Source organism: Tenrec ecaudatus, unplaced genomic scaffold (assembly GCF_050624435.1).
Source record: "Tenrec ecaudatus isolate mTenEca1 unplaced genomic scaffold, mTenEca1.hap1 Scaffold_3849, whole genome shotgun sequence".
Taxonomy (NCBI): Eukaryota; Metazoa; Chordata; class Mammalia; order Afrosoricida; family Tenrecidae; genus Tenrec; species Tenrec ecaudatus.
The window spans coordinates 16,102-88,190 of NW_027459214.1; the positions used below are offsets into that span (position 1 = coordinate 16,102).

Below are 72,089 nucleotides of genomic sequence, written 5' to 3' on the forward strand. Positions count from 1 at the left end.
CAGAGGACAGCAGAAGAGGAGAACTGATTGGGCACAATGAATCAATGACTAGTGACTCAAGCAACGATCACCCTCCAACACTGGAGACCAGAAGAACTAGATGGTGCCTAGCTCCCACTATCGACTGCTATGAAAGAGATCACATTAGAAGGGCTTGATTAGAGTAGAAGGGAAATGTGGGGCAAAACTCAAAATCATGATAAAACACCAAGCTTACTGTTTGGATAAAGGCTGGTGAAGTTGCAAGACTATGGTGCTTAGTTACCCTGCAGGTCTGGAACTGAACTCATCATGGCTCGATGTTCAACCAAACAATAGACAGGTCTATAATGGGAACAATGACATTAGAGACATACAAATACCGTAGAATAATAGATCACATGAGAACAAAAGACAGCATTCCCCCAAGAACGAAGTTCAAAAAAGTTGAGAATGAAGGCAGCTTGGAGACAAGAAACAAGAAGATGTGGGGGAAGTGATGGTACATTGTGGGAATTGCTATCAATGACATGAAACAAAATTTGTATACATTGCTCAATGGACAGCTGAGCTGCTCTTTAACCTTCACCCAAATCACAATAAAAATGTTTTTAATCAAAGAAAACTTCATGGTTCACTTCTACTCTGACACACACGGGGTGATGAGGAAATAGTGTCAACCGGGTTTGCTGTGGTCCAACCACCAGACATATGCTTATGGGAGAAAGAGCATGCTGACGCTGGCAATACCGAGCAGGACCAATTTGGTTTTATTTGCCTGCATCATGAAGATGGTAGCCCTGGTGGTGAGATGATTCAGAGCTCAAGTGCTAACCAAGAAGCCACCCAGTTTAAACTCACCCAGCCCTACTGAAGGAGATTTCCCTCCTCAAAGGTGTTGTTGGTTGTTATGTGCCATTGAGGCGATTCTGACTCCCTGTGACGGGAAGGAAAGGCACACTGTGCTATAGTGTTAGGGTTTTCAGCGGCTACTTCCTCTGAAGTGGGCAGTGGAACACTTCTTTGTAATCTGTTCTTAGCCTGGAAGTTTCCCTGACACCTCTTCACTTGAGGTAACCCTGCTGGCATTTGAAATACCAGTCATGTGGCTTCCAGCATCACAGTAACACACAACTTACCACAGCACCACAAATGGACAGACAACAACAGGCTAGCAGTCTTCATGGGAGCAGGCAGTCACGTCTTGACTCTCTCAATGGGGATCAGTGAGTTCAAACTGCCAGTCTCTCTGTTACAGCCGCACATGCAACCACTGTGCTGCTAGGTACATTTCCCTAAAATTCTGCCTAGAAAAATCTGTGGAACAGTTCTTCTCTGTCACAGAGGGTCACTGTGAGCCAGGATGGGCTCTGAGACACACAAATGCAACACCATGAAGCCACCTTACTCTGTCCTGCTCTTATTTAACTCTATTCTTTTCTGAGCTATCTTTTCCGTATATTCAGAAGAGACTGGCACTGAGCAGTGTTAATTCCACCAAGGCCAGGAAGGAGGTCAAAGAGTCACAAAGGACTATCTCTTTGCTCTCATGCCACTGCACTAAGGAGGCTTGGGTGGCAGCTGGAAGCTGTACATTTCACTCCCTGTCCCTACACTCCTGGCTGAGTCTCCTCAGAGTGAGACTGCCCCTTTACCCAGCTCACTGCATTGGCTGTCTTGCTCTGAAAAGAGAATTCACACATGTGAGTCTGACTGGGTGACAGATGGGAATCTTAATGCTGCTCTTTGGAATATGAAAGGCCTCAGATCAGAGTGCTGCAGGGGAGTGATGTCTGCAGAAGACCTGCTGGTCTCCCAGTTAGAAAGAAGCCTTCCCCTTTGTCTCAGAGGTGCGTTCACTGTGGGTGGCAAGTCAGATCCTTGGGCTGGCACTCTCAGTAAACAGATCATATGGGCACCTTGAGAAGTGCTTTCTCACTGACCCAGCTCCCCAAGGATGTAAATATACCAACCAGGATGACTAAGGACACCAGTGCCAAGAATGATCACATTCTTTGCATGTGTACAAATGAGGTGGGCAGCCACCGTCGCTGATGGTGGCTGCACAGTGAGTGTCTGGAATCACACCTGGCTAGGTGGACCATAGAAAGAGTTGGTGATATGATAATAGGGAGTACACCCCGTTGCCAGTAAAGCTGAGGAAATGGCATTTGAGGAAGCAGGGGCAGCCGGGTCGCCAGCATGAAAGCAGCGAGAACCTTGCTTGTGCCTCCTGTGTTCACTGGTGGCTGCTGTCATCTGGGTAGTGAGGACACCATGGCTACTGCCAGAATTCTCCACGGTCCCTGGTTCCACTCTCAAGTCGCTGGCTTCATCACTACCACTGCCATCGAGTCGATTCTGACTCACAGCAACCCGAAAGGACAGAGTAGAACTGCGGCTGGTGGGTCTGGGGGGCTGTGGATCATTATGAGAGCATTTCTATCTCGCAGTAGCTAAAGGGTCCAAAATGCTGGCCTTACGGTTAGCAGCCCAACATAACCCACTTGGTCATGAACCCTTGCCAGCTGATCCAGGGAGTCCATTCCCAAGTGCATATCTAAAAGAATGAAAGACGAGTACCCAGATGGATGCTGCACTAATCACTATGGGCAAAAGGTAAACAATAAGCCAACAATACCCATCAGTAGAAGAATAGAGAAAATATGATCTACAATGAGTGGGATATACATATAGTCTGCCACAAGAAAACTAAGGCCTTTGATTCGGACAGACTCTGTAACACAGGTGAACGCAAGACATGAAGTGAAAGACGCCAAACACCAAATGCCATGTATTGTGAGTCCATTTAGAGCAAATATGCTGGACAGGTAAATCCCGTAGAGCCATAGAGTAGATTGGTGGTTTCCCAGGGTGGGGTGGGAGGGGCAATGGGGAATGACTGCTTAATGGCTGCAGGGTCGATGAAAATGTTCTGGAACTGGACGGTGGGAAGCTTTCACAGTGTCCTTAAAACTACTCTTAAAAAGGGGAGAGAAAGAATCTGCAGAAAGCACAGTTCTGATTGACTCACATGAATGCGATCACCAAGAATTGGAATCCAATAGAATTGGAATGGCAGCTAGACTATTGTTTCCTTGGGAGGTGCCTCCAGGAAGAACCAGTAGAGAAGGGTAATACTGATAGAGCAAAGGGAAGGGGCCGATAAAGAAATGTCATTGAGTAGGTTCCCAGAGACAGTATAAATCCTCTTGTAGTTGTCCCACCCAAAGGCTGAGGGAACTGGAGTGTGGCTCCACCTATCCTCATGTGTCATTGGTTAAAGTGGCATTAGGTCCTGGAGGATGTCAACTCCCCTGTCTGCTCAATGACTGTTCCCTGTGTGGGGAGTTACATGTGCTTCCTGTGAGTCCATTGGCATTTATGAGAGTGGTGGGTGCTAAGTGCTAATACATGGGCACATTAGCAGCTGCTACAGCAAGTGCTGTACATTTTTAGCTGCTTGAGTGACAGGTGGGCCCTACCTCCTGCCTATATTCAGTGGTAGGGTGTTCAGATGGGGGCATGCGAAAAATAATATGGCCCTATTCTTTGAAAATAGACATTATTATTTTAATCTGTCCCAACCCCCTTTCTTATCTGTCCCTGTGAACTACCTCACTGGCTGAAACATCATTTCCCTGGGGAAGACACCACATTTCAATACGGTCACAAGGCTGTTTTCATTGGCCCAGTGGAGACACTCACATAAGATGGGTCAACTAGACGCTTTTTCTGGAGCATTTCCAACCAAAAAATGGAAAAGAAAGTCCCGCTTTTGCAAGTGGCCGGCATCTAAGAAGCATAATTCAGAAGCACATGTCCCGCCACGTGGAGGAGACGGTTTATGTTGCGAGATTACAGCATGTGCCCTGAGAGACAGACACAAAGAACACAGGAACATGCCAGTGGTGGTGAGGAACCGTCGACAGAGCCAGCTGTCCTCTTGTTCTCCCCACCTTTCCATTTTCCTAGGATTCTCTCTTCCAAGTATTGGTCTCTTTGCCTGTTTACAACCAAATGAGCCCCAAATAAGGTCCAGATCATAGAAATAGAAGGAGGAAGTTGGATGGAGACTGCAGTTCATACTCCCCGGAAGCCATTCAGACTCCCTGGAAGAAGGAGACACTGTGATGGAATTAGCTCTGGATTCCTGACATTTATTGAGGAATGCTCAGGGAATAAGCACCTGTGGGGGGAATCAAGGAAGGGCACAAGAGGGAAATCTCAACAGAGGTCTCAGCCCTGCCTATGGAGAGTGTCATAGTCAGTGTTCCCTAGAGAAACCAAACCAGTTATATAGCTGAAACTGGAGATATCGATATATCCACCAGGGCTCCTATGGTTAACCACTGCACCGGCCACTCATTGCCATCAAGGTGGACTCAAAGTGACTGTGTAAAACAGTATAGAACTGACCTTTTGGGCGTTGGAGACAGTAACTCTTCAGGAGATTACGAAGCTTCATCTTTCCCTCAAGGAGCCCTTGGTGTTTTCAAACTGATGTCCTTGCTGTTGGATGCTCAATGGGCCACCCACTACGACACCAGAGCCCCAGAGAGTGAGGCTTATTTCTAGGAATTGGCTCACATAGGGGAATGGCAGTTCCAAATTCATAGGTCAGGCAACAGCCTAAAGACCTCTGTCGATGTTCATCTTAAAATCCATAGGTTAGGTGATGGGAAAAGACAAGAATAAGAATGGCAAGAACACACCCTAGGGAAACTTCCTTTCTGTGCTGAAGGCCTTTGGCTGAGAGGTTTACCACTTCCCACATTATGGAAAGTATTCTATTTTGCTTGAGACCAACTCCTTCATAAGAGCAAATAGATGAGGTGAACAAGCGGCCATCTAGCTCAGAAGAAATAAAGCCCACCTGGAAGAAGCACACCAGCCGGTGCGATCATGAGGTGCCAAAGGGACCAGGTATAAGGCATCATGCAAAAAAAAAAAGAATATATATATGTATACATATCTCTGTGTGTATATGGGTATATATATATATATATATATATATATATATACCATAGAGAATGAAGGGGGAAGTGCAGAGTGGAGACCAGAGGCCCAAATGTCGTCCACTGGAGATCCCCTCATAGAGGGCTTTAGGAGTGGAGATGGGTCAGTCAGGGTGCGATGTAGTACCGATGAAGAACACAGATTTCCCCCAGATCCTGGATGCTTCCTCTCCCCAACTACCAGGATCCAAATTCTACCTTGCAGGACTGGATAGGGCAGAGGCTGTACACTGGTGCATATTGGAGCTGGAGGCACAGGGAATCCAGGGTGGATGATACCCTCAGGAACAGGGGTGTGAGGGGTGATACTGGGAGAGTGGAGGGTGAGTGGGTTGGAAAGGGGGAACTGATTACAAGGAGCCACATGTGACCTCCTCCCTGGGAGATGGACGGCAGAGAAGGGGGGAAGAGAGACTCCGGAAAGGGCAAGAGATGACAAAATAACAATCTGTGGATTATCAAGAGCTCATGAGGGAGGGGGAGTGGGGAGGGAGGGGACAAAAAAAAGAGGACCTGATGCGGAGGGCTTAAGTGGAGAGCAAATGCTTTGAGAGTGATTAGGGCAAAGAATGTACAGATGTGCTTTATAAAATTGATGTATGTATATGTATGGATTGTGATAAGAGTTGTATGAGCCCCTAATAAAATGTTTAAAAAACAAGAGCAAATAGATGAATGCTTGTTTGACCCAAAAACTGGGCACCATAGCCTCGCCACATTGATATGCAATAGGAGCCATCACAGGGAGCTCTGTAACTTGGACCTGGCCAAGTGGTGACCAGTAGCCTGGGACTTTGTAGCCTAATACGTTGCAGCGAATTGCTTACTAGTTCTCCTCTAGCTATAGTCTTTTTTTTTTTTAACAATTTATTGGGGCTGATACAATTCTTTTCACAGTTCATACATATACATACATCAGTTGTATAAAGGACATCTGTACAGTCTTTGCCCTAATCATTTTTTTTCTCTTTTCTTCTTTTACATTTTATTAGGGACTCAAACAACTCTTACCACAATCCATACATATACATACATCAATTGTATAAAGCACATCCATACATTCCCTGCCCCAATCATTCTCAAGGCATTTGCTCTCCACTTAAGCCCCTTGCATCAGGTCCTTTTTTTTTCTCCCCCTCCCTCCCCTTTCCCCCCTCCCTCATATGCCCTTGGTAATTTATACCTCGTTATTTTGTCATATCTTGCCCTATCCGGGGTCTCCCTTCCCCCCTTCTCTGCTGTCCCTCTCCCAGGGAAGAGGTCACATGTGGCTCCTTGTAATCAGTTCCCCCTTTCCAACCCACTCACCCTCCACTCTCCCAGCATCGTCCCTCACGCCCTTGGTCCTGAAGGTATCATCCACCCTGGATTCCCTGTACCTCCAGCCCTCATATGTACCAGTGTACAGCCTCTGTCCTATCCAGCCCTGCAAGGTAGAATTCGGATCATGGTAGTTGGGGGTAGGAAGCATCCAGGATCTGGGGGAAAGCTGTGTTCTTCATCGATACTACCTCACACCCTAATTAACCCATCTCCTCTCCTAAGCCCCTCTATGAGGGTATCTCCATTGGCCGACACTTGGGCCTTGGGTCTCCACTCTGCACTTCCCCCTTCATTTAATATAATATATATATACACACATATATACATATACACATATATACACATACATACACACACTTATATCTTTTTTTTTTTGCATGATGCCTTATATCTGGTCCCTTGGGCACCTCGTGATCGCACTGGCCGGTGTGCTTCTTCCATGTGGGCTTATTTGCTTCTGAGCGAGATGGCCGCTTGTTCACCTTCAAGCCTTTAAGACCCCAGACACTATCTCTTTTGATAGCTATAGTCTTTGTAACTCCTACCAATGACAGGGTGGAACTATGCCACCGAGGGAAGTAGACAGCATGCTAATAATATCAGTAAGGTGCATGGCATCCTCGAAGAGGTGAGACCATTCAAGTAAGACCTGTAGAGCCCTAATGTAGGGATTGGTCGGTTTGGTCATCCTGGGTGAGTTAACTCAGAAACAGAAAGTGGAGTTTCAAGAGCACCGAGAAAGACGAGCCAGCAGTGGAGTGTGCTCTTTGGACCCAGGATCATTACTCTGAGCACCACCTCTGTCCAGGAGACAGAGATCCCTGACACTGGATGCACCAGGAGACAATGAAAAACAGTGGCAGATAAATAGCTCATGGAAGCAGAGGCAGCAGCACCAAGACCCCAGAACAGGGAGCTGACCAGCACACAGAATGAGAAAGCTGAGTGTCTTTGGGCCAAGGCTTCCAGACAAAGCGGGGTGCCTCAACGCACTTATCAGCAGAGCTGAAAGAACTTTGTACATGGTCCCAAGCAGAGCAGAGGTCAAGGAGCTGCAGGGCAGAGGCCAAGGACCAGAAAAAGTTCTGCCTCTGGGCACCACTGGGAAGAGACTGTCCTGACTGAAGAACTATATCCCCAGTCATTTCTGATCCTGAATTGTCACCTGCTAGGTCCCCAATTAACCCCAGAAACATAAGTATTGTTTGCGAGTTCTGTGTGGCCATTGCCACTTAAGGATTATCAAACCCAGCAGAGAAGAAGAGAGTGTCATGGTAGGGATGGTTGGTGTCAGAAACTGTGAAAAGAAACGAGGGTGGAGGCATTTTGATCTCTGTCTCATAGGAATCAGCCTTGGGCTGTTTATCTTGATTTTCCTCCATTGCCTTTTGTGAAGTTACAGGGGGGGTCAAATGCCTCCACTATGCCATTTATACCCCTAAATTGACAAGTCCTTGGATGAAGGTTAGTCTGGGGAAGGAGCAGACCTTGGATGAGCTCTCATCAGCTGAGGCAATCCTAAAAGGGGCCAGACAGCTGGGACCTTTTCTATCAGTGGCTCTCTCAGCAGCTGGGGAAATCAGTCTCTTGGCCCTGAGAGGAATCTGGGTGACACACTCATCTATGACATTACCCTGAAGAACAAGCTCCCACAAAAACCTGGCTGAGAACTCTCGCCTAGAAAACAGGAGTGCATGCCTAGCTAATAATAGCCATTTACTGAAGGCCCTATGATTGGAACTGTGCCTCATTTACAGATGGAAAACTAGAGGAAGGGATTTAAGGTGGCTAAGTTAATAAGTGACAGAGACAAGATTCAAACACAAGTTTGAAGCTGGTACTGTTAGCCTTTTTTCCAGGGCTGGGTTTTAGATGAGGCAAATGAGACACTTGTCAGGCACACAAGGTAAAGAGGCCTTCCCTCTCCTGTGTGACTTTCCCCATAAGTCTGAATCATGGGCCTGGTGTGTCTTATTTGCCTTCCTTGAGTCTCAGAACCTGGTCTAGTCTGATTTGCTATTTGAAGGAATAAGCCAGAATGCTCAAGTACTCTGAGTCAAGACCCATTCTCCACTGGAATTGTTCAGTGGGATTTACCAGCCTCTTCCTTCGTGTTTCACTTTTCTAGAAACCTCCATGGAGGACTAGCTCTCATGAAGAGAGCTTCAAAAAGCTCATGGCAAAATTCCATTATTTTTTCGTATCACTTTTCCACACGCTTTTGAAAGCTCCCTCCTTATCCCTTTCCACAGTCTTTCTCAAGGAAAGAGACTGTTGCTGGTTGATGTCAGATGCCCCTGAGTGTTTTCTACTCAGAATGCTCTGCACAAACTCTATCAACAAATGACGTAGAGTCAAACGTGCTGTGTGTCTTTAAGTTGATATCAGCTCATAGTGACCCTACAGGACAGAGTAGAACTGCCCCCCAAAGGTGTCCTAGGCTGAGATCGTTATGGGACCAGCTCGTCAGGTCTTTTCCCCTTTAGAGCCCATGGGTAGGTTCAAACTACCAGCCTTTTATTTAGCCACCCAGTCCTTAGCCATTGTACCACCAGGGCTCTTTAAAACAGGGATTAGGTTGATTAATTGTATAATCTCCAGGCACATTTGAAAGCTGCTTCCCAGAACACCCTTCCCCAGATTGTTGATTAAGACGGGCATTTGGGGACTCATTTCTTTCTCATTTGTGTAAGTGCACTCTATGAGAGGGGTTTCCCTTCATAGATAGGTGATCACATACTATTTTTCCAAATTGAACCACTTTTGGTGGTATATTGGGTTAAGAGTTGGGCTGCTGCTAATGGCAAAGTTAATGGTTCAAACCCACCAGCTACTCCTTGGGAGAAAGATGAGGGTTTTCTGCTCCCGTAAAGATGTGCAGTTCTGAAAATCAGCAGAGCCAGTCTATTGTGCCATATATGAGGTCAACCCCATGGCAGTGGATTTGGTTTTGGTTTGGGTCTGTGGGGGAAGTCCTTAAGTCATTCTTTAGTCACATGGAGGAGTCCCTGGGTGGTGCAGTTGGTTAACATACTGGGCTACTAACTCATAGGTTGGAGCTTCAAGCCCAGCCAGAAGTGTCTCTGAAGAAAGGCCTGGTGCTGCATTTCAAACAACAACAACAAAATCAGTTATAGAAAAAAAACAACAGAATGTCGTTCTACTCTGGCCCAAAGGAGTCCCTATGAATCAGAGTTAACTTCATGGCAACTGGCATGGGTTTGGTCCATGGGAAAAAAGAACCCTTCATAATTGCCTCCATGCCCAATAGTTCCTTTCCTGTATCCCTAGACCACACCAGCACCCTCAGCATCTTGCCTTATAATTGCCATGGGTCCGTCTCTCTTCCCAATGGGCCAGGCCGTGATGCAGCCGCTGCTGATACAGAGGGATTGTGCAGTCCCTGCATGATCTACAGTCCTCATGACATATTTCTTGAATGAAGATTAAGTGATCCTCTCTAGAGCTTAGCTCAGGTGAATCCACTACCTCAGCTGGAACCGAAGTGGTGCCTGACCAATATCTGTTTTGAAAAGATAGAAGGGCATTCCTAATCTTTGTGGAGAAACAGAGGATTTAGTGAAATGTTTCTGCAGTTGAGGTTACAGATGATCTGTTGACATGGTCTAAAAGGTTGTAGGTGGTTTAATGTCTCTCGGTACCATCAATTTTGCATCTTGTCCTGACTTAGCAAATTGGTTGGGATTTCGGCTTACTGCCAAGGACCTTCAGAAAGAATGTGGTTGCAGGAGCAAGTTTAAGAAAGGAAGGAGCTTTGAAGCAGCCCTCACTGAGTGCCAATCCAAAGCTCTGTAACCCAGCACCTCAGAGGGCTTGATCTGGGATGGACTATGGCAGCATCACCATGAGCCACTTCCTCCAGTGGCCCTGACTGAAGGCTCAGAACCTGCCTCTGATTGGCAGCTGAGAGATACTAGGACCGTCACCTGCCATATCGCCTGTATTTCTCCTGGCAGTAAAAATCCCCAAAGTACACTATGTTCGGGCAATCTTTCCAGCCTACAAGCAGTTGTTGCTTATCTCTGTCAGCTTTTTGCAGGGGAACAATCAGGTTTTGAAATTGAAAGACTTGCATGTGTGTGACTCATCAGGTTAAGAGACAACGCATAACAACTATATTACCAGGTTTCCTTCCTCTTGAAGGATAGGTAAGCAACAAAAAGACCAATTCTCTTAAAACCTCTGATCGAGAGTGGCACACAACTCCTTCCACTTTTATTCTATTGGCCAAGCCCTTCGCTGGCAGGGCAGGGAAGTTTACTCTTTCCTTGGATGACTAGGAAGTGAGTGAAATTTTGTCATCTCATACAAAGGGAAAAGGGAAACATGCTCTATGATGAAATAAGTTTAAAAAAAAAGTCAAAATATTCATAGAATCTGCCGAGTGTGGCAAAAGCATGAGCACTCCCATTGTAGAAGAAACACTGCTCTCAGAAACCACACTGTGCCTGGCAAGGGAGGCTGGGAGGATTTATGCTTGCTCACTTTGGCCAAGTCATTAAGCATGGCTGATCAGTAGAAAAGGAAATCGGGTTTGGTGCGGGGATGTGTCATTGGATATGCAGGCGATTCTCCTTGAGATGTATTGGCCCACAACTTTGGACTCACATACAGCAGTGACCATGCAGATGGCATCGGACCTGGCAACATTTCATTTTTGTATATAGAAAGTTGACACAAGCATCTCCTGGTGGTGTAGTGGGTTACAAATTGTGTCCCTAACCTTAAACTCAGCAGTTCGAAAACAGCAGCACTCAGTGAGGGAAAGATGAGGCTTTCTACTCCTGTCAAGAGTTACAGGCTCAGAAACCCATGGGGGCAATTCTCCCCTGTCCTACAAGGTCGCTATGCATCAGCAGTGACTCGATGGCAGGGAGATTAAGTTGATATTACCTATTTTAGAAAACGGTTCTGGTTATTCAATTAAGTAAGGCAGGTGCAGCCCTGTCACACAGGGTTTGTTTAGATAGCACAATAGTGTCCACTCACTCATTAGCTCAGTGTGTCTGGAAACCCAATGTGTATTTCCACATGGGACAAGTCAGGTTGAAGACACTGGGGATTCGTGCTTTGTTGAGCAAGCCCTGGAATTGCAAGAGTTCTAAAAAGAGATCAAAGTTCCTGTTTTTATAGCTCTCTCTCACACACACAGACACACACACACACACACACACACACACACACACAGAAAGTGGTGAACTTCACAGAACGTAGTGGGGACTTCACAGAAAGGGGGGTTAATAGCTGTGAACAGGGTTGGGATGGGTCTTGTTCTATCCATTTGAAAGTCTCTAGGCTAAACAGGAATGTCCTGGTGGTATAGTAGGTTCCGTGTTGGCCTGCTAACCACCAGGTCAGCAGTTCTGAATCCACCAGTTCCTCCATGGAAAAAAGATGAGGCTTTCTATTTGAGTAAAGAATTATAGTCTCAGAGACTCATTGGGGCATGTTTATTCTTCCCTATAGGGGCGCTGCCAGTCAGAATGAACTCAGTACAGTATGCAAATAACAAGCTGTGCTAATACCATTCCAGAGTGACAGTGGTGTTCCAGGGACTTTGGTTTCGCCTGGCCCCTGACCCTGAGGAAACATGAGGTCTTCAGGTCCTCTCCTGCTGCTCTTCTTTACCATCCTCCCATATCCTCCTCTGCACTCCCAAGTGGTGGGCATGATTTATAAACACAGAAATCCACTTACTCCTTTGGAAAAGTGGTTTACTTCACCCAAAAATTCGGAGAACTGTGTCGTCTCCCTTTCAAAGTAAATTATACGATGAACATACAATATTGATTGCAGGCATGTGGATTCTTAATCCTCAAGTTCCCATGAAACCCTGCTTTCCATGGCAAATCAGCCCGCCATTTCAGCACACCAGTATTGCCAGGAGAAAGGAGCCTCAGCAGCCACCACTGCTCCACAGCCTGCTTTTCACGGTCACACGGGGATGTCAAAGTGCCCCACACCTCGTGCACTTGACTCAGTGCTTGCTTGCAGGGGTTGCATTTCGTGAGAGCTCAACAACTTCCGAGCATTGGCAAATTCCCTCAACCAAAGGTGGGCAACAGCCTCAAAATGTCACCAGTCATTAACCACCAGCAGGGTTGCGTTATGCTCGTCAGTGCCGTCATGTGCAAGGGGAAAAACAATTCCCACAGGCTGCCCGCTGTTTGGGGAGGGAATGCCAAGTGGGGAAGCTGGGGGTCCTCACACCAGCAGCCACAGTTCCTGGCTCCAGGCCCTGCCCCAGGCTGTGCCAGGACGAAGAGCCTGGACTCTCAGAGACTCCATAGCTCGATTTCCACTCAGGTTGTGTTGTGTTGATCATTCCTTCCCTAGGCTGCCACCCATCTGTCAGTTTGTCATCATGTTGTCATTTGTCTATAGCTTTGAGTGCTGTAAGCGGTGTCACCAGCTACGATTATAACCAGAGCAAGCCACTCTGGACACGCTTCACCAGAGCATCCAAGCTAGGACACACTGGGAAGAAAGACCTGATGATGTACTACTGAAAATGAGTCCATGGAACCCTATGGATCAAAAGAGAATACCGTCCAAACAAGTACTGGAAGAGGAGCACCCTAGGTGGGAATACACTCACACGATTCAGTGGGAGGACTCCCTGGGTAGTGTTTGACTAGCACCCAGGAGGTCGGCAGTTAAATCCCACCCAGAATCCAAGAGGTGCCTAAGGAAGGTAGGCCTGAATATCTGCTTCCAAAAGGTCACAACCTTAAAAACCCTATGGAACAGTTCTACTCTGAAATGTATGGGAGTCGCTATGAGTCAAAATGGACCGAAAAGCAGCTAATAACAACAACACTGTATAAAGAACAACACTGCAAGACCTTAGGACAAAATACAGAGCAGGCACAATAGCCTCGACTCCACAGGATAGGGCAAGTTATTTTCCTTTGTACCAGAGACCGGAACTGTACAACGGAATGACACCCTGCCTGCTCTTGTGTCATCACCACAGTCGTTGGTCCATGTTGAGTCCATTGCTGTAGCCACTGTGGACATCCATCTTATCAAGGGTCTTCTTCCCTCTTGCTGCCCCTGTCCTTTAACAAGCATTATGTCCTTTCTTAAGAACCAGTCTCTCCTGATAGCATGTCCAATGGATGTGAGATGAAGACTTGCCATCCTCACTTCTAAGGGGCATTCTGGCCGTGCTTTCTCCAAGAGGGATTTGCTTGTTCTTCTGACATCCCAGACGACTTTCGGTATTGTTTGCACATCATTCACATGCATTGATTTTTCTTCAGTTTTCCTTACTCACTGTCCAGCTCTCACATGCAATTGACCATTGAAACTACTTACCTTGAATTCAGAGCTTAGGGTACACTACCCAAAGCCACATACCTTGTGAGCGGCTGAAACATGTCTGCTGCCAGTATCTGTCCAATTCATTTTATTGAAACATCATACTCAAAAGGTGCTTTAGGCAAACATGTTTTGTCTTTTGACTACATGTCCCAATAATATAACCAGGCTCAGACCCTCACATTGTAATGATTCAGCTATATGTCTGAGAGGAAAAAGACTGCAAACCATAAAACTGATGGGAGAATAGGTACTGACTGTCACCTGCAATGCCATTCCTTCAATAAATACTTATTGAGTGTTATTCAAATGACAACATTTTGCAAAGTTTTAAGAAGACCCAGATGTAGAGAACACAGTCCCTGCTCACAGGAGACTCACAGATACTGCATCAGGGCATTCAGATCAGGGACACCACAGATAGATGCTGAAAGAAAAATCATTAAAAAAATATAGCAACCACGCACGGAATCCAGGACAGATAAAATCCTCAGGAACAGCAATGGGAGTAGCGATACAGTGGTAGCTTTTTAATCTCCCATCATCTTGCATAGGGGTGGAGTCCAGACTGTCACTCAGGCCATAGCCAGTGAGGTCTCAATGTGGGCATGGCCTTCTCTTGAGGATTCTGGCAACTTATGTATTCTTTCCTGGGGGCAAGAGACACCCATGACTTGATATTCCTGCTGACAAGATACATGGATCTACATTGACGGCAGCGAGAGCCTTGAACGGGGGGGAGTCATGTGGAGAGCCATGCCACTTTCCACCTCCACTGGGTCCATAAGACATTCCACCGACTGCCCTGTGATCTTCCAGCACTTGGTGTCATTGCATGTGTTGCATAAGTCTGAAAAAAATTTACACACTGTTATTGGATATAGGGGTTAATTTCGTACTTATGGACGTGGTCTGGACTGGGCTGGGATGTTTTCTTAATATACAATTATTCTTCTATATAAAGCTTTTTTAGGACACATGAGTGTTTATGAATGTGCTTCTCTGGTCAACTCTAACTGACTCAGATACCATGAGGGCACAGGGTGGCTGTGTAGGGAAGGGGAGGAAAAGGGAACTTATAACAATGATGGATTTAGAACACACACACACACAGCCTAGGGGCCGAATAACATTAATATGGGTAGAGGGACACAGAAGACAGTGTGTATAAAGATATTAATTTATATATAATTTAGTACGGGTGTGAGGGTTGAGGAGAGAGGGAAAAAACAGGAGCTGATATCAAAGGGGTCAAGTAGAATGATAGTGTTTAGAAAATGATGGTGGCAGCATATGTACAAACTCGCTTGATCTAATTGATTTATGGATTGTTATATTATCTGTCAGAGCCCCCATTAAAATGTGTTCTTTTTTCGATAACAACATAAACTCACTGCCATGGAGTCAATTTTGACTCAGCATAGAACACCCCTGTGGTTTCCTCGCTTGCTATTCTTTAAGGAAACAGAAAGCCTTTTCTTTCCCCTGCAGAGTGGCTGGTGGTTTCAACTATTGACTTTGAGGTTAGCAGGCACCATAGCACCATGATTCCTAAGGATGCTGGTAGAAAGAGAGAACCTTGTGGAACATAATTTAAAATTCTTTAATTATCTAGACTTACTTAACTGGAAGAGTCCCAGAGACTATAACCCTGAGTTACTCTTCAAACCTTGAATTGAAACTGTCCCCTGAAGTCATCTTTAAACTAAATAACAATTTAGCTCTTAAAGGATTGCATCCTTGAGTATTGCAGTCTTTAAAAAATCAGCACAAAACTAAATGGGCTACAGATAAGTCAAAATATATGTGAGAGGGTTGTGGCAGAGAGATTAAGTAAAAAGAAACACCTAGAATAGAAAGAACAAGAATGTTAATTCAATATGAAGAGTGTGACCAATGTCAATGAACATTGTGTCCAGAAAGGGTTGAAATGGAACAGATTTTGCTTTGTATGTTTTCACATATCAAAATTAAATATTAGTAGAAAAAGAGAGAGACTCGCATCTGTTTGAGGCAGACTACCAAATACTGGGTTATATATAATGCTAAGTATTGAAATATTATCCCATTTTCATATGCCAAGTATGGAAAGCCAAGGATGGAGTGAGGCATTCACAGGGGAGATGGCATTTGAATGATCCAGGAATATGGCTAAAGAAGATGCTCATTCCCGGGTGTTTCCACTGGGTTCGCAAACACATCAGCAAATGAATGTCAAATAACGCGTCTCACCCTCTAACTCAGAGCTGTGCAACCGAACTCTCTTCTATGATGAAAATGTTCCAGAGCAGTGATTCTCAACCTGTGGGTCGCGACCCCCATGGGGAGGGGGGTCGAACAATGCTTTCACAGGGGTCATCCGATTCATCACAGTAGCAATATTATAGTTATGAAGTAGCAACAAAAATAATTTTATAGTTGGGGGGAGCACCACATATGAGGAACTATATGAAAGTGTCACAACATTAGGAAGGTTGAGAACCACTGTTCTAAAGGCATGACATCCAACCTGGTAGCTACTACATTTTATCAGGAAAGACCAGTCCATGGAAAGGGACATCATGCTTGGTAAAACTGAAGGTCCACAAGAAAAGAGACTGACCATCAAGGAGATGGGCTGACACCATGGCTGCAACAATGGACTCCAACCTAACAACCAAGGCGAGATTTGGCACAAGATCAGGCAGTGTCCTCAAAATAACATCCTTGATCTTCAGTCTTTTTAAAAGATCTGGTGTAGCACATTTAGCCAATGCAACGTGTCATTTGATGTCTTGACTGATGCTTCCTTGAGCATTGATCTGGCTTAGGGTTTAAAAATTCCCCTTGGCTTCTCAATCATACAGGAGGCCCACACAGTGATCATCTTTCCTCACTACACAGAGTGTCATGCCCCACTCACATTGGTCTCCTTGCTGTTCCAGGAAGAAGCTTGGAGAACCCAATCACAAGGCCTTTTGCACTGACTGTCTCCTACCTGGAACACTTTCCCCACCGCCACATGGCCACTCCTGTGTCTTCCTGCCTTATTCAAGTACTGCACTATCAATGAGATCTTCCTTGGCTGTGATGCACTACTTGCCCCAAGTTTCCCATCCAGCGCAGTTTAGTGAGAAAAATCTCACTGCTACCTGCAGGGGGGGAGCCTCGGCACTGGCATCTCAGAAAATGGAGCATAATCAGAACAGAAATGTGACCCTACCTCTCATGCTAAAAGGCTGCTAACTGCAAGATCTAAACCACCACACAACCAGCCACTTCTCAGGAGAAAGGCTGAAAGTTAGTCTCAGAAACCTACAGGGGAAGTTCTACCCTGTCTTATAGGGTCATTATGAGTCAGTATCAACTCTATGGCAGTAAATTTGCATTTAGGGGGGGCGCGTTCTAAGGAGCTCTGGGTCACATACCCTGATCAATCCAACTGGCAGCTGCATCAGCTGGCTAAGGCTTCAAAAGACTGAGTAGGTAACCCAGAGCTCAGTGCTGTTGGCAGAAACTTGTGGGGGTTCAGAAGGACTTGAGGTGATGGTGTCCTTCTCAGTGGCCTCAGATAATCTTCTCCCCGGTCTGGGCATCAGCATCTTCTTTGCAAAATGGGATGATTGCATTAGAGAACCTCTAAACTCCTACATACCTGAGCAATCAGGAAGCAATTGTGAATCCTGGAGAGGAGCAAAGACTATGCTGGTGGCTCTGCAAATCTTGGGAAGCCTGGATCCGATGCGGCTGGAACTGTCCACAGCGAGGCACCAAGAATCCCGAGAGCTGTAGTTCAGGTCTCCCCCTTGCCTGTGTACCATGGAAGATTTAATAAATGTTCTCCTCATGCTAGGATCCTTGGTGGCAAAGTGGCAAAATCCCTTCACATTGGCCTGTTAACTGCAGGGTTGGCAGTTCAAACGCACCTGCTGCATTCCTGTAGGAAGGGCAGCTTTCAACTCCCACAAATAATTGTTGTTTCAGAAATCCACAAGGACAGTTGTATCCTGTAACTATGAGTCAGAACTGGCACAATAGCAGTGCGTGAGTGAGCTTTAAACTACGTTTGAGACTGTGGTCTAATTTGAATTCCCCTACCTGTCCATTGGGTGTCATGGGAAGAGAGTAGATAGGAGAAAAAAGGGTAGGCGGCAGTGAGGGAGGAGAGTAGAATGTACTGGAGTAACACATTCTGGCAGAAAATTGTGTGTATGTGTGTGTGTGCGTGTTCTATTGTAATTCACACAGATTATGGGTGGGGGAGGGAACTGAAAAAGTAAATATCCATGAAAAAGAAATTTTTTTTTCTTTGGTGATTTTCCTTTTGTTGAGCTAAGGGATGGAGAATGTACTGCATGGGCGTGACCAGCCACTGGACTTGTGTGCTGTTAACACACCCTCCTGCCTTTGCATGCTGGGGGCCTCTCTGTAAACAGAAGTGACTTGTGACTTCTGATTTCCTGGGGCTCTAATGAGAACCCGAGAATAGAAGTTCTAAATCATGAACAAAGGAGATACAAAGGGTTAATGAGAGGACAGAAGTTTGAAGTTTCATTGGATGAAAACAGCGCCAGCATCCAACAAACATGCCAAAGGCTGAACTCTGCCCGGAAGTAATGAATGAGCACTGCCTTTAGCCCGTGTCCTCACTCTCCCCGTTTCCTGCACTCCAAGCCAGCCTCACTAAGAGTAGTCAAAGGTGACATGGTGGTCCTTTCAACTCTCTCTGACCCCTCACGCTGCCTTCACCTCTATCCAAGTTGCTTCATCCTTCCCCCTTCTCCCTGATCTTCCTCGTGGAAAGATCTAATTCATACTAACTGGTAAAAGTCAGTTAGCACACAAGAAAGAAGACATCTCCTTCCTCAGCCTATGCTGCAGAAAAGGAAACTCAGGCTTGAGCTCATTTGCCCAACTGTCAAAGGTCCCATCACGGGCAGGGCCATGATGTGAAAATTCAAGCAAGTAGCCCCAGAGCCAGAGCTCCCAACCCTCATCCACTGCAGTTCAAGTTCATGGGGTGAAGTGGTGAAAAGCTAACCAGAAACTGAGAGTCAATGTAGATACCCAAGGCTTACTTGCCAGGGCACTCACTCACTGCCATTGAGTCAATGCTGACTCATAACAACCCTATAGGACAGGGTAGAATTCCCCTGTGAGTTACTGAGGATGTATCTCTTTATAGGAATAGAAAGCCCCATCTCTCCCTTGTGGAGTGGCTAGTGGTTTTAAACTGTTGCACAAAGCATAACCATGACACCATCAGGACTCCAAAACATGCCAGGGCAATCAATGGTTCTGTGAGATCTCTCAGGATAGAGATATACCTTGCTCATTGGCTACACACGAGAAAGCATTCACCTCCAAGCCTAGTTTGTGATCCAAGTGAGTTTTATGAGAATTAGAAGAAGTTTCAGGTTTATAAAGGCACCTGCAGGGCTCTTCAGAAATGTGCATCTCCTTAGAAGCTTCCCTGAAAGTCACGAGGTTTGATCTGTGCTCCTGCCTTTTAAATCACTCCCAGAGGTGGGGCGTGCTGGTGACCCTGGTTGAACTCATTGGCTGAACTGAATTCACCTGGCCTTGTTGGGCCAATTCAGGTGCAGAACACAGCCAGGTGTACCTCCCCTTCCTGGCTGGGAACCTGAGCCTTTGAGCATGCGCAGTGTACCACTCGTTCATGGGACAAAGGCTCAGACTGCTGACCATGCGTAATGGATGCCTCAGTCCCTAAGGTAAACTACCAAGCAGTTCCAAAACCCCACTGCTTTGTAGTGTTCATGAACTTTGGCAGGAACACATCCTTACCACGAAGAATCCTGGTGGCCCAATGGCTAAGCACTTGGGCTTTAGACCGCGGTCAGTAGCAACACATGAGAAAAAGGTCTTGCCATTGTAAACATTCCACCCCACTGCCATCAAACGCAAAGGACCTCTGGTGACATAGCGGGCTACTCACAGAGCTACTAAATGCAAAGTCAACAGTTCTAACCCACCAGCTTTACTGTGGGAGAAAGATGAAGCTATCTATTCCTATAGAGACATAATATCTCAGAAACCTATAGGGAAAATTCTACCCTGCCATGGACTACTAAACGAACAACCTAATCTGACTTGGAAGAAGTCAGGCCAGAGTGCCCTTGACAGCATATATGGCAAGATTTTGCCTCCCAAATATGTTGGACATATTGCCTGGAGAAGGACATCCTGCTTGGTAAAGTGGAGGGGCAGCACAAAAGAGGAAGGCCCTCAATGAGCTGGATTGACACCGTGGCTGCATCAATGGACTCAGGCAGAGAACAAATGTGATGATGGTGCAGGACCTGGAAGTGTTTGGTTCTGTTGTGCATAGGGTCACTTTGGATCAGAAACCACTCAATGGCACCCGACAGCAACAACAGTATATAAGATCACCATGAGTTGGAATCAACTCGATAGAAAGTGGGCTTTGGGTCTGTCATGGAACCAACCCTGGCTCATAGCGACCCAATCATGGGATTCTGAGGCTGTAAATCTTCATGGGAGCAGAGGGCCTCATCTGTCTCCTGCGGAGCAGCTGGTAGGTGTGAACCCCTGACTTTGCAGTTGACAGTCCAACACTTCCCTTAAAGTACCCCCCGGGGCTCCTTTGGTAACGATGACAGACTAGGAAACCCAATAGGGACATTTCTACTCTGTCACATGAAGGCATCCTGTGCAGAATGGGCTCAACGGGAACTAACACCAAACCCACCACTTTTAACACCATCCCAACCTTACAGACTGTGCTAGGCTCTTGAAGGAATTGACTTTTTGCACTCCCACTGAGCGAGCTATGAGCATGCATGCCAACACGTAACTTCCGGTCCTGAACTAGGGATCAGCTGCACATGTAAGGATGTGCTTCTAATGTGGAAGGAAGTAAAGAGAGGGGATCTGGAAGCAGGAAAAGCCAGGAAGCAGGAGTCACTTAGGCAGACCCCTTTCAGAAACCAACTTAATTAGCATATCACAGATCCTGGCTCAGAGGTGATGTTCAAAGAAGAATTGTTGACTGAATATACAAGGGAAGGAACAGAATAAGTGAACACAGAAATGTGCTAATGACCAAATTGACTCACAGTTCCGACCCTGCTCTTCTTCCAGGTTCTTCTCTAGTTACTAATGGTATTTGCTTGACCTCTCACAAGCACAAAAGGAGCCCTGGTGGCCTAGCGGTTAGGCAGTGGGCTGCTAACCACCAAACTAGCAGTTCTAAATTAGCAGGCATTCTGAAGGAGAACAACAAGCTGTCTGCTCCTTTAAAGAATTACAGTCTTGGGAATGCACAGTGGTAGCTCTACCCTGGCCCATAGGGCTGCTCTGAGTCTGACTCGACTGGACAGCAGTGAGTATGGGTTTGGTTTGGTTTTCACAGGTACCCCGATCCATTGGTGGTCTTGGTAAATTGCACACGCTGGTTCAGTGGACCTTGTGTAGGGCTTGAGAATTTGCACTTCTAACAAGCTCCTGATGTTGCTAGTCTGTGACCATATTTAGGATGGCAAGGCTCTGGACTACCCGGGTCTTCCTGGTGGCTGCTGTCACAGCACAAGTTCCCAAGAGTGCACCGCTACTCATTTCTTTGGAATGATTTGGACTGAGGTTTCCCAGCCATTTCATCAAGGTTTTTGGCTATTTGTTCCATGACACTGAAAAGTTTGGACCTGACATATGCAGCTCAGGCTGTATTATCTATCTTCTCTGCCCTCTTGGATTGGAGATGGATCACCTATGAAGCGATGAGGGTAAGAAGGGTTGGGTGTCCCCGGGTAATGTGAACAGTTAGCGCGCTCAACCACTGCTGATTAAAAGGTTTGCGGTTCAAATCCAAGGCCCCTCAGGAGAAAGGCCTGCTGATTGACTTCTGAACGACCAGCCTTTGAAAGCTCTGTGGGGTCCCGTGGTGCTGACCCACAAGGCGTCACCGTGAGTTGGAATGGACTCCTCAGAAACGGGTTTAGTAAGCAGCACAAAGAGGAAACTCCTTGGTGAACTGGAGGACACGGTAGCTGAAACCATGGGCTCCAACATACTACTCCTGAGGCTGGCAAAGGACCGGGAAGTGCTGCCTTGTGTTGCAAAGAAGGTCCCTGTGATGTCAGAATGACTGGACAGCACTAACAACAACAAAGGATGTCAGGGCCCTTCACTTCCCCAGACCACTGACCAGGTTCAAAGACCCGCATGCGAGTATAGTTTCACAGTTAGACGTGTTTAGAAAAAATAATGTTTGCAAAAGTAAAATCTTGGCTTACATTTTACAGAGCATGCACAATGAGTAGAACTCTTAAGGTCCACCGGAACCTGTTTAGGGTCCCCTCCACTTGCTCACCACCGATAAGTCGATTCTGACTCATATTGATCCTACAGGAGAGGTTAAAATTTCCCCTGTGGGTATTTCAGAAAGTGTAGCTCCTTATGGGAATAGAAAGCCTCCTCTTTCTCTGCAGCTGGTGGGTTCAAACTGCCAACCTTGTCTTTAGCAGCTCAGGACTGACTTGTATCTCTATGAAACCAAAATCTACCTCACTGCCAGGGAGGTGATGCTGACTCATAGTGACCCTGTGAGGCAGAGTAGATCTGTCCCTGTGAGTTTCTGAGACTGTAACTCTTTATAGGAGTAGACAGACTCTTCTTCCCACGGAGTGGCTGGTGGTTTCAAAGTGCTGACTTTGGTGTTAGCAGCCCAACATGCAAACACTATGCCACCAAAGCTCCTTTTGTACTCCTATAAGTAGATAAATATTTCTCTTATATCTGTGTTTCAACCAAAGGCATGGCTATAAAGGAAAAAAGGCCATGAGTGTCAAGAATGATTTGAAAATGTGGAGTTCTTTTGGGAAAGGATATATATATATATATATATATAAATATATATATATATATATATATACACTTGTGTATATAAATAGAATTCTGACAGCGGCAAGAGTGGTCAGGAGTTGGACTGTTAATCTCAAGGTCAGCAGTTTGAATGACCAACCGCTCCTCTGGAGAAAGAGGAGATTTTCTACTCCTCTAAAGAATCACAGTCTCAGAAACCCACGGGGGCCATTTTACTCAGTCCCATGGGCCTGTGAGTTGGAATGGACTTGATGGCAGTGAGGGCATGTAAATATGCAAACACCCACCTCGGACTTAGGATTTGACCTGCTCCCTCAGCCCTGTGAGCATCTGCATCCGAAGCCATGGACTTGGCCTTCTGTGAAGAACCCATTAGTGCACCGCCACAAAGAGAATGAGTTTCCTCTGTGTCAGTCCATTACCCTGCCAACGTTCAGGATGGAGCCAACACCCTTGGTTTCCCAGAGAAATTGGCTCAACATCCCCCTGATGTGGTTGCATGACATAGGCCACTCATGCAATGCACTGCATGTGCTCTATTTAATGCACTATCACCAACAAGTCTACATGGGTGGTAACTCTGAAAACCTTGCCCAAACAGCTGGCTTCACCAAAGTATATGGAACCATGTGGAGTCGTCGACCAGTTCGACTCTGCACTGGCTGTACGTTGGCATTGCCAAGGGGGCTTTCTCACTGACTGTGACCTGAATCCTGCTTCTACTAAGCCTTGCTTCATTGGTCTGGGATGGGGCCAGGCCAATGGGAGGCTTGAAAGCTCCTAAGGGATTCCAAAGTATGACCAAGGGTGAACAGTACTGTTTTTGGCCATCACATCCGGGAAGGCCCTTGGGACTTTGCCACTCAAAGTATGATAGGTCAAGGAAACAGCAACATCAGCATTAGCTTCTCCCATGCTAATGCCATCGAGTTGATGCTGACTCATATAGACCCTACAGGACAGGGCAGAACTGCCCTTGTGGGTTTCCCAGACTGTCACTCTTGCCCGGAGTCTACAGCCTCATATTTCTCCCAAGGAGTGGCTGGTGGTTTAGGACTACTGTCCTTGTGGTTAACAGCCCAAGAGTACCAGGGCCTCTAGAACTGCTGGATCCTAGACCCCACCCTGAACCCACAAAATCAGAATCTGCCCCCCAGCCCGATTTCCAGGAACCTGGGTAAGTGCATGCATGTGAAAGTTTAAGAAATACTTCCTTAGAAACCATTACTTTCCAGAACAAACTCCTCCTGCCAGAGGTGCAGAAATGGAAGCCCATTAGGCCATGCTCGCCTAGAAGCAATTTGAGGTCTCAGTGCTCCTATATCCTGGCTGTCATCCAGATTTCCTTATTCTCACCTGGACTGTTGTCACTGCAGCAGGTATTGGTGAGTCCTCAGCACGAACAGCCCCAAATTCGGTCTAGAGACACAGCTCCCATTTCAGAGTAGTACAATCCACAGTTTCCTGTAGAGTTTCTGGCTTTTACTGGCTTGGGGTAGGGTCTAGTGGGAAACGCATCTTAGCAAGAGCCATTATGTATTCTGGATGTGCACAATGAGTTTGTCTTGAGGCATATTTATGTCTGATGTTGTTATGTATTCTCTTTCTATCCCATGCAACCTTATTTTTTTTGAAAATTTATATTTGCTTTTAATTACCCAGACATATAAGTGATTTATAGCTAGGTCTGATCGATTGGAATCAGATGACCACGCCTGGATTAACCATGGGTCCTGGTGACCATTAGGCACTTCTTTCCATGAATGATATTTTCACCTGAGTGAATGCATTCACGACTTTTCTTCTCTTAAGATAAATAAGCAGGTGGGTATCATTTTGCTCTGCTGGCACTTCCTTGTGCTGTTTTAAGTTCACCCAGCAATTTTTAAAAAGAGAAACATATTACAACTGTCACACACTTTATAATTCATGTGGAAAAATTTGGGGGAGAGCTAAATAGAGGTGACCCGTGGTGCAGTCTTACTTACTGCTTGTTAGAAGGTACTGAAATCTTATATACATAAACACTAGAAACCAGGAGAGAGGAAATGGTGGTTCCATGGCAGAATTCTCACTAGCCATGCAGGAAATTTGGGTTTGATTCTTGGCCAGTGCGCCTCCTGTTACAGCTACCACCTAACTGCTAGTGGAGGCTGGCATATTGCTATGATGCTGAACAGATTTTAGCGATGTTTTCTGCCTACAGACAGACTAGGAGGAAAGGCCTGGTGAACTCCTTCAAGCCATCAGCCACTGAAAACCCCCCAGCTGACAAGGGGTCAAATCTACAACCCATTGAAGGAATGGGGTAGGACCAGTGGGCATTGAGTTCTGTAGCGCATGGAGTCCGCATGAGTCAGCTGGCTGACTTGAAGGCAATTGTCCACAGCACTCTCTAGGAAGGCAGTGGTTGGAGCACATAGGCGTCCTTCATGTGGCCCCATGATCATCAGGCCTTAAGTCATGCAACCAACTCTGGGAAATGAGAGATGCCCGGGGTACCAGGAATATTTGAAAGACCTGGTGTAAATTGGTTCAGCCCAGGGGAGTTCTGGAAACCACCGAGGTAAGCTTCCTGCTGAAACCACTAACTTAGCTCCAGTGCGAGTGGATGGGTGTCTGCACATGTACCCAGCCACCATTAGTGTGTTTGTTGTTGTTGTTGTTGTTGCCGTTCACGACCGTAGAGTCGATGCCGATTCACAGTGACCCTATATGACAGGGTAGAATTCCCCCTGTGACTTTCTGACACTGTGACTCTTTACAGGAGTAAAAAAGCCTCATCTTTCTCTTGAGGAGTGGCTGGTGGTTTTGAATGGTTGATCTTGCCATTAGTCCATTGCGTAACCAGGTGCTGTCAATTTGGTTCCAATTCATGGCCACTCTATGTACAGCAGAACAAAACAACACGCTGCCCTGCGCATTTCTCACAGCCATTCCTACATTTGAGCCATTGTGTCAACTCATCTTGTGGAGGTTTGTCCTCCTTTTGTCTTGACCAAGCATGCTGTCCAACTCCAGGGACTGGTCCCTCCTGATAACACCCAAAGTACATGAAGCCAAATGTCACCATCCTCGCTTCTAAGAATCAATCTGGCTGTAGTTCTTTCAACATGGATTTGTTTGTTCTCCTAGAAGTTCCTTGGTGTATTCAATATTCCTTACCAGGACCATATTTCAAATGCATCAATTCTTCTCATGGGACTTCCTTTTGCATTTTCCAGCTTCCACATGAAAATAATCATGCCTTGGGATAGGATACTCCTGAGTTTTTAAGGTGACAAAGTCACCTTGGTTCAAAAAAAATGTTTAAAAGGCCTTTTGCAGCAAATTCACTGAAAGCAATTTATCCAGTGATTTCTTTACAGATATTTCTATGAGCGTTGGTTGTGGATGGGTCCAAGTAAGATGAAATGCTTCATCATTTAAATCTTTTCTCTGTTTATCATGTTGCTTATTGGTTCAGTGGTGAGGATTCTTGTTCTTTTAACCTCGAGTTGTAATCCATACTGAAGACTATCATCTTTGAACTTCATCAGTAAGTGCTTCAACTCCTCTTCCCTTGCAGCAAGCAAGGCTGGTCGCCTGCATATTTCAGGCTGTTCTCAAATCTTCCTGCAATCCTGAAGTCTCCAATTCAGCCATTCAAAACTCAAAACAGCTCAATGCCATGGAAGTCAAGTCAATTCTGACTCGAGCAAACCTGTAGGCCAGGAAAGAACCTCCCGGAAGGTTTCCAAGGCTGTAATCTTTGTGGCAGCACATGGTCACATCTTTCTCACTCGGGATAGCTGGTGAATTCCAAGTGTTGCTCTTTCGGTTAACAGTGAAGTGCTTAAACATTGCCCTACCTGGATTCCAAGTGTGAGCTAGCAGCCACAATTTTCTTCTGAGACCAAAGGGGTTGTTAGCTGTGAATTCTTGACCAAGGGTGGTCCAGCAGACCTGCTCAGTATTCACCCAGGTGCAAAATCCATCAAGAGGATGTATTGTCATTATTTTTAATCACATAACACACCCAGGTGTAGCAGCAACCCAGCTTTGTAATATCACCCTGGTTTTGATAAATATGTACCATTCCTTGATAACGCTTCCAAATCCTTTAATATCCTGCAGCTCAGTCCCTGATGTCTGGCTGTAACAAAAGGTGTGAAGGGAGACCATATGTCAATAAACTCTCCCCTTCTGCCACAACTCAGCGCATAATCAGCTCCACGGTAAAATGCATGGTAAGTCAGTTATGCGCTGGCGGGGAGGGCAAGGGGCCCCTTTCAGGTTTGTCTTCTGATGAAGTTGACCAAAATGACTTCTTATTTCAGCCTATTAGGAGAGTGAGAGTTGCCCCCCCTCCCTCGCCATTTTTCTTTTCCCTTTTTGTCCCTTTCCCCTTGGAGGGACAGCCTGCTCTGCTATTCTGAAAGGGTTGTCTGTTTTATGCTGCGCTCTCCACTCCATTAAATCACCTTTCCTCACATTAAATACAGGTTTTCAGGGTGGTCAGAGAGCTTTGCTGTGAGGGATAATGATATAATTAGGATGACATGCATGAAAAATCATTTTTCAGCTCAATCCCAGGCAGACCACGGGGAAGCATGAAATGGGAAGGGGGAGAGGTGTACCTCACTTTAGACAAGAGCCAGGCTTCTGAGGGGGCCAGTCTCGACCTGGAAGGCTGCTGAAGGCTTCTTTACCTCACTCACTCATTCACTCATTCATTCAACCAGCTTGCTACTTACTTATTAAATGCCAGACCTTGGGGCTCTCTCACTGAACAAAAGAGACAAAAATCCCCCTCCTGTCAAGAAGCTTCCATAAACAGAGGCATTCAAATACTTCCTAGAGAATGTGTTTAAAGTCCAATTTACACAAAAGCAGAAGAAGAGACTGATGCGAGGGGTTTCACACACACACATGTTCATATATGACTCCCATTGCAGCGACAAAGTGTAGGACTCTTCCAGGAGACACTCTTCATTGGAGTTAAATTGCTCCCCCCAACCCCCTGAGCTCTCTCTCTCTCTCTTTTTTTTCTTTCTTTCTGAGAGCAATTGCCCTTGGAAGGGATTAGCTGTTATCACTCTCTAACACCTTAGTGTGAACTTATTTATTGGCTCCTTTTCCTGCCTAGATAGGAGGGGCCTCCAGGGCTGCTAAAAGCCAGAAAAATCCCAAAAAAGGCAGCAGCAAGAGAGGCAGGGGACAATTGGCGCCAGTGTTTCTCATTTGAGTAGGGGGGGGGCATTTGTTAAAGATGCAGATTACACACGCATACAGCACACACACACTTCCCTGCCGCCCCACCCAATATGGCCCTACTAAATAAGGATCCTACCCCACCATCTGTCCGGGAGCCCCTGAACTGGCCCTCCCATGAAACAAGCCAGGGCCATTGAAAGTGACTCTTTAGGCAAAAGACCAGTTACTTAGGTTTTCCAAACCACGATAAAGCCCATTTGTTAAGCACTTGCATATTAACCAAAAGGTTGATGCTTCAAACCCACCCACAGGTTCCTAGGAAAGCAGGCCTGGTGATCTGTTTCTGAAAGGGCACAGTCTTGAAAAGGATCCCTGGTAACATATTGTCCTGCTAGCCATAAGGTCAGCAGTTCAATACTACCAGCTGCTCTGAGAGAGAAAGCTGAAGCTTTCTACTGTACAGATGTATAGTCTCAGAAACCTACCAGGGCAAGTATACTCTGCTGCCATGAGTCAGAATTGACTCAATGGCAGCAAGTGAGTGGATGGGCAGGGATTGATTGGGCACCAACTAACACTAAGAGCAACTATTTTGGGTGGCAGTGACATTCTTCTGCTTTATCTAGAATCTGAACTCTCAGCGTCATTAACAATGGAGGCAACAGACAAATAATTATAACCTACAGAAGGGTAAAGAAAAGCTAAAGAAGTTACTTCTGTTTGGGGTTTAGTTGTGTGCTTTTTTTAGCAGAAAATATGAACTATGAAGGAGCAGGGACTTGCTGGACTTAAATATGAACTGTAAGATCTCTCTCCGGGCTAGAGTTACATCTCAGTTCTTGGCTCTGCATGAGAAAGAATTCACGCCAAAGCCTGGCTCGTGATCCAAGTGAGTTTAATGAAAGTTAAAAGAAGTTTCAGGTTTTACGCGCCACCCCTAGGATTGCTCCCCACCATGCAGCCTGGCAGAGACTGCTCGAGGTCATGCAAAGATCTCTCTCCTAAGTTTTCCTCCAAAAAAAGACCTGTCTCATGTTCTTTCTCAAGTTCTCTCCCCAGTTCCTGTCCCCAGTTTTTCCTTTCTCCCCCTCGCTCCTGCCTTTTCAAGGATTCCCGGGGGGAGGCATGGTGAATGACCCCAGGTCGATCCCATTGGCTGAATTGCAATCACCTGGCCCAGGTGGGCTGATCCAGGTTTAACGCCCATCCGTACCCACCAGCGGGAAAACCTAGGCTTTTGTTCTATGCTTGGTTCTCCTGGGCATGCGTCAATGGACATCTCATTCCTGCCTATCTGGCTAATAAAACCTATTTTTCAACCCCAAGTCTTTCTTGCCAAAAAATAATGTCCCATAATAGGAATGGCATGAGCAGGGCTTCTGCGTTGGATCAGATCAAGAAGATAGCTTTCATGCCCTGTACTAAGATCACAAAAGAATGTAATCCAGTGCCTTGTAGACAGTCTCATGTACACAAAAGTTTTTCTAAGAGTCTCCAGAAGGCTGTGCTACAGCCTAAATAGGCTGAATTGCAACATAAAACAGAGAGGGACCCATTTCAAAGAGATGTGGGGACATGGCTTTCATAAAATTGAATGCATCATGTAATCCAGTGCAAGGGAAACCCAGTAACTTTGGGAAGGAACTGCATTGGCTTGGACTAAAGAGCCAGAGATAGTGCTACATAAAAAGAAAGAAGATGATTGATAAAGCAACCCAGACATTATTGTGGAAAAGGAAAAGGGACTTAGAAGACAATCAAAAGCTACAAGGAACCTCTCTTAGGGAGAAGTCTTGTGGTTTCAACTTGTGTGCTCTGGGGGATATTTGGCAGTCACGTATTAAATTATGCATTCAATTTAATCCCTTTAAGGGATTTTGTCACTGGGCCTACAGCCCAACTATCCTGACAAAAAAATCTATCTTGAAAATCACCCTGCTGTGAGGAAGCTAAAGGCAAGCACATGATACGATCACATGGAGGGAAATTGGGGAGCCAATGCAACAGCAAGAACCCAGGCCCTAGACCTATGACCCAAAGCAAACCCATCTTGCCAGGTCTCGCTGCTTGAGCTGGTTTGGCCAATGCCACGTGGAGTGGAGATGTGCTGCCCCAGCCAAACCTTCCTCAAATTACAAAATTATGAGCAAATAATACACTGAGTGGGATTGAAAGTCACTATGCAGCAATAGGTAAGTAAAACATATGGGCCTACCATTACCTATCTGTAAAGAGTCTTTGGCAATGGTTTATGGAAGACGCAGGCCCTGATTACCTCCCATAACATGTATTCTTTATCATAGCCACGGACACTCATGGAAACATTAAAGTTGTGCTTGAGAGAGGAAAAGGTGAGTTAAGAACTGAGAAAGATGGTCATGTGGCCTGGATATTGCTCAAACACTCCATTCTCCTTGGTCTCTTGGAAGAAGGAGAGGGATGAAAACCCAAAGCTGTAAACATTGTGTGGATTAGAAACGTGTTAAGTTTGGTGTGAGGGCTGAAGGCCCAGGTTGGTAAAATTATTTCTGTGGGATTTTCTAGAACCAGAGCTGCTCTGAGGCCCACACTGGAGAGAATGCCATTGTCATTACCCTTGTATGCTTTATTTTGGCTGAGTCCCTCCACCACCATGTGTCAGGGCTTACTCAGTGCCCCTTCTCAGCCCTGATACACGGTGTTGCCAAAAGGGCTCAGAGATGTTAAGCAATATGATCAAGGTCATGAGGCTTAAGGTCAGGTACAGAGCCAGACACTGAAATGCAAGAAGACTGACTCCTATGCCCAGACCTGGGACAAATCTCTCTGACAGAGCTGGGTAGATGCCCCTAAACATCTGTCTTGTGTGTGTGTATTTGTGTGTGTGTGTGTGTGTGTATCCACATATATATGTTTGGTTTATTTGTCATCAACATAATTAGAGTATTTCTATCCAATTAAAAAATGAATTAAGCCAAGGTTGGTGGTTTACAATTTACACAAGTGCCTTTATGAACTATCATGGTTTACTTTCTTTCATTGGGAGGCAGCTCCAAGCTTCAGACCTCTTCACTCCCCAGGTGAGGTGCTACATTCAGACCAGAGTCAGAGGAAAGGATTGACCAGAAAGAGTCAGTTCACTGAATGAGGTTCCTTTTAAAAGGAAGCCAAAATTGCCCTCTAAACTCATGGCCATCAAGTCAATACTAGCTCATACTGAGGGACCCTGTTGAACAGGATCCTATGGTACAGGGTAGCTCTGTCCCTGTGACTCTCCAAGACTAACTCCATGGAAGCAGAAAGCACCAGGTTTCTGCCACAGGGCTGATGGTGGTATCAAATGACTGGCCTTTATGATGTCAGCTCAACTTGTAACTACTATGCCAAAAGGGCACTTAGTCAATCTAACAGGTCTGGCAAAATGTAGAGCCAGACATTATATACTGAAAAGGGCTCACCACCACCACCACCACCAAAGGCTGGCTTTCTGGTGGGGTCTTCTGAAGGGTAAGGGTAAGGGTAAGGGTAAGGGTAAGGGTAAGGGTAAGGGTAAGGGTAAGGGTTAGGGTTAGGGTTAGGGTTAGGGTTAGGGTTAGGGTTAGGGTTAGATAAAATTGATGTGTGACTTGATAGGGCCACTAGTAAGCCAGCATATATAAATGACTTACTCTCTCCCCCAACAGAATGGGTTCTTTTCTCCAAGATTTCACGAAACATGGCATGACCAGGAAAGACAACCGGTCCAAATTCCTAAAGCCACCAAAGTGGAGGCCGTCCCTCTCCTCCCCTCCCCATCCCCGTCCTCTTTATCCCACTTTGCAGGACGACTCAGGAGCGGGAGAGCTGGCTTAAGACCCATTTTGACCGCTGCCTGCCTATCAGTTCATGTGGGCAAAAGGAAGAGAAATACCACTTCTTTTAAAGTCACCCCCCAACACGTGCACTAGGGCTGGCATGTCCTCTCCACCCCCCAAGAAGGATCACTGGTCAGCAGCATTCTCTGCTTAAGGCAAGCAGCCCAAACACCTGGGGAAACCCCAAGAGTCCCTCCTTGGGTCTATGTCCCAATTTTTTCCCCAGGATTGCATAATTGGAATAAACAAACCCCCCTGTCTGAGAAACCACAAGGTCTGATTTCTTTGCTAGACTAGCTTTTCCACATGCAGCAGCCCACCTCAGACAAGTGCCAGCCACTTCTGCAGGTGCTGTTCACAGCAGAGGAAGGGGAGCCCTTCCAGAGAGAGGCCCAGAAAGCAGTCAATAGAACTGATGGTCAGCCAGCGGGCACTCCCCAGTGGAGAGAAACTCTTTTTACCACTCCACGAATAATGTGGGACCCAAACTCCCAGTAAGGCCCCGAGGGCTTAGCCAGGTATCACCAGTCTCTCTTGCAGGGCCTCCGCGGGACAACTAGGAAACCTATGCATTTATCTAAGGTCAGTGAGAATTTTCAGGCGCCTACAAGCGAATGTCTGTCTGCCTGCCTGCCTGCCTTTTTAGAGTGGCTGATGGAAGCCTGCGTTCTTTGTACCCCCAATGACCCAGAGGCCCCCGAAAACAAGAGGGAAATAAGTATTGCCTTTATTACTCAGCCCGCCTCAGACATGAAAAAGAAATGGGAAGCATTTGAAGGGAACAATCTTCGTGATTTGGTAGAAGTGTCTTATTGGGTGTATCACAACACGGATGACCCTACCACGACAGAGACAAAGAAATAGCTAAAATACTAGGAATTGCCATGAGACACAACAGAGACTCAGAAAAAGAGATCATGGCCCACTCATGGAGAGACTGACCTGTGGCACCGCCAAGCCCTGAGGAAGGAAGGATCCAGGTGCCTACTACAGAAGAGACAGACATTGGAAAAAACATTGCATTGAAAACTCCAGGAGAGACGGACAAACCTCCACTAGAGAGGACGGGCCTCGTCCTCGCCTAGAAAAACCCAAGTGAGAGACAATAACGCTTGAGGAAGCTGAAGGAATGTCTCAGGGCTCTGTTTCACTGGCCCCCAGGTTCTCGTGCTAACTGTCCAAGTTGGGGGCCAGCCAGGAAATATCTTGGAGGACTCAGGGGCCATCTTCTCAGGTTCAAAAAAGAGAACGGACACATGGTCAAAGGAAAGATTGGAATTACTGTCAGCCTATGATTGCTTCCAAAGTATTCACACCAGAAGGTTTGCATGGAGATTGGGGGGCTTCCCAAGCCATCAAGGTAAAAAATGTCTCTCTGCCCTATGTCCCAGTTAGCCACATGGTTTTCATGGCACTGGCTCCCGGCTCGGCTGTTGAGCCAGTGAAACTCTTTTAGCAGGAGTTGAAGTGGCCATCAGTGGAAGGACAAAACCTCCACAGTGGGCTTCCCGTTTCAATACAAAGCCACCTATATCACCTCTTGGACATTATCATTGTCCTGGACTCTGAATCGCCACCCCAGATCTAGAATGCGCCTGACATGTCCACATGGTTTGAATCAGGTTCGGGTTAACCCCTCTCGATCACTTAGTGACATGGGACACTAGACCCTGGAATACCTTTACTTTCCAGATGAGAAAACTCACTCAAAAAGACACAGGTACTGACCAACAGGAACACAACTGGTTAACAACAAAGCCACATTCCCAACCAGTGTCTGGAGCCAGAGCTCAGAGCCCCATATGCCTGTGCCCAGCTGAGCAGTCACCCTCTCCTGGACCCTCGAAAGATCTGAGCAGATCCTCCCCCACCAGGCCCCCCTCCCACGCCCAAATATGTTTTTTCATAGGATGGCACTGAATCTGCAGCTCTGGGAGAGGGACATATCTGATGGAGAATACGGAGCAGACAAAGGGGGAGGAGGGGAGAGTGGAACACATCCTGGCCCACCAGGCTTTGAGGATGATGTTCCCACTCAGAGAAGACAGTCCACACAGAAGACCACATGGCCAGCCCAAGATGAGACACGACGTCCCTCAAAGACCCATAGCCCTAGAAGGGACAACACTGGAGAGACAATGCAGGAACGGATCCCGCCACACCGAGGCATAGCACTAAGGGGGTGCAGCAGAAGAGCAAGGAGGTGGAGCAACAAGGTGCCCAGGGAATACCAAAGGAGGACTTTGGGGGCAGGACTTGGTGCCCACACAGACTGGACTGGAACACACTGCTAAGGGCCAACAAACAGTCCGTGAACTAACTACGAGCTTTCCTTTCTTGAGAAGTTGTGTTTTCTTTGATGGTCATTGGATTTTGGCTGTTTTCTTTTTTTTGGTGCTTGCTTTCGCTCTGTCTTGTGTTTGTGCATGTTATTACCTCTACTGTATGTCTAAAAAGAGATGCTGGATGCACAATCTGCAGGAGAGAAAAAGGGGACCAACGCTTCGGGGGAGGGCCACGGGAAAGAGGGAGTTGGGGGGAAAGGGAGTGATGTCAAGAAACCCAGAGACAAGGGAACAACAAGTGGATGCAAATCCGTGGTGAGGGCGATGTAGGAATCCTGGTAGGGCGTGATCAAGGGTGAAGGAACCAAGAGGATTTACTGAAACCCAAATGAAGACTGAGCATGGCAGTGGGCACAAGAGGGAAATGAAAGGGAATAGCAGAGCGACCTAGGAAGCACGGGCCAGTTATAGAGGTCTAAAGAAAGGCACGCACAGATGTAAATATATTTATCTGTGAGCATGGGGAAATACACCTATGTCCATATCTTTATAGGTGTCCTATTAAGGTAGCAGATGGCCTTTGGGCCTCCACTCAAGGACTCTCTCATTTCAAGAATACCTTGTTCTATTACACTGGCATTCTATGATGCTCACCTTCCCGACACGTTCCCTGAAGTCTAAGCGGTTGCATAAGCAAATGTGGTCAAGAAAGCTGATGGTGCCCTATTATCAAAAGATATGGCGTCTGAGGTCTTAAATGCCTGAATGGTAAACAAGCGGCCATGTAGCTCAGAAACAACAGAGCCCACATGGAATAAGCATACCAGCCTGTGCGATCACGAGGTATCAAAGGGATCAGGCATCATCAGCACAAAAAAATCTCATTGCGAATGAGCAGGGAATGCTGGGTAGAGAGCCAAAGAGCATTTGCAGTACACTGGACATTCCCTTAAGTAAGGTCTTGGGGAAGATACAAGCCTACACAGGGTACTAGACAGCAACGGTGAAACACAACTAGCTCCTCAATGCTTCCTCTAGCTCCTCAATGCTTCTTCTCGCCTCATTTTCAAGATCCCAATTATAACTTACAGTTCTGACTAGACCAGAGAATGTACACTGGGACAGGTAGGAACTAGAAACACAGGGAATTCAAGGAGGATGAGCCCTTTAGGACCAGTGTTATGAATGGGGATGCTGGGAGGATGGAGGGAGGTTAGGCTGGCACCAGGGAACCGATGACAAGGATCTACATAACCTCAAAAGAAAAGGGGGTGAAGGGGGACATCAGACAGTGCAAGTTATGACAAAATAATAATTAGTAAATGATGAAGGATTTATGAGGAGGGTAGTGAGAATCGGGGAGGGGGAATGAGGAGCTGAGGCCAAGCGCTTGGGTGGAGAGAAGATATTTTGAGAATAATGAGGGCAATGAATTTACAAATATGCCTTATATCAGTGATGTTTGCACGTATTGTGGTTATTGTTGTACGAGCCACTATAAAAGGAGAGAAAAAAAAGACCCTGGCAGAGAGCTGATGCTAGGATGATCTCAGGCTGGATTAGCCCAGCAAAAGCAGGTGCTGCAGTCGCCTCACCCTGTGTCTATTCCTATGTGAGGCATGAAGCTTAGGGTCTACAGCCCCGGCAGCTGGACAGTGAGAGAGGCGGGGCTCTGAGGTCATTCCACAGGGGGAATGGCCCTCCGGTTCCTGCAGGGCCCACCCTCCTGGGTAGTCCTACTGTCTGGGGCACCTCTTTCACGGAGCCCACACCAGGGGAGCTCTTCAACTCATGGGGGATTGGCAGGAAGCCTCTGCTCATGCACACACACCACCACCTAGCTGGAGGACCTCGGTGAACAAAGCCTGAGGCAGACAACAAGCCCACTAACTGATCCTGTGAGAGATATAATCAGGATCCAGAAACCGGCAACTGGGAGCAAGGGGCAGCACACCTGGGTCCCAGCCCCTCCCACTGCCCTCTGCAAGGGGTGACATTCCAAAGCACAGTGTTTTCCAAAAGCACTGTCAGGACTTTGGAATGGGCAGCTCATTTGTGGACATGGATACTATGTGATCCAGACATACTACCTCCTCTGATCCTGTCAGCCGAGACTAAAAACCCTTCCAAGCAGAAAGCCATGCATCTGAACAGTATCCACCAGCCACTCATATACACTCCTGCTGCCTCCAAAGAGCTTTCCTGGGTTGGTCAGATCTCTCTGGGGACAAATATCCCTCGGTCCTTGGTTCTGCGTGAGAAAGAATTCACGCCAAAGCCTGGTTTGTGACCCAAGTGAGGTTTAGGAGAGTTATGGAGGTGTGGTGGGCAACCCTGGTCGATCCTAGTGGCTGAATTGAATATACTTGGCCTAGGTTGGTCGATGCAGGTGCAGCGCCCACACAGGTGGACCTGCCCTTCCTGGCCGGAAACCTGGACCTCTGAGCACGCACAGTGTGCCACTCCTTCCTGGGCCGTTAACTGGGCCCTCTGAGCATGTGTAATGGACACCCCAAGCCCTATGCTAACTTCCTAACATTTCCACCCTGAAGAGATGTGGACCCAAATCTTTGGGGTAATGGGCGATGACATCTCTCGCTACTTCCTGCTGGAAAAAGGGGCGATGTGGGGCTTTGGGTCCACACCCTTCCTGCTCTGCTGGGAGGGGTTGTCCATTCAGCGCTAGGATGGATAAGGTTGAAGTGGTCCAGGAGATGGTGGTCCTGGAGCTGGCACACTTGGATTAGGGGCTTTGGTAACTTGAGAACTTCTGGAAAAACCAACAAACGCACAAAAGGGTGAATAGTTTAACTGAGACAAGGCTAGGATTGTGAGGTGGGAGTGCCCTTGAAAGTAGGTGAGTATCACAGGAAGTAAGTAAAAATCTTAGGATTATCAGGCGTGTGTGTTTGTTCATTCTAAGTACCGGCACGGGGGTAAAAGCATTCACAATTTCCCCTAGGGGGGTCCAGGGTTTGGGCACTACTGGGTGCAGTGGGATCACCGCTTCACTTATGATCCTAAGGCATTGGCCCCTCTGATAAGAACCATCCTTCTTTTTAACCCTATAACGACTCACTTTTAAATTTTGGGGCAAAAAAAAATTTGTTTTGATTCATTACTTTCATAGTTATCAATATATATACATTTATATACATTTCATTAAATGTTAGGGAAAGGTCATGCTCGGCGTTATAGGGTTAAATTGTAATATTGGGATGCTACAGGCGGATTCAACAGGGATCAAAAGTAGAGTAACTGCCTGTGTCATTTTTAATTTTCTCGGGTTCCATTTTAGTAAAAGGCTTGTAAGTTACCCGCGGACCAAATGCCCCTGGTGCCTCTACTAGGGGTAGAATGTTCAGGGAGGGTTCAGGGCTGGGACAATAGTGACCTGAAGTCCAGGATCCCTTAGGGCAGGGGTCCTCAATTTGTTTACACAGGGGGCCAGTTCATTGTCTCTCCGACCGTTGGAGGGCCAGACTATGGTTTTCAAAAAACCTACGGACAAATTTCTATGCACACTGCACGAGTCGGCTGCTAAGCAGGACAGGCAGTGGCAGCAAAAACACCCCGAGGGTGGGATAAATGGCATTGCGCCATATGTGCCCCATGGACCACAGTTTGAGGACGCCTGCCTTAGGGGTTCCTGGGTGCACTGGGGATGAAGGTCTCCTACTGCTCCTCGAGAGGAGAAATGCTCTAAGTTCTGGCATCTCCGCCCACTTTCCCGGCACTCTACCGAACTGTTCCCGGTGAATCACGGTTGGAAGGGAAAGCGTACCATTCTCTGCCCATCATTCTCCTTTCTCAAAACGATACTGTGGCCAAATAGAGTAGCAAAGTGAATCTATCAGCTTTTGTTTGCCCAGCCTCTCTGTATCAACTCTATCCCAATTGGACACGATTCATGCAAGGGGGCAGTTCCTGAGCATCAAGCTGCTAAGTCCCATCTAGAAAGCACAAAACAAGGAGGCGATTGACAGCTTGCTGCCTCCAGATCAATAACCCCCACTTGAGAGCGCACCCCTGGGTTGCCCTGAATCTCATGCCTCAGCCCAAGGGAAGAGGTCAAGGACTAGTCGCCGAGGGCGACCATTAGGTCCTACCATTTTTCTGGACAACAGGCTAGGAGGACCACTGCTTGGGATGGCGCCAAGGCCCTCCAAGGTGCCTGCTGGCTGGGCTGATGCTCAAATCTCTGAAGGGAACCTTAAGGGAAATTGGAATTTCTGGCTGGAACATCATGGCAGAGGAGCTGTGTATTAAGTAAGAGCTGTCCCCAAAAGTGCCTGAAGCAGCATCGCTGAAAGCCTAAAGGTAACAGTGACCCCGCCTAGGCTTCCGAACGCCATTGGCCTAAGCCTGGGCCACGGAAAACCAGCCTGTAAGAAGGAACAAACCAAATCTGGAAGAACACTAGCCCTATAACGCCTCAAGTTTTAAATTTAGGAAATATTTTTTGGGGGTTTTATTCTTTACTTTCATAGTTATCAATATATATAACATTCAAAATATATTTTAAAAGCATAAAATTTTCAGTGTTTTTGAAATGTGACCAAATTGTCACATTTATAATTTGGGTACCAGATACGTTTTCATTAAGAATTATGACAATTTTGTGCTTGGCGTTATAGGGCTAGAGCAGCTTGTTTGAAAAACCAGGAGAAAGGCAAAGGGAATAGAGGGGAAAAGGGAAATTTTGGCTCTCGGGACCAGGCAGGGCTAACTCCCAGGCCTCTTCACCCAGCTCCCTAGGCAGCGCCCTTCCACATGTTTGGACTGGTGGGTGCCATCTTGGCCATGGTCACAGATCCTGTTACCTCTTGGCTACAATGGCGACTGTGTAGGATCTCTGGGAAAAGCTGAAACAGCTTTGACAAGAGTGAAGCCATTTGGGGCTGACAGAAGACATCATGAAAAGAAAATAAAGTAGCTAGGAAGTGTAAATGAACTAGCTGATATTGGGGAGGTAGGCTGTGCAGACGTCGCCCAAGGGAATGTCATGAAGGAAATAGGTGTTCAGAAGGCTTGCGAGAACGACCAGAGCAGTTTTGGTTCAACTAAGAATGGCTAACCATAATACCCCACTTCTCACTCGCCTAGTCCTGAGGAAGTATCCAGGTACCTACTATACAAAACAGTGACATTGGAAAAATCAGTGCCTTGAAAAGCCCAGGAGAGGCGGACGAGCCACCACTAGACAGAACGGGCCTAGTCCTCGCCTAGAAAAATCGAGGCTACAGACAATAATGCTCGAAGCTGAATAAAGGTGTCCAGGCTCTGTTTCACTTGACCCCAAAGAGCCCATGCTCACTCTCCATGTAGGGAGCCAGCCAGTAAATTTCTAGGTGGACAAAGGGGTCACCTTCTTGGTTTCAGAAAAGACTACAGGTGCCTTGTCAAAAGGAAAGGCTTTCATTACAGGGGCCCCAGGGCAGACCCAAGCACACCCATTGACAACGGCCAGAATAACAGATTTACCACAAGAGACAGTTACACGCTCCTTCCTGGTAATGCCTCAATGTCCCTTTCCCCTAAATGATCGTGACTTATTATGAAAAATGGCAGCCATAATTACTTTCTCATCTGCTACAACCACCTTAACCCTTGAACTTGAAAAGCCAAAAGTTTTGCTCACCGCTCCAATGTCAGAGTGATATGTGTTTTATCAAGGAGAAGAGACCTCCTCAAAGGAACTTCTTGATAAATCGCTAAAAGATATTCCTTTTGTTTGGGCAGAGAACAACCTGCCAGACCTTTCTGAACTTCAGGTGCCTGGGGTCGTACAACTTCTGTGCTCAGCTACACTGGTGTGTCAAGTTAACCCTACTCCCTGGATAGCAAAGGTGGGTATTTCTGTTCCCACTTGCAGACTAAAGAGGACAGGCATTTGGGTCCTCTGCAAGTCCACATGGAATGCTCCCCTGCTGCCCATGCAGAAGCCGGGAACTGAGGACTTCCAACCGGTGCAGGATCTCATAGAGGCAAATGAGAGGATAGAAACTGGCCACCCCACGTGCCAAACCCTGAGACCCTCCGGAGTACAATCCCGTCAAACTGAATTTGTTATACTGTTTTGGACTTAAAGGATGCTTTGTTCTCCATACCCGTGTCCCCTGCACATCAACCCAGTGAAGACTTAGAGGGATACAAGGAGGAACACCCCCAAACCACCTTGCTCCAATATGCAGATGACTTCCTCCTGACCTCCGAAACCCTGGAGGAATGCCAACGGACTACCAAGGACCTGATAATAGTCCTTGGACCATTGGGGTACAGGGTATCTGCAAGAAAGGCTCAACTGTGTGTCCATAAAGCTGTATACCTAGGCTACCAACTGGAGGAGGGAAAACGGACCTTGTCCCCCAGCCGCACTGAGGCGATCCTCAAAATCCCAGTCCCTGAGACTAAGAGGCAGTTGCAAGAGTTTCTAGGAGCTGTGGGGTACTGTCCATTGTGGAATTTGGGATTTGCAAAAACAACAAAACCCCTATATGCAAGTACTGGGGAAAGGAAAAAGAACTTAAAGACGGACACCAGCAAGAAACGGCGCAAAGACGGACACCGTGAATTCAACCCAACAATTCTCCTGAGGGTGGTGAGGTAAAAGGATCCCAGAGGGGCCCCCAATCCGTGAGACCAACATGGGAGGGCCCACTCCTGGGGCCGGCTTGCCTCATAGCTCCGAATCACACAGCACCGCTTCTTTTCGACCTCTCCGGGGACAGGTGTGCCTCGGTCCTCGGCTCCACTCGAGAAACAGCTCACGCTGAGGCCTGGTTTGGGATCCCCGTGAGTTTTATGAGCGGTTAGGGAGGCGTGGTCGATGACGTGGGTCGACCCCATTGGCTGAATTGTTGAATTGAATTCACCTGGCCTAGGTGAGCCAATGCAGGTACAGCCCCACCCAGGTATAGCTCCCCCTCCTGGCTGGAAACCTGAACTTCTGAGCATGCAGTGAGCCACTGCTTCATGAGCCTGTAGCTCGGACCTCTGAGCATGTGTAATAGGCCTGCCAGTCCCTATGCTAGCTCCCTAACAGGTTTTCCAGCCAAAGGTCTGCCTTCTGGAGCTGTTCTACAGAAAGCACTTAGTTCCTGACCCCTACGCATTCGGGGTAATGGATGCCCTCGTTTCCGTGCTTGCTTCTATGTCATTCTGGAATGGTCCTTGTTTCACAGGTCGGCGAGGTCAGGAATTCTGGGCTGGTTGGCTACCAAGCACAAAATAAATAGCCAACAGACTGAAATCTCAACCCCTATATTGGTTTATTATCGACCACACAAACTTGTCTTCTGGAACTTCCCTCCTAAATTTCTGAACCCTTGAACTCCTTGACACATGTACTTGGAAAGCAAGGATTCCAAACTCTGATAACCATATCTGACTGCTCCCCCAGTCCCTCTGCACTGTCAACCAGCAAAGTCGGGCCTCTCCATTTCTCAGAAGCTGCAGATTGTTATGTGACATCACCCTGTGTTTAAATGTTAGTGATTATGCCATTTAAAAAACAAATGTGTGAGCCAACTGGGGGTAAACAAGACTCGTTTCAAACACCAGCTCTGTCTCCTCTAAGGGCCCGTGTACAACTGCGACAACACAACAGTGGGTCCTGCTGGGTCTCCATTAGCATCTGGGAGGAAGGTTATTTATTACAGGGAATCCTACCTTTGTCCCTTGGTGTTAATTGCAGACTCACTGGGTGACGGATTGTATCTGACACGTACCACGTTTGCCGCAGCAAACACCAACACTTTGTCAAACTCCGTTTGGTATTGCTCCATCCCTCCATTATTCTCCCTAATGACAAAAATAATTAACACATTCATATAAAAGCACAGGATGAGGAAAGCTTTAATTTATGCATCTAGTTCAGGGTCATCCCTCTTATCAATATATGACAATCTAATGACGCTTAATTAAAAAGTAGCAGTGAAGCAATTTAGGAAACTGAGGGATTGTCACGAGTCCTGGTTGTGACAGCATGTTTTGTGCACCATGGAAGATAACAGATTTGTCTTCTGTGGTATCTCATATCCATCATCCCCAAACTACCTGCCCTTAGGGGTAGAGAGAGCGAGCTTGTCTTTGAAAAAAGTGCCTGGGTTTGGTAGCCGCTCACAGGATGGCAGGTGTAATGTATTATGAGAACTTAACAAGGCTCTGAGAAGACAGCTATTGGAAGGTCTGGCTGGAGGGCAAGGTCATGGCCCTGAAGGATTCAGGATCCAGAAGTCAAGTCAGAACTGGATGCCAGAGACTTTCTCAATCCAGCCCTCTTTGCCCCTCCCCAAGGCCAATACATTTCTAAGGGTTATGGATTCTACTTCAGAATCTTTCTCAAACCCAAGGCCCTCTTCACCATTATTGTCTAGACCTGGTCACCCCTTGCCTTATAAATAAAAATATAGGTTTATTGTAAGTCTGGGTCTGTTAGGTTTCTCGGGTGGGAAATGTCTCGGGCCTTGGCTACACACTGGAAAGAAATTCACACCAAAGTCTGGTTGGTAATCCGAGTGGGTTTATGTACATGAGAGAAGAAGGTTCCGGCGTTACACTAAACTGAACACGGGCACCCTCATGACACTGCACACTCAGCCCTGCTGAGTGGAAGGCAGAGAAGCAGCTGAAGGGAAGGGGCGGTGGTCTCCAGATTCCAGCCTTTTAAGGGCTTTCAGCTGGGAGGCGTCAAGTAAGCTCTCCTGGCTAGGGCTTAGCCCGCATTGGCTTCCAACCTCCTGTAGGGGGCCCCCTAAGCATGGAGAGGAACAACCCCTTGTCTTGCTACCTAACCGGTCTACATTCCTGCATGGCTGCATTGAGATGGAACTAGCCCCTTTAGACAGCCTGAGGGGTTCACCAGGAGACATGGGCCCCAGTGTTCCCTGTGACCACCTTAAACCTTAAACTACTGTTGGAGTTTATATTACCTGCGTGGGTCTGTGGGCATGGGACGTTTCCATGCCAGAGACCTGAAGTTACACAAATAGGCATCCAGAACAGAACTCATACAGGCTCTAATAAGATGCTCAGATGCTTCTCGCTAGGATGAGAATTTAACGAATTGTGCGTGAGCAGTTCAGATCTTGTAAGGGAGAACAGGTCAGTAGGGTATCCAGAGAAGAGAGCAAAGGTCAGGGGAAAGGGAGGGGGCCCACAGACATCTGTGCTCTGTGTTTGGCCACAAGACAAGAAACCGGGTCTCCTTGCAAAAGAAAGCAGAACAGCAAGTCCCTCAGAACTACGACATTTTTAAACATGACCTATACAACACTCGGCTCTGGGAGGCGCCTTGGAAAACCATAAACGCCCTAAAAGAGGGGCAAGGAGGAAGCCCAAGTCTTTGATTTTCCCTGCTGTGCTTTCAGTGTTGAAATGTCTGTGCACGGAGCCTTTGAAATTTCAGAATCAGAGAGTGGATTCACAAGCCAAGCTCCTGCTTTATTCTTCAATGCATTTTGGCCCAGCTTCTCCTTGGTGAGACATGTAACAGAAATTCTGGACTTAGGAGCCACTTGGTCCTTGGACACTAGGAGATTTCAGTGGAATCTGAAACAGGGCTCTAACCACCAGCTGGACTGGCCTAGGAAGCCCAAGTATTCAGTCTCCCAAACACCAACCTCCCGTTGCTCTTCATCTGCCTGCACCTTGTTCAGCTTTAGTTGTCCGTGGAAGCGTTTGGCACCCATCTGATGCTTCGGAACCCAGAAAGGAGGAAAGGTAAAACTGGGATTCAAATGAAACAGACTTAAGCAGGACCATAGCCAAGATGTGCCCAGGGCTCCTCGCAGCATTTGTCACCTCCATTTCCCTCTTCGGACTCAGACGTGGCAAGGTTCAGAAACAAGCTTTACCAGAAAGAACAGCTGTGAACCCAGCCTGCTTCCAAGTGAGAAAAAGCCCTTTACACATGAGTTCCTGAGGTCAGCCCAGCCCTGTGCGTCCCCACCCCTCCCAGAGTCCCTGGCTCTCTGGCGAAGCATTAAAGCAAGTGGAAGCAGAGATTTGCTCAGAATAAAAAAATCGTTTTTCACAATAGCACGGCACGTTCTGGATGGCAATCACGGCTGCACAAACCATATCCGTCCTCCAGCCATAATGTTGGCGCCTCAGTGACCACGCACATACATTGTGTGGTGAGACTCAGAGCCTATTCCATTTGTGGTCAATTGTTTCCTCCCTCTCCATACTTTGCACTTAGGAGACATGCTCTCTGGAGGTGGTTGAGGCTTGTCTTGTCACCAATAATCATCTCCTACACCTTCCTTTACAGTCACTAATTTGATGTGTTCACTCAAAGAAATGCCAATAATATGAGGTTTCAGAGGAGAGCTCCTAGAGCTCCCCCAGACAACAAGGAGGCCGAGTGTCACCGTCATTATCCTGAGCTGGGAGGGGGCACTAGTGTTCTGGAAGCTGGGGATCCGTCACTGCCTGCCCACCGCACAGACAGAGCAGGTGCTGGTTATAATTGTCTAGACGTCCTGCCATGCTGAGTTGAAAGTCAAACCCGTAAACGCTGCCCGACTACAATAACACTGGAGTACTCAGACATTTCTGCATCATTGCTGGGTGAAAATATACTGAGTGGAGTTGGATGAGATGGCAGCAAGTGCCTAAGGAGGGGATGCTGTGGGAATACCAACAAGATGACTGTCAGTCGCCGTTTCCTCCTCTCGTCTGCTTTTCCCCCCCTTTCTTTCAGGACCAAAAGACATGACAAATATGTAAGGAAACAAATTTGTTCATTTTTAGAGGAGTCTCCCACCCCACCCCACCCCCATCCAACTCTGGCCTCCTTTGAGCAAGCCAGTAGAACTTTTTTTTTTTTTAAACCTGGCTTCTACTATGGCAATTTCCGGAGTTGCTATGTGGCTGTGTTTAAAAGTCGCCTTTGGGATCCAGAGCACAATCCTTGTCACAAAGGCATTCTCCCAGTCCCAAATAGCAATGCGACCTCCTTTCAGAAGGTTGTTCTTGTTTCTGTAGACCCATAAAGGAGTTCAAGCTGTTGAACTTGACCGTGGTTGTCGAGTCAGCCTCTCATGGGCACCTCATGGGAAGCGGAGCAAACTATGCCAGTCTGTGCTATCACCAGGTCTGGGAGGGGAAGCCAACCGTGGCGGGCCAGAGGTCGATGTGTGGATGGAGATGATCAGGTCTTTCGTCCTTATTCTATTTCAGTCTGGAAACATCACATTTGTGAGTGGTGATACTGAGAGGGTTGTGGGAGTGTGGATTGGAAAGAGGGAACTGATTACAAGTATCTACATGTGACCTCCTCCCTGGGGGACGGACAACAGAAAAGTGGGTGAAGGGAGACATCGGAGCGGTCAAGAACCTGCCTTTTCAATTCCTCCATAGGGAGGCATGGTTGACGGTCATGGTCAACCCCAATGGCTGGATTGAATTCACCTGGCCCAGATGGGCCAATCCAGGTGTAATGCCCACCTAGGTGTACCACCCCTTCCTGGCCGGAAGTTTGAACCTGAGCATATGTAATGGATGACCCAGTCCCTATGCTAAACCACCTAATAGTATTTGCAAGATGCCAAGCACCGTTCTAAGCTTTTTGTGTATAATAATTCAATTATTCCACTAAACAAGCCTATGTGTGGACTCTAGTTGGCCTCCTTTTAGAGATGAAAAGTCAGTGGCACAGGATGATAAAGTCATGAGCCTAGGACCACACAGTGAGGAAGTGGGAAGGAGAGATTTGGACCCAGGCTGCAGAGCCCATGCCTTGGGTGCCTACAGCTGCCATGTAGGACACAGAAAAGCATGGAGCAGACTCGGCGTAAGACATTAGGGAGTTGGGAGGAATGTAGCATGAATGTATGTGCTATGACTTCATGAGAGTAGCTACTACTCAGATCCAGAAGAGAATACAAGCCTTTTGCAAAAAATATGTTTGCCAAGAGAGGGTGGAAAACTGTATCTTGTGCGAAATCCCCCCAACCTGCACATGTGCATAGCTATTTCAGGAGGTTCCAAACAATGTGTGCTGTGCAGCAAACCAAACTGAGCTCAGGGGGAGCTGGTCTGTGGGTTATGTTAGCCAGAAAGTGAGCAGTTTGAACTCACCAGCCACCACTCCAAGGGAGAAAGAGGAGGCTTTCTGCTCCCATGGACTTAGAGCATTCGAAGTGGCAGGGAGCATTTCCATGCGTCCTATGATTAGGATCTCAGAGGGTGAGGGTGGAGTTGGTTGAGACCTGTCTTCAGGGCATTTCCCAGAAGGGCTTCCTGCAGTGGCTCTGCCTTCAGGAATGTCTGATGACCTTGAGGGCAGCAAAGTCCTAAACACACTCAGGGGCAGTGGTTCTCAACCTTCCTAATACAGGTCCTCTTGTTGTGGTGATGCCCCCCTCCCCCAACCATTAAATAATTTTCTTGCTACTTCATCACTGTAATTTTGCTACAGTTATGAATTGGGTGAACCCTGTGAAAGGGTCATATGACTCCCAAAGGGGTCGCAACCCACAGGTTGAGAACCACTGCACTAAGGGTTCCCCTCCCAGGCAGCCCTACCAGTGTCTGGTGTGCATAGTTCTGTGAGGTGAGAGAAATGGACTTAGTGTCTGCTTCTGGTGACAGTTGATGCAGGTGGGCTTTCTCCCTATGTCAAATCCCTCTCAAGCCATTTGTCACCACAACAGAGGGAGCCATGCACAAAAAAGCAAGAAGTGGATGCAGCACAGCAGGACAGCAAGCAGAACAATGATTGAATAAGCACAATTCACTTCAATCATGAATCGGGTGCCCTTGAGATGTGAGGAAGACCCCAGTCTAGTGACATTAGATCAGGTTTAGGGATTGAGTGAAGGGACCCCTCTTGGCTCCCCTCAGCCCCTATTTTGCTTTCCCATTGACCCTGACCCTTGCATCGTGATTGGTCCTTATTCCAGCATGATGGTTGGTTTCATAACCACCGCATATGGGAATGTGTTAGTCGATAGGTTATACAGGCACAGTCTCTGGAATGGGTAAGTGAGGAGGCGATTTGGGCTCGCTCATGCAGACCTCTAGTTGTCCTTGACATGACTGGTAGAATGGATCATGTGAAGTGATTTGAGATTGGCGTTGAGATCTGATAGGTCATGCAGACTTCTAGCTGATCCTGGCAGTACCCTATTTTAAGGAAACAGAATGTTTGGCGTTTAAGTCGTATTTGAGCTTAAATTTTGAGCAATAGGCTGTGGCTCACAGTTAGAGTCTATGTGGAGACCCTACATCCATTTTGAGGGGCCACAGATTCAGCCACCATTGAGTTCTTTCCTACTGCTGACTGGCAGTGGAAAGTTTGTCCCTCAGGCAGTGTGCTTGCGTCCACTCCCCGGGCCAGACTCAACGATATATGGTAGTGTGCACATCCCAATGAAGGTCCCGCTCATGCTCTCACAGGCATTCCTGAAACTCCATGAATTGATCTGTCTTCAGTCACAATTTTGTGACAAAGTTGATTGTTTTCTATGTCTTATTTAAGTTTTCAGGAGCCCAGGTGGTAATGCTGGATAGTGTTGGACTATTAAGAGCAAGGTCGCTGGATCAAAGCCACTAGTCATTCCCCAGGAGAAAGATGAGGTTATTGCTTCCTGTAAAGGTAGCAACTTCAGGATCCCTACACAGAGTCACTATGAGTCAGAGTCAGCAGGACAGAATGGGTGTCATTTTATTTAAGTCACTATGGCTGTGGGTCCTTCCGACACCATTGTGGCCTCATGCGGATGCTGTCCTTCATCCAGAACAGCAGTTTGTGCCTTTTTCTTGTGTAAAACTTAGCAAAGGAGTTCCTAATAAAATATAGTTGAATTGGGAGTCATTTTCCCCTAAAAACAAAGTAAATACATAAATAGAAACGAGACTATGGTGCTAATAACCAGTTGGAGAGTTGAGAGAGCTGAACTCTCAATCCTGATAGAAACCCATTGTGACTGAGCACCTGCTCAAGGTCATCCACAGCCTATGAGGTTGAGCCTATGTGTTGGGGAGTACTTGTGTACATAAAGTTAACAATTTATCTTTCTAAAGATTCTGTCTAAAACTTACTTTAAATAATAAGTTTTCCCCTGGGATAGGTAAAGTTCAGGGAGTTTTACACCCTAGCATCCACCCACTCTCAGCAATCATCATGTTAGGCCAGAGGAGGCAAATCACACCCACTACCCAGGGAGCACTGCTTCCAAAAGCACATTGCCTGTGCCGGGGCAGAGGGGAGGTACCCGGACCAGAAATGCTGACAGAGTGGAACCAGAGAGCTCAGCCCCCAGCTTCCAGAGGGAGCAGCTGTGATGGTTCACTTCTGGATGAATATGTTTAAGCAAAGGCCAAGGGCATGACTTGGGCAGCACGAAAAGCAGATGTGCAGAGGTTGTTCACTGCATTCCAGAAGGTCACACACTCTCCGGAGGCTCCTTGGCTCAATGGCAGGAAGTCATTGGTGGCTTCCACCTTCAATCCCAAAAGGTCACTGCCGTCCAGTGGATTCCAACCACAGTGACCCTATATGGAGTTTTCAAGACTGTAAATCTTCATGGGAGCCAGCAGTCTCATTGTCCCCCTTGGGACAGGGAGTTAGCAGCCCGTTTTGCCACCAGGGCTCCTTCCTCTCTAATTCTGGATCCAGTCCCTCCGAATATCCTGCCCTGCCCTTGTCTAGGCTTCTTAAATGCGTTCCACGCAGCTTATTTTAGTCTGGGTGCATTCGAGAAACAAATCCACAGAAAAACTTATGTATAAGAGAGTTGTGTGTAAAGGGTGAGTGCACATCAAGAAAACATGCTCGTATGTGCTTATGCACCCGATTTGTCTTCAGCGATCATGTCGGGGTAGTCTGGTGTGCTTTTTCCATGTGGGCTTTGTTGTTTCTTAGCTAGATGGCCCCCTGTTTATCTTCCAGCCTTTAAGACCCCAGACGCTATATCCTTTGATAGCCGGGCACCATGGTGCTTAACTACTACACCACCAGGGTTCATTAGCATGTGACTTATCACCTGTCAAAATAGCAGGAGACCAGGTTTCTCCTTTGTGGCCACACCAGGTACTGACAGAACCAAGAACAGAGACACATTTATATATCTTGATTATCATTTGCATATTATATGCCAGGAATCCTTGGAAGTGTCTTGGAATTGTTGTACTCTGGTTCAAATTTCACACACCCTCCCAGTTTCCATACTTACTCTGCCAAACGCCTAGTAACTGATTTGCACCTCCTATCAACTTGGGGAAAAGACCCTATGCCAGATATAGAAGTGGACATACTTGGTACCCAGAAAACCTGTTCAGTGTTTTGAGGGCGGCTCAGCAAACAAAATGGGCACAGTGATTAAGCATTCAGCTGCTAACACAACGGTCAACTCTCTAGTGGTTCTGAAAGAGAAGGGTATGGTAGTTGACCCCCCAAAAGAGTTACAAACTTGGAAACCCTACGGGTATTTGTATAGGGTCGCTATGTGTTCCAATTGAGATGATTGTCATAGGTTGGGTTTGGTTTAACCCGTCTTACTGAGGAGACTCCTTCTTTACACGCGATCAGTTACTTTAGAGGAAAAAGACATGCCTGTCCCAGAACAATCCAAGGACTGGTAAAGGCAACACCCACAAAGACACTCCCTCTGCCTGCCTAACTCTAAAATGCTGCCCATAAAACACTCTGCCTGGTAATATCTGGGCAGCACACTGGGGAGGTGCAGCAAATGTGTGTTGAATGTATGAGGCCATTTCATAGTTTGGCTGCACGATCAGGGTGTCTGTCATAAAGCCGATCTCTTTGACTCCACCTCTCAGCAGAGATGAACACAAGCTTCCCGTTTTTTTCTCGGCAATGTCCTTGTCAAATAAAAGTTCCTTGTAGATCAGTAACTTGCCACAGAGCAAAAGATATGGGAAGAGGCTCATCTTTCTCCTGGCTGTGAAATAGAATGGCAAGCCCCTCCCTTCAACACACACACACACACACACACACGCACGCACGCACGCACACACACGCACGCACGCACACACACGCGCGCACACACACCCCTGCCTTACAACTACATTCGGTTGATTAGCAAACAAAGCTCTACAACCCAACTATGTGTTTTTCTTCTCCAGAGGAATGACGGACTTACATACCCTGCATTGTCTTTTTTTAATGGAATTGCCCCAGTTCTCCTCACCTTTCCTTAGATAGTGCAGTGAACTATTAGATGACTGCAGGTATTGAAAACTAGTACTGATTTCCAGTTTGTGTCACCTTTGGCTTTGAGCACCCTCCACTTCTCTAGTAAGCTTTCCATTGCTTTGGGGAAAATTTTCTCTTTCTGAATTTATTATGTGAGGGGGGAAGGGTAATAATTAATGTGGCTATGGAGGACTATCCTTCATGACCTAAACTCATTAAGGGGCAGTGCCTGATGGAGCATCAGGTTGGAGGAAGGCTTTTTAACAACCTGCATTATACAGATGACACAATTTTGCTGAAAATGAGAAGGACTTGATTCACTTGCTGATGAAGATGAAGGATTAAAGCCTTCAGTTTGGATTATGACTCAAGGTGGAGAAAGCCCAGACCCTCACAACTGGACCTATTGATAACATCATGATAAATGGAGGAAAGTTCGAAATTGTCAAGGATTTTGTCTTGCTTGAATCCACAATCAATTCTCATGGAAGCAGCAGAGAAGAGAACAAATGACACATTTCACTAGTCAAATCTGCTACACGAGACCTCTTTAAAGTGTTGAAAAGCAAGAGATTACTTTGAGGACTGGGGCGGGTTGACCCAGGCCATGGTATTTTCAACTGTCTCATATTTATGTGAAAGTTGAACACTGAATAAGGAAGACCAAAGAAGAATAGATACATTTGATTAATAGTGATGTAAAAGAGTAATGAATGTACCATGGACTGCCAAAAGAACAAACCCATCTAACTTGGATGAAGGACAGCCAGAATGTTCCTCAGGGCAAGGATAATGTGACTTCGCTTTAACTTTGACATGTTGTCCGGAGAGATCAGTCCCTGGAGCAGGACATCGTGTTCTGGAAAGTAGAGGGGCAATGAAAAAGAGGAAGGCCTTCAACAAATGGGATTGACACAGTGGCTGCAACAATGGGCTCAAACTTAAGAACAACTGTGAGAATGGTACAGTACCTGGCAGTGTATGATTATGTTGTATGTATGGTCACAATGAATCCAAACCCTCCCTATGACACTGAACAACAACAACAACAACCTGACTGAATCCTCTGGGAGGACTCTTGAATGTGAGAAAAATGGAATGAAGCCAGCAGAAGGATTGGAGGATGTCTTAAGTTCCTGTCTTAATCTCCTTAACCAAAAATTATCCAACAAGTCAGTAGCCTTAAAACACTTTTCCCACTGCTTTTGAGCTTACAGGTTCAAATTTGGGGTGCGACTCTAGGTCAGGGTCCTTCTTTGTGGATACCAGAAAGTTCCTTGGCATTCCTCGCTATCTTTCTCCCCGTACTGTGTGTTACTGGGTCTATCCTGGCCTTTAACTCAGAAGTGTTTAGGTTTAGGCTCAAGCCTATTCTCATATGGCCACATTTTTTTTAACATTTTATTAGGGACTCATACAACTCTTGTCACAATCCATACATATACATACATCAATTGTATAAAGCACATCTGTACATTCTTTGCCCTAATCATTTTCTTTTTTTACATTTTATTAGGGGCTCATACAACTTTTATCACAATGCATACATATTCATACATCAAATGTATAAAGCACATCCGCACATTCCCTGCCCCAATCATTCTCAAAGCATTTGCTCTCCACTTAAGCCCTTTGCATCAGGTCCTCTTTTTTTTCCCTCTCCCTCCCCGCTCCCCCCTTGCTCATGTACCCTTGGTAATTTATACATTGTTATTTTGTCATATCTTGCCCTATCCCGAGTCTCCCTTCCCCCCCTTCTCTGCTGTCCATCTCCCAGGGAGGAGGTCACATGTGGATCCTCGTAATCAGTTCCCCGTTTCCAACCCACTCACCCTCCACTCTCCAGCATCGCCCCTCTGACTGACCCATCTCCTCTTCTAAACCCCTCTATGAGGGGATCTCCAGTGGCCATATGGCCTCATTTATATTACAAAAGAACTCCCTTCTTTTCAAACAGGATCATGTCCACCAAGGCTCAAATTTCTCACATATTTTGAGGGGGCTACAGATCAATCCATAATGGTTCTTTTGGGTAGCTGTAACAAATGGCTACCAATCGAGTGACTTAAACAGCAGGCATCTGTTCTCTCACTTTTCTGAAGGGCAAAGGGTTAAAATTAAGGTGTGGGCAAGATTCATTCCTTCTGAGAGCTCTGAAGGAGAATCAAAGTAGCCTCTCTCTGCTTCTGGTCACTGCTGCTAATCCTTGATATTTCTTGGCTTATAGATGCACTGATCCAATCTCTGCTAGTGTCTTCACACGGGGTCTCTGTGTGACCACTCCTCTTCTTATAAGAACACACCAATCAGTGCATGTAGCATCCATCTGAAATCTAAACCCAGAAAGATGGAGCTCTTGAAATCCTTAACTAAGCACATCTGCCAAGACCTCCTCTCCAAGTAAGGCCATAGCCTCAGGTTCCATGTGAATATGAATGTGTGTTTGTGAATGTGATTTAATGTACTACAGAGGGCACGCTTTGGCCTCATGAGGAGTGTTTCGCCAGTACCGGCTTCACAGCCCTGAGATTTCCCAGGCATTTGCCACATTTTCTTGTTTTCCCACCATTTATCCACCATTAGGCCTTTTCCCCTAAGTTAGTCAAGCATCAGTTTCTGTCACTTGTGATCATGACCCTCCCTCCCGCCCAGGTCACAAATTTAAACTGATACAGGCAGTTTCTTTAATGAGCACTATGTTATCCTGATTAGCAAGCATTGCTAAGGAGGGAGGATGAATCAGTGAGAACCCGCTTGCTTCATCTAGCTTTGGGGGCAGTCCACAGAGGATTGATCCCTGAGCCACTAACGAATTTTGCAACTGTCACAGAACAATGCAAATAAGTAAGATCCACATCTGCTGAACACCATCATGAGGTCAAACTGTGTGTAAATAAATGCCTGTTTCAAGGAGTGAGTAAATCCAAAGGTAAGGAGTGACAGGGCTTTGTTGGCATAAACCCAGCAAGGCATTATGGGTCGGATATTAATTAACTCATGCTCCTGGGCCTCACAGAGCCCCAGCTCAACTGCTTCAGCTTGTTGACAAACAAGCACTACCCGGAGAGAGCACTACCATTTCGATGAACAGGGTTGGTTGGGGATGATGCTTCCTAACTTGCATTTTAATACAAATTTGATGCTTCATCTGAGCAATGTGGAAAGAGCATTCAGATAAAAGAGAGGGACAAACATCAAGTGACCAGAGGATGAAACTTCTATCTAATCTGTGCCCACTGGAATTGCTTCATGGGAAGGTATTTTTTGGTGGTGTTGGGTTGTTCCCCTACCTTGCTCCAAGCCTTCCTCCTCATGCCCACCCCCACCCCAGCATACATCCTACTGGGAGAATGTCTCTGAATAATGAAGTTTTAATAAATGAAGCTTTAATGAGCCTGATAGTCTGCCTAAGACCCCTTCAAACTGTAGTCTTTCATTTGTATTCTTCCATCCTTTTTGAAGAAATGAACCTGATGGCAGGTAGTATGTTTCCTTTCCAGGATAGAGCCTCTCGCTGCTGCAGTGGGAGGTGAAACATTAAAAGGCCCTCTGTGGCCATGAGACATGCCCACTCTCCAAGAGACACTGGGCAGGTTTGCTGAAGCTCCTCAGAATTGACTAGTGGCCTTGTCCACCCATCTCAACCAACCCAGTCTTCATTTGCACTCCATGCCCTCTCTGAGCTCCAAATGCATGCTTCATTTGAGGATGACAAAGCCTCTATTTTCTGAGAAGATGCGCAGACATGTGAACTAATCAATGCTCCCCCTGTCCCCAGGGAGTGTGAAATTCTCCCATCATGACCCACCAGCTTCCCTGGAAATTCCTGTCTTAACTCAGGCACTTAATATCATTGGTGTCTCGGCTTCCTTCCTTCTTGCACATCCCCCAGGCATTAACTGTCATCCTTCCTCTCCCTAAAATATACTTTGAATCTATTCACTTCATGCCATCCCTACTGCCCCAAGGTGTGTCTTGCATTGACTATGAAACTAGATTCTGTATCCATTTTCCAGGGCTGTCAAAACAAAGCATCGTAAATCAGGTGGCCTTTAAGAACAGTCCACCACCTGTCTATCAGTTCGTGGTGCAGTGGTAGCTAGAGTGTTGCTGTGAAATTGGAAGCCGTGCCACCGATATGACAAACCCCAGAAGGGTCAGCAACGATGGGCAGGCTTCAGTTGAACCTCAAGCCCTGTGGTGCTCAACCTTCCTTTAATACAATTCCTCATGTTGTGGTGACCCCCAACCATAAAATCATTTTCCTTGCTACTTCATAACTGTAATTTTGCTACTGCCATGAATCGGGTGACTCCTGTTAAAAGGTCCCTGGACCCCAAAAGGGGTCACAACCAACAGATTGAGAACCACTGCTCTAGCCTAAGGCAGACTAGGAAGAAAGACCTGGTGATCTACTTCCAAATATTAACAAATGAAAGCCTTATGGGTCACAACAAAATATGGTCCTATAGAGTGCTGGAAGATGAGCCACTGACCTGCACACAACAGCTACAAAAATAGACTCAAACACACCAACAAAGGCCTGCTGAACTCCAAAGCCCTAACAAACCCACTGCCCTCAAGTCCATGCCAACTCATAGCGGCCCTATAGGACAGGGGCGAACTGTGTATTAGTCTGGGTATGCTAGAGAAAACTCGAGGGAGACTCATGTGTATGACAGAGAGTTGGTGGTTTTTAAAAATCATTTCCCTATTATTTAATCATTTTATTAGGGATTCATCCAACTCTTATCACAATCCATCCATCCATCCATCCATTATAAAGCACATTTATACATTCATTGCCCTCATCATTGTCAAAACATTTGCTCTCCACATAAGCCCCTGGCACCTGCTCCTCGTTTTTCTCCTCCCTCCCCACTACCCCCTCCTTATGAACCCTTGATAATTTTATTGGGGGCTCATACAACTCTTATCACAGTCATTCCATCCATCCATCCATCCATCCACCCATTGTGTGTCAAGTACATTTGTACATGTGTTGCCCTCATCATTCTCAAAACATTTGCTTTCTACTTGATCCCTTGGTATCAGCTCCTCATTTCCCCACTTCCATCCTCCCCCCCCTCATAAATTCTTGATAATATATAAATTATTTTGTCATCTCTTACACATCAAACATCTCACTTCCCCCACTTTTCTGTTGTCCGTCCCCCAGGGCAGAGGTTTTATGTAGATCCTTGTAATCGGTTCACCCTTTCTACCCCACCTTCCCTCCACCCTCCTGGTATTGCCACACTCACCACTGGTCCTGAAGGGATCATCTCTCGTGGATTCCCTGTGTTTCCAGCTCCTGTCTGTAACAGAGTACATGTTCTGGTCTAATTCTACCTTATAAATCAAGAGAGAGTTTTATATCAAACAGTAATTATACATTAAGCAAACGTCCCAGCCCAGTGCAGATCAAATCCATAAGTCTGATATTAGCCCATATGTCTGATACCAATCTATACATTCCTTTTCAGACCCATAAAACATGTGCAGTGATGCTGAATGCAGGATAATCACAGGCCAATGGGTGGAAAGTCTTGTGGATCCAGTGGCATTGTAAGCATCTCAGTGCTGGCAGCGATCTCTCTGAGGCTTCTTTGGCTTCAGAGGTCTGGTCGCATCCATTTGGCTTGCCTTGTGCAATGTCTCCCAAGGAGTAGCAGAGAGAGAGAGAGAGAGGTGTCTTCCACCTCCAAGGAGGAAGTACCAGATTTCTCAGAGTTCTCAGGAGAAGGCTATGCCCACATAAAAATCTCACTGACTATCTCCAGATTGGCAGCCTAGACTCCACGCCTACACTCCTAATCCTTAACGTGAAACAAGATTAGGTGACTACCACAGGCTCCTAATCCATAACAAGCCCATTTATTTTTTCCCTGCATACCGACGCCAATCCAATACCCAAAGCTTTACCCAGAGGGTGGAGATCTACTTCTAAAACATGAATATAGAAAATCGCTTTTGCTTGAAGGCTCTCAAGGAAATGCTCACCGACAACTCCATTCCTATTATCTCACCTCCTCCAAATTAGTCTTCTTCTGGGCTTTTAGTCACACCAAGGTCTCTCCTGCCCCAAAGACTTTACATGCACTGTCATCTCTACAAAGCCCTGAAGTGCCAAGTTCAAAGTTCCAGTTAATCTCCCTGATCCTGAATTTTAAGAACTGTGTGTGTGGGAGGGAAGGGGTTGGGCTGTTTGTTGAACTGCTGGGTTTTGGAGCCATTTGTTATGCAACCTCATTTTGTCAATGACTGGTTAATTAATGCAGCATTCATTTGCCTTTCTTCCACGCACAGCACATGGCTTGTATCTTTGGGATCACTCTTCCACCATGCTCCATCTCCATGCTTCTGCTGGCATTGACCCAATCTGCCAGCTCCAGGCCTGGCTAGTCAGGGCATGACTTTCCTCTCTCCAAAGGGACTGGGTCAGACTCACTATGTGACTCATGCTAGGTTAATGATATCTAACCCTAAAAAATGCCCCAGAAACAATTGCCCCATTGCCAATGAGTCCATTTTGAATCATAGAAGGTCCCTGTGGGGTTTCTCAGACTGTAAATATTTATGTGAGCAGAAAGTTCCATCTTTTTCCCTATGAGGTAGCTGGTAGGGTAGCACTGCCAACCTTGCAGTTAGCAATCCAATGCTTACCTGATAGTACCACCAATGATTAGAAAGGAAAAGAGCCTCTCTCTAATAGAATTCCTGAGCTTCTAGATAAAACTACAGCTGTCACCAGGAAGCCTGCGTGAAACTCAAAAGGAAACAGCACTGAAAGGAAAAGGTTCAAACTCTGATGGTATCAACTGAGTGCCAGAACCCAGCTATTCTTGATGCTCTGTCCCCAGACCTACAAATTCCATAAACCTACCCATTAATTCCTTCTCCTGTTCCTTCCCTTCTCATGCCCCAAGGTACTTTGACTTAGCTTTGAAGGCACTCACAACTTCACGGGTTCTGCCTTGCACAGGTGTCTGCTTGCTTCCAGTTCAGTCCTGACATTGTCCCTATCTTTAGCCATGTTAGGCTTGAGTCCTAGAGCTTTCCTTTGCTTGTCTCCCCATTGCTCTTGTCCTATGAAGTCTGTGGCTTTATCTTTAAGTCTAAGTCCTGCCCTTTCGCTTTCGTAGAAATCTGTCTCTGTATCTTGGCTCGTGGCAGGTTGTGTCCTTCAAAGATGACTGTCCTAATGTTTCACATCGCACATTCTCTTGTTACGAGTTTGTGTTCACTTTTCCAGAAACAGGGCCCGCTTTCCCTCTTCCTTGCATCTTGGCAGGCCTTTGACTATGGCAGAAGTGTTGCTCTGTGACTTCCACCTGGTCGTATTGGGTTGTTCACCATTGGGACCCTGTCAGGATGTTGCAAGGAAGACCAGGCCAAATGAAAATGTCACATATAGGGTTCTTCTTGAGCTCCAACCAATAGAAGTATCAGTCGTGTGAAGGAGTGAGTCTTAAGAGAGCTGCAGCCTCTGTCCTTTGAGCTACCCCAGCTAATGCTTGATGAAGCCAAAACTAGTGTTCTCACTGTGCTCTGCCCAGATTGCAGATTTGTGAGCAAAATTGATATTATCATTACTTTAAGATGTTATTTGTGGGGATACTTTCTGTTAGCAGCAGATCATCAGAATACTGCCTAATCAGACTGCATTGCCAGTTTTACTCTCTCTCTCCATATATATATATATATATATACACATATATATATATATACACACATATATATATGTATATATGTATATGTATATATATATCCTCCACGCTTCTGTCAGTTGGTTGTCCTATAATGGTTTGTGTATTGTTATGATGCTGGAAGCTCTGTTACCAGAATTTCAAATACCAGCAGGATTGCACATGGTGGACAGATTTCAGTGAAGCTTCTAGACTAAGACAGACAAGGAAGAGGGGCCTGCCCGTCCACTTCCAAAAATTACTGAAAGAAAACCTTATGGAGCACAAGAGAACACTGACTGACTAATGTGTTTTGGACACACTATCAGTGGACAATTGCTAGAGGAAGACATCATATTTGATGAAATAGAGGGACATGGAAGATCCTTATTGAGGCAGATTGACCTAATCGCTGCAACAATGGACTTCAACATTCAGGAATGTGTGACAATGGTGCAAGATCAGACAGCACTCCATTCCATTTCATATAAGGTCTCCATGGATCACAGTAGACTTGATGGCACTCTCTATATGTTTGTCTTCAGTGACTTCCCATAGGGCTGCTCTGCCTGGCAGCCTCTATTCTTCATGCTTCCAAATGGGGAGCACAACAGGTCCATAGTCACTGATATTCCCCTCAATCCCCAGGTCAAGTAAGGAGGCATGAAACTAACTATGATGTTCTCTTTGCCTTGTCTCTCTCTTCCTTTTCCCGTCCTCCAACAGGGCTAGAGGGGGTAAATACTTACCTTGCAGTCTAGATGAGAATTTCTTCCACACCAAAATCTTCTCCTTCCTCAAAAGGCACATACATGCTTTTCTCCTTGTTTTGAATTAAAATGGCAGATGGGATGGTAGGAAAGAAAATGAACTAGTCTAACAGAATGGCCAAACAGATTTACCTTCCACATAAGAATGCAAATAACTCCTCAATCTTGTTATAGAGTCATGATATGATGAGCTCCATCAAAGCAGAGTAGAACACCACGGAGGTCAGACCAGAAAGACCATATTGAGTTGATTTTGTATGAGAGATTCTAGTTGCTAATTATACTTTTCATAACAGACAGATGGCAGGTTTAGAAGCCCAGACTTAAAATGTCTTTATCTAATTGCCTGCCTAAATATATATTTGCAATATGGTCCTCAAAGGAATACTTTCTTTACCTTAAATTCCCTTTCTTTTTCCCCTCTTTTATGTAATTTTATTGAACTATCATTGATGTACAATAAACCATATTGTGTTTTGCTATTTGAGGTTTTTAAAAAGAATCATTTTATTGGGGGCTCCTATAACTCTTATCACAATCTATACATACATCCACTGTGTACATTTGTTGCCATCATCATTCTCAAAACATTTGCTTTCTACTTGAGCCCTTGGTATTAGCTCCTCATTTCCCCTCCTTCCCCCTTCCCACTCATGGACCCTTGTTAATTTATAAATTATTATTCTGTCCTATCTTACACTGTCTGACATCTACCTTCACCCACTTTTTTGTTGTCCCTCCCTCATGGAGGAGGTTATATGTAGATCCTTGTAATCATATCCCTCTTTCTACCCCACCTTTCCTCCATCCTCCTGTTATTGCTACTCTCAGCACTGGTCCTGAAGGGGTCATCTGTCCTGGTTTCCCTGTGTTTCCTGTTCCTATATGGACCAGTGTATATTCTCTGGTCTAGCCAGGTTTGTAAGGTAGAATTGGGATCATGATAGTGGGCGCGGTAGCATTTAGGAATGAGAGGAAAGTTATATGTTTCATCGTTGCTACACTGCATCCTGACTGGCTCATCTCCTCCCAGCGACCCTTCTGTAAGGGGTTGTCCAGTTGCCTGCAGATAGATCTTGGATCCCCTAACTGTATTCCCCCTCATTCACAATGATATGATTTTTTTGTTCTTTGATGCCTGATCCCTGATCCCTTCTACATCTTGTGATCACACAGGCTGGTGTGCTTCTTTCATGTGCACTTTATTGGTTCTGAGTTAGATGGCCACTTGTGAACCTTCTAGTCTTTAAAACCCTAGACTCTTTATCTTTTGATAGCTAGGCTCCATAAGCTTTCTTCACCTCATTTGTTTATACACCCACTTTTAGTCTTGAGTGATTGTGTCGGGAAGGTGACCATCATGGAATACCAGTTCCTTAAATTCCATATCTATAGGCTTAAGTCTTACCCACAGGAAACCTATTTTTATTTTATCCCTGGAACAAAATCTTGCAATAATTTTCTCTTTTTGGGTAAGTCCATCCTCAATCACTTATCCTTTAACATTTACAAGAATTTATCTGTAACCAACCCCATTTACATAGTCTCATGCTATTTCCACAATATGCTAATAACCCTATTTTTTAGAATTGGCAGAAAGCATCAGCATCAATATCCCATTGCCACTGAGTTGATTTCAACTCATGGGTATAGGACAGAATAGTATTGCCTCATAGGTTTCCAAGGCTGAAAAAAAAATCTCTTTATTGTGAGTTGGGTGAAGGTTTACAGAATACATCCGTTTTCCATTTGACAGTTCACACATATTTTGCTTCATGATATTGACTGCAATCTGCTCAACGTAATATCACTTATCGCACTTCCTCCTTGTATTTCCTGTTTCCATTCCACCTTCTTTCCTGACCCTTCTGAACTTTATCTTTGAATAAATTATATCCTTTTGATTCAAATGGGTGATTAGTGTTACTTTTTACCTTATAGATCTACCTATTGTTTGGCTGAAGATTGAGCCAAGGGAGTGAGTTCAGTTCCAGATCTGAAGGTGCCTAAGGACAACAGTCTTGTGGGTTCCAAGAATCTCTCTCTGAGCAATATCCCTGAACTTTTAAAATAAGTTTAAACTTTGTTGCACATATTTCTCCTATTCTATCCCAAACTTCCAAAGCAAAATCATTATCATTGTGTTGAAGCTGACTCATAGAGACCCTACAAGATAGAATAGAACTTCACCCTTTCATTTTCCAAGGCTTAAATCTTTACCAGAGCAGACAAACTCATATTTCTCACATGGACCAACTGATAGGTTAGAACCACTTTCTTTGTGGTTAGGAGATCAATGAGGAGTCCACTCTGCCATTAGAGCTCGTTAAGAATGCGATCCAGGATCCCCTAATGCTATCCCTCTCAGATCAGTTGGTAGTGGTAATTAATGTAAATCTTAAGGGGGTCAGACTGCCACATCGTAACTCTTCCTTGGGGAAGATGGTGGGTTTGAACTGCTGATTGATTAGCCCTTAAGTGCTTAATTACTGCCTAACCAGGGTTCTCCTTAACATCAGAACAGTGGACATTTATTGGTTTATCTTACTGGTCTCTGTTCCCTAAAAATTGCACTTCATCCACAGGGTTTTCTTCCACAACACACAGCTGCTAGTGTTTTTGGTTTGTTTTTCCACATGACTTCACCTTCCTGGTCAAAGGTGATTTGTCCAGGGCTAAACACACAATGAAAACATAGCCATATTTGCACACTACAAAATTTGAAGTGAGACAGCAAGTTATTTGTTGAGTTTTTTGAATGACTGAAGTCTAAAAGGAAGTGTTATGATACAGGAAACAGTGAGTTTTGATGCCCAGGATCTATGCTGGGGACCCAGTTGGCACTCCGAATGACTATTCAAAGTGATGGTATGAATTCTCCTCTTCCATGACCTACACATATAATAGATATAACCACTAAGTCCATGATTTGAGAAATGTCTTGTGTGATTGAGTTTGGGTTCCCCATAGGATTAGATCCTGAGACAAAGGTTTTAATTAAGCCATTTTTGGGGGAGATATCAATAAGGAAATGGGAAATAGAAAAGGGAAAGAAGGCAGCCAATGAAAAGTACATTATCAAACAATTTAAAATTGTGAGCAACTGGAGGTTAATCTTACTGGAGACACTGTAGAAAATCCACTAGTTATTCTGCCCAGAATGTGAGGGAGTGTGGCTATTTGTCCAACAACTCCTATGGGTCATTGGTTAAGGGTTACTCCAGGAAGCAAGAATTAACTCCACAACCTCCTAAGCCATGCATGCTCAGGTACAGTGGTCTACAGAAACTAGAGAAAGCAAGAAGAGAGATGTGCTGCCCATTCGGAATTAGGCTAGCATGCCAAGTTGTCAGACATGTCAGGTTCTTGAACTATCATAACTTGAAAGTCATCATGATCCTGTGAGATATACCACTGGTATTTCAAACACAAGCATAGTTACCCGTGGTGGAAAATTTTCAGAAAAGCTTACAAGCTAAATAGACTAGAAAGAATAACCTGCCAATCTACATCTGAAAAAAATAGTGGTGTTTGTGGAGCGCATTGATAGCAGTGGAATATTGTTTCATATAGTGCAGGATGATGAACCCCTCAAGTTGGAAGACACTCAAAATATAATTGGGGAAGAGCTGTCTCCTCAAAGTAGAGTTGACCTTAGTGATATAAAGTTTTCAGGACCTATATTTGTTGATGTGGCAATGACTCAAAATGAGAAGAAACAGCAGTACTGCAATAACCACTAACAAGAAGATGGGATGCATGAAATATGGATCTAGAAAAATTGGAAGCCATGAAAAAATGGAACACATAAAGCTCAAACACTCTAGGTGTTATTGAACTGAAATAGCTGAACTGAATTTGAACTGAATATTGAACTGAAATTGCTCCTATGCTTGAGCCCATTGTTGTAGCCACCGTGTCACTCCATCTCATTGAGGGCCCTCCTCTATTTTGAGGCCCTCTCCTTTACCTAGTCCGATATCCTTCTCCAGGGACTGGTCTCTTCCGACAATATATACAACACACATAAGGAAGTCTCGCCAAGCTGGTCTCTGACCCAATCAGGCTTGGTCGACCTTTTGGCAGTCCATGGTACTTTCAATATTCTTCTTTAGCATCACAATTCAAATGTATGTACTCTTTTTCAGTCTCCCTTATTCAATGTCCGACTTTCACATGCATATGAGGCCACTGAAAATACCATGGCTTGGGTCTGGCGCACCTCAGTACTCAGAGTAATGTTCTTGATTTTCATTTCTCTAAAAAGATCTTGTCCAGCAGATTTACCCAAACGAATGTGTCTTTTTATCTCTTGATGGCTGCTTCCATGAGCACTGATGGACTGTGCTTATGAGCAAGAAGAAATCTTTGGCAACTTCAAACTTTTCTCCACGTATCATGACACCACCTAGTGATCCAATTGTGAGGAGGATTCTGACCTTCTTTCCATCAACTTGCCATCCATACTAAAGGCTGCAATCCTTGATCATAAGAAACACTAGGAGGGTACAATAAAACTGTACTTCCTGGGCCTCCTCCCAAATGCATGAGTCTGTAGATGCTGAGGCTGCTGGTCTGAGCCCGACTCTTGAGCAACCAGTTACTCAAATGTCGGGGACAGCCACACTGACCTCCCACAGAGCATTGAAGGAACGCAGCAGAATCTCAAGCCACAGCACAGAACAATTGGATCATAATCTGAATTTTCACAAAACCCTCTGGTGATTCGTAGAGAAATTAACATTTCAGAAAGCGTGGTGTAAATTATACCCCTACTTTGGCCAAGAGGACTAGGAATGGGATGGAACAGGATCTGGAACTGCCGGTAACTTGAGCGCTAACCTTCGAAACCCTTCAGCACTAACAGTGTCATGCAGAAATTCAAGCCTCGTGTTGCCAGGTATTCCAATATCTCAAAAAATGTGAATCTGGATGCTTATGTGAAATCTCCCAACTGTAAAATATTGGCAATTAATTCAAAGGTCTCATAACGTCTTCTAGGCTAAATAAAATATGCCCGTGGGCCATAGTTCGCCCACCGCCTTAATGTAACCCCTAACCTAAAAAAAGTCGATCGTAACTTAAGTTAGTTTGGGGGAAAATGTTGGAGATGCCTTTAGAACACTCTCTTTAAAAGCTTTAGATAAATGGTATCTTTGGTAACATAATTATTTTCCATTGGGCATAGTTTGTCTGACAAGAACTCAGCAAAGCAGCAGAAATGAATGTTAGACAGGGCAGCTTTGAAATATAAGTTATGGGAGAAAATTTATGCAGCTTTAAGGCAGGAAGCAAGAGAGGCTGCCCAATGCCTCGGGAGGGCCTTTGAGAACAGGAGATGTGAGAGCAATCCATCTCAAATGGGAAGGTTTGAGGCATTTGATTATGTTTACTAATAAATACAACCATGGGCATGGAAAATATTTTAGTCACAAGCCTTTAGGAATGAAAGAACAGCCGCCTTATGGATGTAGAATTTATACTAACTTATTAAGTAAGTATATCAGTTCCAAAGTAATATCAGTTCCATAGTATCTCTCCATCTTTATATAAAATTATTGAATTTTATCATTTCCTTTTAAGAAAAAGTAGTTTAGGGGGTGGAAAAACTACAATCGAGATATACAAATAGGCTCAAAGCACTATATTGTGAGGATCTTGGGCCGTCATCAAGCCATCCCTTTTTAAAGATACCTTAGAAACTTGTAAACCATCTAGAAAATAACAAGAAGGGATCTTTCAGCAAGGTCAGTTAGGACTAGAAAGTGCACAGCAGGCAGCTAAGCCGCCGAAAAGAACCATGAAAGTCAAATGATGTGTCTGAGAAGGAGAAAGGCGAACAGGAAAGTGATGAGAACTGCTTATTACTTCCCTGGAACAGGAGTAAACAAGCAAAGTTTCCTAAACACATGGAATGAAACAGAAAAGGCTCAGGAAACTTTCCAGTCACCTCTCAGTAGGCTCTGCTTGTGACTATATCTCCTTTAAGAAATGACCCTAAAAATGTTTTGTTTGTTTTTTTTTAAAGAAGTGACCCTTTACTCCATAATCTCAAATGACACTCCCGGATCACAAGCCCATTTCTTAGTCTGTCATAAAAGGTGTTCACGATACAAGGACAGTTTAGCTCTAATCCTCTTAAATCAGAAAGCATTAACTCATCTCTTTCCAAAGCCCTCCAATTAGCCCAGCAATTAAGACAATAGGTCCTTGTCTGCACGCTACAGACATATCTTTAAAACGGGCAAGTGTCTGCCATTGGAGTAATGAAGTAAACCTTAAAGTTTAGCAGGATGATTTGGGGTCAACATTTGAAGAACTACTATTATCTCATAGTTGATTCTAACACCAATATGTTTTCATTATTTTTCAAGTTGAATATTCAAGACACACGCATGAGGCAAACATATACTAGATGACATTATTTCCTTTAGCAAGGAAGACGCACATCATATAGAATAGTAAATAGGAGAAGACAGATAGGCTTTGACAGTTCTACAAACATAAAGGGAGTTTCACTTGATGCTGCCATGATTAGCGGCTTCAAGTGTAAATGATCCTACAACCTCACAGGTTCCAACACTTATTTGTCCTACTGCCCCACTCTCAGGAAAAACCCTTCCTTAACGCCTCCCCTGAAAATGAAATCTTAGGTATAGATCCAGATCTAGCTATCAGTGCCCTTACCCAGAACAAAGTATAGCCATCTACTTTTATAGCCCACACCGCCCTCTGGACACTTTCAGTGCCCCCGGGGCAGTCTTCCCACTGTGGAAAATACGGATTCTAAGATAAGCATTCACTTTGGGAGTCTTTTTATAAAGGGCCAAATTGAGTGCATGATGTGTAGATTATTGTTCTGAAAATCCGAAGTCCATTGTGTTTACCTGTGCCTGTGAGAAGCCACAATACACAGTACAACACATTAAAGACACTCTATATTAAAATGCCTTCACTTTTTCAGTTATTCTATGTCAGTGGTTCTCAAACTTCCTCATGTTGTGACCCTTTCACACAGTTCCTCGTGTGGTGATGACCCCCCCAACCATAAAATTATTTTCCTTGCTACTTCGTACGTGTAATTTTGCTACTGTTATGATTCGGGCAGACCCCTGTGAAAGGGTCATTCGATCCCCATAAGGGCCATGACCCACAGGTTGAGAACGGCTGCTCTAGATGAAAATGCACTCACCTCTTATGTTTCTTTATAAGCAAGAAGAAGAAAGACAGTAACATTTAATCATGGCCTAAAATCTCTCAGGCCCTGTGCTTAACAAAATCACCAGTCTGATGGGATGTTGAAGGAGACAAGCTTTATGGTCTCTTTAATTAAAACTCTCTCTTTTCTGTGGAATATTTGAGCAATTTGATATGTAAATCCTAACCACAGTAAGTCACAGAATTAATTGTGACTTAGAATTAATTGCCTGTCAATTATAGCCTTATTATTCTACAAAAAGAAACTCCTTTACCTATGGGTTAATCTTAAATCCAAAACTACAGAAAGGATATGCAGTAGAAAAACAACAATTGTCTCATCCTGACTATGTTGACATAGTACATGATAAAAATAGAACCTAAGAGAGGAGAGAAACAGAGGAGGAAAATAGTATTTTATGTTCATACACAGAGCTTAATGCAAAATGTTTCACTTCACATATTCTTCATTTTTTATCACAAATTCAAAAATACTATTTTAATAGTTCAGTCATTAGCCACTGTTGTGTTCATACCCAGCTACCATGCTACATATCTAGTTATATGGGAAGAAATAAAATGCAGGGCTTTCTGGTTTGTGAAAGGCATTAATATGCATGAGAGTGCAGCTTGCCCCTTGTGGAGATGTAGAAGGTTCTTGTTAGCAACCTCCCAGACGTCTCCATATGTGGCTGTCTCTTCATTTGGAACTTGCCTTGGCCAGTGAATTTCGAAAGGCAAGAAAAAATATGATTGAGCATCCAGGCTTTCCTGATATCTCTTTGCCATCGCCATCAGAAGATTATGCTCCAAGAGGAGAACAAGAAACACCGAGTGGTTCCCCCCACACACACCCCTATGCTGGGGTAGGGTGGTATGCTGGGATGGCACCATCCCAGAAACCCCAAGCATGATTTGCCAAGACAAAATCAAAAAGGGTGAAATAGATGCATCTCACAGCTCCATATTGCCCTCTTAATAGCTCTATCATCACACTTACCATATCACATCATCTTGTTCATTATTTTCTATTTTTCACTAGGATAATTTTCTATGGAACTGAAATTGCATTTTTAACCTTGGGGGCAAGTGGTTTGAGGGAGCAAAGGCTTCCTAAAAAGCAAATAAATATTGAAGAATTAAGCAACATAAAGAAATAGCAAATATTCTATTCAAACCCTTGCTTGTTATTCAAATGATTATCAAATAGCTGAAGTACATAAGTGAAAAATATCCAGCATGATAAGAAAACATAAAGTTTGAGCTCTGCCCCGTAAGAGAGTGGAACAAAGGCTTCTTGTAGTAGATGATGCTTGAGTAAGCTAGCATCAGGCCTTGAGTAGACAACTAACTCCATGTGTTGGAGAACCTTGTTTAATGGGTTTCAATGGCGGATTTTTTCAGAAGCACTTGAGGAAGTTTCTCTACAGATGAAGCAGGAGTAAGAGCCACTGGAGAACGTTGGAATGGGTTAAGCTAAGCAGATGGAATGCGGCAAACCAGGACACGGTGGGTGAAATGGCACAGTCTTTGTGGGAAACAAGCTATCGATTGCTATCTTAGTCTGGACTTGGAAGCCAGGAGCATGAGAGTCCAAGGCTGAAGGAATGAATGTCCATGGTTCATCACAGGGGTCAGTGTCTTCCACGGAAAGAGCTTGGATTTGATTTCAGGGGCAATGGGAAGCAAAGAAATGATGCAGAAGATCAACATGACCAGCTTTGTAGCTTTGAGGTTTGAAACAAATCTCTGATGAAAGTGGCAGGAGGAATAAAATCAGTGACTAGATGAAGAAGTGTTTTAAAATATGTGAACCTGAAGGAGCGTTATGAAGAGCTGCAACATGGAAGAATGTAAAAGGCTCCTCCTGTGTTTATTGTCCGCAGACAAGTTTTTACGTGGGCGCGCAAACAACTGATACTGAATGAATAAGAAGAGGCAAACAACGGAAAGCAATGTTTTGTTTGCTGTTGCAAAAACATGAGTCACAATCCATGAGTGGCCAGCCAACAGGCATTCATCAAAAAGGTAGAGGGAGAATCGACAGATAGTGCAGTCAGAGGAAATAAAATCCCAAGAATAAAGAAAGGATCAATAATCCAAATGCAGCACAGAGATGCAGTTAGATAGGACTGAGAAAGCAATTATTGTCTTTGGTCATTTTGCCTTTCCCAGGCAGTTTGAATAGACTACTGGGGGTGAGAGCCAGACAAACACTAGCCTGAAGAATGACGCAGTAGAGAAGAACAAGCAGCACATCCTCCTGAGGCTGCAAACCCACGTGGATGGGGTAGATTTGCCCTAATCTAATTGTCCTATTTTTATGGAGCAGAAATAGCCTTTATGCTTTTAGCACATATCACTGACGATCTTTATCAAAATGGCTCAAAGATAGAGTCATCTTCCTCAGCCTGAGTATAGAACTTCAATCACAGTAAAAAAGGCATTATGGATGAGAAGTACCTCCATAGGTCTCCTAAATGAATGTGCTTGGGACACATGCCTGAGTGGTGCGATCATTAAGCGCTCAACTACTAACCAAAGGTTGGCAGCTCAAACCAGGATTTTGAACCAGTTTGAAAAGTTTGGTCAAGGCTCACAGACACAAGGGTTGCATACATACTGTTAAACAGCCAAATACCTCTGTGCCCAATGCTTTGACCTGAACTGAAGAAAGGTGGCTTTGCCCAGCTCAGACAGGAGCCAGCCCAGACATTCAAAGTTGTGAGGTCTGAGTGGGCCATTGCGTTCCATTTCCACTCTGGTCAAAATCTGACACCTTGAGAGATTTGGTTGCTCTGCGATCTGTATACTGTCCTTATTTTCATGGGTCATGAACAGGCCATTTGAAATTAGTCTTAGTCCCTGCTTTAAACCCAGTTAGAGGCCCCTCCACAGACAAGCCGGTAAACCCCGTAGAGCAGGGCTACCCCACATGTAAAGACCCCTGAACCCAAACTGGCTGAACGGCAACCAACAATCACTTCAGAAATGACAAGATCTTTGTGGGGATGGAATGCTATCCTACACATATGTCAAAGAGTAAAAAGACACGACTGTAAAACGACCTAAAGCTTTATTTGGGCCACCCCATCACATCATTAGTATTTACAAGAATGTGTTAGGTATGTCTAACACTATATTTAACCCATGTGTATTAAAAAAACCACAAATGAAATAGAAGACATGGGGAGGATTCTCATCCAAACCCACTTCTTTTTTTAAATTTCAAGCATTGCCTCGAAAATAACTTTCCTTTCTATTGGTCACACGCATTGGCTTTACTATCTTGCTTATACCTACATGTTAGGGCTGATGTTTAACTAACACTCATGTCCTGTGTTTGCCCCACTGACAGCCAGAGGAACGAAATAGCTGCAGGTTGTCTGGAAATGAGACTGCATCTGTAACATCTGTCTTCATTCAATCAAAACCCAGTGCTACTTACATTTTACGAGTTTACCTGCAACAGGAAACCACTTTAAGAGTTTTAAAACATTCTCCTCCAGGAGGATTAACAGGAAGCTGTACTTTTCATCAAACTTTTCCAACACCTTCTGCCATTTCCCCCATCCTAGCTGTCCAGCTGGATGTCACCACCTTGCGTGCAGCAATGATGGAGTGTCTTATCCAGAGATACTCATTAGAAGAGGTTTTGCTGGAAAGTGAAAATCAGTCATTATGGGAGTAGGGGTGAGGCGAGCAAAAATGTACTGTTTGAACCAAGTTCTGCTCCTAAATCTCTTTAAGTCTAAGTTATATAAAAGTTATGTTCATTTATCATCAAACATTAGTACTTTAAATGATTGTATTCTTATATAGAAACACAAAAGAAACTTTCCAGATACACTACAACATATTGAACATATTAGTAAATTAATAAAACAAAGAATGCTCTGATGAGCATCACAAAGCAGTGGCCATTTGTCACCAAGAACTATTGTATGTAAGTCAAAAATTTAAATCCACTGGCTTTATAGTCTGTTAGTGACTGCAGGTTGCACAGTAAGTTGGTGTTCGTATTCTGAGGACTGCCTTTCCCAGGTAATCTGAAAAGCTATTATCAAGCGGCTTTATTCCTCCTTCATCCAAACAACAAATTATCTCTTTCCACCAAAATGACGACATGCTGTAACTTCAGTTACATAGAAGTAAAGCCAGTTATTTGGGGAAAGGAGCAGTACCAATTGAGAAACTAAACAAAATAGCCGCGAAAGTCAAGGAGAAAGAAGCCCAGCATAACACAGCCCTTGTTCAATAGATACAATTTGGCCATCATTTATTTTTTTTTACTAAGTTCAGAGCCCTCTTGTAAAGTATAAATACCTAACAATAACATAGCATTTTGATGCTTCTTTATTCATTTTGAATTTTTCTCATTTCAGAGATTAGTAACAGCCATGAATATCCTCACCCCTTCACAATCACTAAGTGTATATAATTTACTGGTTTAAATAATTTCTATTAGTTCCTTGATTAAATCTGTGTCATATGTACACTTCTGTGCTTTACAGACGCCGTGAAGGCATAACATCGGAGTGCCAGTAACATGTCCTGCTTGCTCCCACTTACAAACATGAAGCAACAATCTGAGATACACTTAACCCTGCATGAGACCGCCTCCTAATGGTACAACGGCACCCAGTAGCTGTGCCAAGTAAATAGACAAAGCTGCATCTCTGGATCCTAGAGTCAGGCCGCCCAGAACGGAAACTGAATCCACCTCTTATTGCTGCTACTTTCTCTCTCTATGTCTTAGTTCCCATATTTAATAGCTATGTTGTATATGTATAGTATATATATATTAAAATTATCTTTATATATATGTACATTATATGTATGTTGTAGAGTGGTTATGAAGATTAAGTCGATACATGTGATAGCATATAATGGATGCTCCATACAGCTTAGTTGGCAGTATTAACATGACTGTAGAGAGGTAAATGTATTTCTGGCCCCTCTAAAAGGGAAAAAAAATGTTACAAAAAAAGTCAAGTCATGTCAGATATCAGCTTACTCTCAAAAACATGTATGTGAAAAGTGAATACAGTACCATCCAAGGCAGGGGTGGCAAGGCCAAAAGCAACCAGAAGAGGTAGGCTGTGAAGTACGCATGTAAGGATCCATTAGGATTTAAGCTGTGGAGATGTCCAACATCCCGTTAGTCCATACAAATTTTGAAACCACATAATGACCTAAAAGTGACAATCATAGTTGAAAGCTTGATGGATTCTGATTTCTAAGGAGTTCTTTCCAACAATCTATAATGTGAAACACTTACATGACAAGTCGTATGACTGGATTAAACCTGGAGAGTCCGGAGGGTAGGAGAATAGGGGTAGAATTACAGACCTCTTTCAACAGCCTGAAACTGTCCATGATGAATAAAGTTGAATTACCACGAGAGACACAATGGAGAAATGGGTGACAAATGAACAGGGAAGCGTCTACTTTGATGTGACATAAGAATAAGTCTACAAGGCACAATAATAATTATGGAGTGCTTATTTTCCATTAGACAGTATTTTAAGTGAGTGACTGACTCATATTAACTTATTTAACTCTCATAATAACTTTAATTATAGAAAACAAACCCAGTTCTGTTGAGAATTGCAAAGTATAACAATACAAAATTTATCACCTATTACTTAACCAAAGTTAATACATGTCTACTTTCTAGTGATTTCCCTCCTTCCTTTTTCCATCCCTGGTAATTATTAAAGAACGTTTCTTTCTGTGTAGAAACTTTTTCCTGAAATTTTATAATAGTGGTCTTATACAATATTTGTCCTTTGGTGAATGATGTCCTCCAGGTTGATGTGTGTTATGAGGTGTTTCATGGATTCATCAATCTTAGAGTTGTGTGTACGTATCACAATTGTTTATCCATTCATCCATTAAGGGGCACTTAGGTTGTTTCCATCTTTGCTACTGTGAATAACACAGTGAGTATTAGCATGCATATATCAATTCATGTCTCCGGTATATAAATCTAGTGGCAAGATTGCTAGATCATCTGATATTTCTACTTCTTTTGAAGGAAAATTCAGACCTTTTCCACAGTGCTCGCACCATTGTATAGTCTCACCACCAGGCTGTGAGGAGCTCCAATCTCCCCGTACTCTGACCAGTACTTGTTGCTTTTCGTTTTGAACTTTGCTATAATTGCTTGTGGGAGATAGATCTCATTATTTTGATTCTCAGCTCTCTAATGACTAATGGCCACATAGCACATAGCTAGCTCACTGCCGACATAACAATATCAAAAGACTAGTTTCTGCCAAAGGAAGTCATGTGTGGTAAACAGAGGGTCACTGAAACAAGGGAAACCAACACAGAAAGAATTGACACAATTGCTAATCAATGAGCTCAGATATATCAATGATCAAGAAGATGGCATAAAACCCGGAACTGCTTCAATCGTTCATGTTTACGTATCATTCT

At 45.2% G+C, this 72,089-nt stretch overlaps 1 long non-coding RNA gene across 1 annotated transcript; it reads right to left on the reverse strand.

Annotated features, from left to right (window-relative positions):
* Nucleotides 1-11,867: 11,867 nt before the first annotated feature.
* Nucleotides 11,868-55,342, reverse strand: LOC142436538 (uncharacterized). Its single transcript, XR_012781998.1, has 4 exons — nucleotides 55,255-55,342; nucleotides 41,494-41,625; nucleotides 17,299-17,453; nucleotides 11,868-14,514 (listed from the first exon to the last, which is right to left on the reverse strand). It is a non-coding gene; the product is annotated as an uncharacterized LOC142436538 (long non-coding RNA).
* Between the last annotated feature and the right edge of the window lie 16,747 nt (nucleotides 55,343-72,089).